The sequence below is a fragment of the Musca vetustissima genome, unplaced genomic scaffold (assembly GCF_032173495.1).
Source record: "Musca vetustissima isolate MV318-11 ecotype Yass unplaced genomic scaffold, APGP_CSIRO_Mvet_v1 utg5255, whole genome shotgun sequence".
Classification (NCBI taxonomy): Eukaryota; Metazoa; Arthropoda; class Insecta; order Diptera; family Muscidae; genus Musca; species Musca vetustissima.
Window position 1 is genome coordinate 177,664 of NW_026878903.1, and position 72,089 is coordinate 249,752.

General features: G+C 34.9%; 6 protein-coding genes and 1 pseudogene across 6 annotated transcripts; all 7 read left to right on the forward strand.

Annotated features, from left to right (window-relative positions):
• Positions 1-19,584: 19,584 nt before the first annotated feature.
• LOC133323678 (antigen 5 like allergen Cul n 1-like) lies at positions 19,585-20,483 on the forward strand. Its single transcript, XM_061532598.1, has 3 exons — positions 19,585-19,710; positions 19,774-20,168; positions 20,231-20,483. The coding sequence occupies exons 1-3, from the start codon at positions 19,585-19,587 to the stop codon at positions 20,481-20,483; spliced, it is 774 nt and encodes a 257-aa protein (XP_061388582.1).
• An 8,459-nt stretch (positions 20,484-28,942) lies between these two features.
• Positions 28,943-29,831, forward strand: LOC133323679 (antigen 5 like allergen Cul n 1-like). The gene is made up of 3 exons (XM_061532599.1): positions 28,943-29,065; positions 29,127-29,521; positions 29,579-29,831. The coding sequence occupies exons 1-3, from the start codon at positions 28,943-28,945 to the stop codon at positions 29,829-29,831; spliced, it is 771 nt and encodes a 256-aa protein (XP_061388583.1).
• Positions 29,832-35,765: 5,934 nt separating this feature from the next.
• On the forward strand, positions 35,766-36,675 carry LOC133323680 (antigen 5 like allergen Cul n 1-like). The gene is made up of 3 exons (XM_061532600.1): positions 35,766-35,888; positions 35,954-36,348; positions 36,414-36,675. Exons 1-3 carry the CDS (start codon positions 35,766-35,768, stop codon positions 36,673-36,675), a joined length of 780 nt encoding a protein of 259 aa, XP_061388584.1.
• Positions 36,676-39,871: 3,196 nt separating this feature from the next.
• Positions 39,872-40,770, forward strand: LOC133323681 (antigen 5 like allergen Cul n 1-like). Its single transcript, XM_061532601.1, has 3 exons — positions 39,872-40,003; positions 40,063-40,457; positions 40,515-40,770. Exons 1-3 carry the CDS (start codon positions 39,872-39,874, stop codon positions 40,768-40,770), a joined length of 783 nt encoding a protein of 260 aa, XP_061388585.1.
• A 4,513-nt stretch (positions 40,771-45,283) lies between these two features.
• On the forward strand, positions 45,284-46,023 carry LOC133323682 (antigen 5 like allergen Cul n 1-like; annotated as a pseudogene).
• Positions 46,024-50,789: 4,766 nt separating this feature from the next.
• LOC133323683 (antigen 5 like allergen Cul n 1-like) lies at positions 50,790-51,695 on the forward strand. Its single transcript, XM_061532602.1, has 3 exons — positions 50,790-50,921; positions 50,982-51,376; positions 51,440-51,695. Exons 1-3 carry the CDS (start codon positions 50,790-50,792, stop codon positions 51,693-51,695), a joined length of 783 nt encoding a protein of 260 aa, XP_061388586.1.
• A 4,123-nt stretch (positions 51,696-55,818) lies between these two features.
• LOC133323684 (antigen 5 like allergen Cul n 1-like) lies at positions 55,819-56,920 on the forward strand. The gene is made up of 3 exons (XM_061532603.1): positions 55,819-55,935; positions 56,201-56,601; positions 56,674-56,920. Exons 1-3 carry the CDS (start codon positions 55,819-55,821, stop codon positions 56,918-56,920), a joined length of 765 nt encoding a protein of 254 aa, XP_061388587.1.
• Positions 56,921-72,089: the final 15,169 nt, after the last annotated feature.

Below are 72,089 nucleotides of genomic sequence, written 5' to 3' on the forward strand. Positions count from 1 at the left end.
ACAAATTTTGTCATTTTTCACACAAAAGTCAGGGTCCATTTGACCCGCTAAATATTGACCGATCTTTATCAAAACTGGCATGCTTATTCTTTGGCCCGATCCCCTTCTCCATGCAAAAATTCGCGGTGTTTGGGCCATAATTGCGGCCTCTGGAGCGACCAGAAAATCGGACAAAAATAAAGTTTTTGGTCCATTTCATCCCCTAAATATTAACCGATCTTTTCCAAAAACAATAGGGGTCTTCATTGGCCAGAACCCATTCTACATGCAAAATTTCGTGAAGATTGGTCCATAACTGTGGCCTGTATCGTGTTTACAAATTATAATGGACAGACGGACGGACGGACACACATGTCTAGATTAACTCAGCTAGTCGAGATATGACGATCGGTATACTTAAAGGTGGGTCTAGGACCAATATTTCGCGACGTTACAAACTTTTGGGGCTGCACAAAGCTATAATACCCTGACAACATAGTTGTGTAGGGTATAAAAACATATTAATTGTATCAAACTTTACTAGAAATTAAATTATTTTTGAGTCATTGACAAATATTTGTTGTTAATGAAATGGGATGGGTATAGACTGATGGAGATCTGGAGAAAAAATACAATCATATAATTTTGTACATATCGATGACATTTAAAAGGATTGACAAATGCAACACACACCATAACCTTAACATGCAATGATACTGCCTTTGGAATATTACGTTCCATTTTATTTCTACAAAAAAGCCCAAAACATTATAAATCTCCCGAAATGTAAAGAAAATTAATATTTTCTCCCTACAAAACTCCTTAAAAGTTAATCATGTCTCTTCAGATATTTAAAAAACAATCTCAATTTACCTAATGATCGCATTACAATCATAAATTAGTGATTTAAATCGTTTGTTGTTTATTTCACTCAGAGGCAATTATTTAAAAATAACCATAGCAATGGGCATTAATTCGCATTTAAATAAACGATTCTAAAGATAAAATCTTTAATATTTTTGAGAGTAAGAGGGAAAAAATGTTTTCTCTGTTAGAAGCTTATTTTAAATGAAGTGAATGAACCGTAATCTTGAAAGGGTATATTTGGGCTTGTTTTGAAAGTGATATCAATGCGTATAAGTATATTAACTTCAGTTGCGTCTTTAAGGACGAGGCTGGTATTCTTAAGAGGTGATTTATTTACTTATAATTGATAATTATTTTACAGCACGAATGTACTTATGCCCAAGTGCTCGACGAATACTTTTGAAAATATATATCTAACGATTATCTAAAATGTTTTTGACTGTTTAAGTAAATTCGATGAAAAAATATAATATAATTTTTTTAAGGACTCTCAAAATTAATACTTTTGAAGGACTGTCTAAGATTAGAAATTTTTGTTGGATTAAAAAATAAACTATTTTGCTAAGTTATTGTGAAGGATGATTTTAATAAATATTTTTTGTAGTGCCATTGGAGAACTTTTGAAGAAATTTCGAAACCAAAGGCGTTTATTTTTAAGAGATATATGAGATTTTTACAATCAATCAGAGTCATAAGCTTAAATTTTTTAACGCATATTTATGAACCTACCTGTAGAGGGACTAGCGTGGAGTTTTCTCGAAGGGGTATCATTGTGTTTTTGAAGGAATCACGGATCAATAAAGAATCCTTCATGGCTATCTGAGGCTCTGAGTGTGTGTTGAATGATTGTCAGAGAATTATTGAAGGACTCTCGGAATCATAATCTAGGATCTTATAAATAATATATTTGAAGCACTATCTGGGAATTTTTGAAGAACTTTCGGAGTCAAGCTTTTATAAATAGTATTTTCGAAATATTCTCTGAAATCCCTCGGCGGATTCTAGGGGCAATAGACGTGAATTTTAAAACAATTTATGAGGGTGTTGGCGTGATACTGAGATGCAGTAAAACCCAAAAAATAAAGAATAGAAAAACGAAAGAGTGTTTATTTTATTTTCAATCTTTATTTTAAAGAAGATGGGTTTCGTGAGAAAAAAGACTTTACCCTATGCGTGCGTTAACTACGAAAGCTAGAGAACCAACGAAAGCGGTAAAGCAAGTAATGTTGCAATGAGCAAGAAAGCCAAAGCAAGGCCGTGGTCAACAACTACGACCACAGCATTGGAATGCGTCTCTCTGCATCCGAACTAAGGGAATGTGGCTTCCAGGAGATATAGTAGAAAATATGCAGGAGGATTTCCCCATTGGGCTCCAAAGAGCGGCCAATTAAAGTGGTTAATTGTAATGCTGTAGAAGGAGAAACAATGTATCGAACATATACATTGCCGTAAGCAATGTATTGAACTTATACAGAGGGTCTATCTGAGATTTTTTTTGAATGGCACACGGAATCGTATGGGAGGATTTTAAAATAATAACGATCATCAACGGCCAGACAAAATGGCTGAAGCTAGAATCTTAAAATTTTGGGTGAGGGTCACTCTTAGTTATAGGTGCTAGAATATGGTACCATTTGTATTTGGCGAACCGGTGGAGCTAGAACTCTTAAATTTAAAATGATGATCACTAATGAAGTTTAGGATAGATGTACTACAGGGTTTTTTGGAAATACGAACTATAAGTATGCGAAAAGTACTAAAATGTACTAAATGGAGCTGAAATCCTGTTATTTGATATAAACATTACCATCGGAGTGTATGATTGGGTTATGTACGTAATTTTGGAAATTTTATGTATTTTTATGTGTTCAAAAAGTACTAAGCGGTACTGTAATTGCTACAATTTAGATTTGGGTGAACCGATAGGGCTGGAGTCCTCAAATTTAGATTTAGGATCACTTTTGGGGTGTAGGATTGGGATATGTATGAAGTTTTGGAAATGTGTACTAAATAATACCAAATTTAGATTTGGGTGAACCGATAAAGCTGGCATCTTGTAATTGGAAGTCAAGATCACTGTTTGGGGTGTAGATTTGTATGCCCTTTAAGTTAATGACGAATAAAATGCACATTAATTTGATAGAAGTATATCCCTAAGTAAAATTGGTTCTGGATCCCAAGTACTATCGCAAAAACTGTTCCAAATATCTATAATTTTTTTTCATTTTTCGAATTTATCCGAAAAATTCAAACACACAAAGTATGGCGTATTAATCAGAACCGGCCGTCCTATGTTGCTCAAGGGGTACAGTAGCCTCATCACCAGGAACAGCCAAAGATAATACCGACTATTTGCTTCGAAATATTTCCTCAACGAACAACTTGGGTTGTCGTCGAAGACCCATACCGTCGATTTTTGTTATACCCTCCACTATAAAGTTAAATTATTCCGTCGAGATATTAACCGAAAACCCTATTAGAATACAATTTGATGTCGCTTTATGGATATCAGTCAGTCTGTTAAAATCATTTAGATAGTCGCTCGTATCGATCAAACAATTTCAGATTTATGCCCGTTGGAAGGGTGACATTTCACAGCAAACAAAAAAAATATATATTTAGCTGGTTTTTGTTTGATGCATTCAGTTGTGAGTTACAGGGTGTTAAAAATCGAAGTGAACAAAGAGAAAATTCGGTACATTTTACAGGTTTTCTTTGACAAGGGCGAAAAATGCAAGCCTAGCGGCTAAAATTGGCCGTCGAAAATGTAGATAAAATCAGAGATATGATCGAAGTTGACCGGCATGTTAGCAGTCGTAATATCGGCCAGGAGCTCAAAATCGACCATAAAATCGTTAACAATTGACCAGAAACGCCAAAATTGCCCAACAGGAAAGGTGTCGTGTTCCACCAGGACAACGCAGGGCCACACATATCTATGGTGACTCTCCAGAGCTTGGTTGGAAAGTTTTAATGCATCCAACATACAATCCAGACTTGGCACCAAGCGATTATCATCTTATTCTTGCATTGCAAAATTTGCCTAATGATTAAAAATTACGGAGGATTGTGAAAATCGAATACTGTATTTTTTTTTTTTTTGCAAATCGAGAGCAGGACTTCTATGAGAGAGGCATTATGAAGTAACCTTTAAAATTGCAACAAATCATACAACAAAACGGTGCATATTTGACCCAAATCGGACATTCCGAAGCATGGATAATAAAGTCTTATATTTCATATAAAAATAATGGTTTTCTTTTTCCCCAACCTAATATTGGGATGTTTGGTATTGAACGTGGGATATATCGGTCCATTATGGTATCGTATATCCCCCATATAACGATACTCTCCAAATATTCGAAAATCTCAGGGATTTTTTTGACTTGTTTTTCCACTTGTTAAATCCAGTCTTTTGTACTTACAAGACCAATTTGCATGTGAAGGAATAAATGTTTCCCCTTAACGAAGTGGATGCAATAGGTAGTAATGATATAAATATTTCCGATCCATACATTGATACTATAATTTCCATTCACACATTTATTCTGCACAACAACAAAAAAGGAATGTCAACAACACTCTCCGGCTATATTTAGTATACTACACAAAGGCGCCAACGTATCTCCCGGAATATCATATCCTTTGTGCCGAAGACTAATGACTTAAGTCTACTATTATTATTTGTGTACCTATTCCGTATTTGTAGTTATTATTATAATGTAACGATGACGTATGAATGTGATACACATACACACAGTAGGACAATATATCACAGAGGCATGCATCGGCACATGTACGGATGACGTATTTATGTGGGTCGGTCTGCAAGCTAATACAACGAATACGTACACAATGTCAGGCGGTGTTTGAATGAAAATAAGTAAGTGGGATGCAGATGGGGGAGTGTGATGGTAAAATTCGTTAACACGAATTACTTGGGTGGGAACCTACGTGAGCGAGCAGACATCACTTTGTGGCCATAAAAGACAAAAGGACAATTGTAATCGTAGATGAAGAAGAGAAAACAGACAACCTTCATTTGACGAAGATTAAAGGTTATGGAAATTCGATAATAATTACAATGGCTAATTGATATTTTTATTCTTATTCAAATATTATAGTAATAATGGTGGAGATTTCGAAATAAAATTCTTCAATTTTTTGAAATTGATATTCAAAAAACAAAACACGTGGTTTTCATAGTGTACTTACCAAATTTGTAGAGATTTTAATCTCCTGTCCGCCCGTTTCAATGATTGGAAAATTATATAAGCCCCTTGTATTTGTTGTTGTGAAATTAAAACAAAATTCTATTATTTTATCATTTTTGGTTCAAACAATTTCAAGTATTTTAAATGAAATTCCTTTTAAATATTTCTTTAAATTTGTTGTAGATTCTTTTTTTTCACAGAAATTTTAAATTTTTTCACTATTGGTATTTTGTATATTTTACACACCTTCTCTTTATGTATGCCGCCGAAAAACTGAATTCTGTTGTCCCAAAAAAATTTTACTCTTCACCAAGATGATGTTCTGCAAAGGATGCTTCTGTTCAACAAAAAAAGGATGGTTGCTTGTTTGAGAAACTTACAGCACAGAATCCAAATATGTTATACACTCTCTTTGCCTCTCTCTCGTTACCTCATAACCGCTCTCAAACGCCGCCTCACAACTTTCGCCACCACTTTTTTCTTGTACAAATGATGAATACGTCTTCAATGGCGGTTTGGTAGTAATGCGAAATGTGTTCTGCTTACAGACACAGCACAACGTAAATCTCAGTCGGCATGCTGTGTCAATGACGTAGTTGCAATGGCAGACAACTTGATTCTTAAGTTTTTTTTTGTGAAAGCTACACAAAGTGGGGTATTCAATTTAAATGTGTCCTATGACATGGTAACAGCTGATTATGTGCATAGGAAAATTTTAATATAAGAATATTGTTATATGTGCAAAATATCCTGCACAAAAACAAAGAATCCCTATAGATTTTTGGTATTTTTAATGCCCATCTCATTGTGAATGGTATAAAATGGTTTTACATGCTACATACAATATACTCTAGATTAAAATAAAATGTCCGACATTTCGAAATTGCCATAAAGATTGTATTATTTATACCCTACACAACTATGTTGTCAGGGTATTAAAACTTTGTGCAGCCCCAGCAAATACTGGTCCTAGCCCCACTTTAAATATACCGACCGATCATTTATGGACCAATTGTCACGAAATTTTGCAGACCTCTATTGTTTTTGCGAATGATATGAAGCAAAAACTTTATTTTTATGTCCCGAACAACAAAAACTTTGGCATGGAGAATGGGATCAGCCCAAAGAATAAACTTACCTGTTTATATTAAGATCGATTTTTTATCGGGTCAATTGGACCCTGGTTTTTGTGTGAAAAAATCCGGTATAACATAGACTGGAGAAGTTGATAGTATATCCAAGAGGAGTGGTTGACCTTTAAATTGATACAATTCTCGGATATGACTGTATGTACTCGGATAAGGAAGTTATACGAACATATTTAAGGTGGCCTAAGTATTCAAAGTGCCAATTTACAGCGAATTTGAATGAATAGCACTCTCAAGAATCTCACAATATCAAAATTTTGGCGTATCAGAAATAGGGAACCGACGTATTTCCAAGAGTCGGACTCGTGGTATAATTTGTGTGTCAAACATGATTAACACGAGTCTCACTCGTGGTCAGTGTTGTTATTTAGAAAAATTAATTGGGAATTGAAATTAATTTTTATTATTTTTCTTTTATAATAAAAACAAGTGAAACCAGTAAGGAAAGTAGTAAAGTCGAACTGGGCCGCTATGCCAAATATGGAAGCTATAGCTACATCTGCACCAATTTCAACAAAACAAAATTACGTCATTCAATGTCCCCTCTTGCTACATCGTTGGGAGCTATGTCTAAATCTGAACCGATTATCACGAAATTTAACACAAATCTTTCTAAACTTAATCCAGTACGCTATGCCAAATTTCGTGAAAATCGAAGGATTCTCAACCGATTTGAAAGGAAAAATTCTACTGTTCGAAACAAAAAAAAGAATAATATAAATCCGTTATAAAGTAAAAAAAGTTATTCGCGTTTCAAATTCTACATTTACCGTTATAAAACTAATTTTCGAAGTGACCCAGAAAAACCAAAGGTATTTTCGTGTTCCAGGGACTCCAACTAAACAGAATTGGTACATTAAAATAATTACAATTAACATAATTAATATAATTTTGTTGTTGTTTTGTAGCACAGTGTAATCATAAATACGAATTTCCAACAATTCCCACATACCCCAATCTTAATTCCAAATTTCAGGATTCTATTGGTTAACCTTTAATTCAAATTGTACCAAATTTAGTACACATTAGTACACTTTTTCAAAACACCCTACATCTCCCAATACAACACAACAACTTCACATGTCAAAATTCCAGCTCTATCGGTTTACCTAAATCCAAAATTGGTACCATTTAGTACACATTAGTGCGAATTTGAAAACTTTCTACACAGCCCAATCCCACACCCCCACATTAACTCTAAATCCAAATTTCAGCTGTATTGTATCACCCAAATTTTAAATTTTACAAAATTTAGTACACATTAGTAAGCATTTCCAGAACTTCCCACAAAGCTCAATCCTGCACACCATTAATATCAAAAGTTCAGTATCCCAGCTCTATCCGTTCAACCAAAATTCAAATTGTACCAAATTTAGTACAATTGAGTACCTATAAGTACACAATTGTATTACTACCTACATTATGAAATCCGATGAAAATCGTATTACTCAATTTCAGGATCCCATCTCTATTCGTTCACCCAAAATTCAAATGGTACCAAATTTAGTACACATAAGTATAAATTTCTAAAACTACATCCATACCCCAATCCTACACTCCAACAGTAACCATATTTCCAAAGTTCAAGGTTTCCAGCTTTATTGGTCCACCTAAAATTTAAATTGTATCAAATTTAGTACAAATTAGTACGAATTTCCAAAACTTTCCACAAAGCCCAATCCTACACCCCAAATCCTGCGGTTCACCCAAATCCGCAGTTGGTACCATGTAGTATTTAAATTACAAAAATTGTAAAAGTTCACAGTAGAACTTTCCAAAACTTCTTAAATAGCTCAATTCTACCCCAACAATGACCCCAACTCCAACCAAATCCAAATTGTACCAATTATAGTACGATTTAGTACTTTTCGTACATATAAGTACTTCTCAACCTTAATTTGCATTCCAAATTTTTAGTTCAATCCATTCACATGCTACCAGATTTTGTCAAATTTAGTACATTTTAGTACTTTTCGGATACTTCTAGTGCGTATGTCCAAAAAACCCTTTGCTACATCTATTTTACACTCTATCAATGACCCTCAATCCAAATTTCAAAGTTCTAGCTGCATCGGTTCGCAAATACAAATGGTATCATGGTATGATTTGTAACTTTCTATATATGTATTTGAAAGTTTTGAGAAGAAGAAAATAAATTGACAAAATGACGGCGGACATGATTGCCGATCACTGGAACATCCGAATCTCAAAAATCCTTTAAGATTTCTCCAAATTGTTGTATTATTTTTTCCCTTACTAAACCAATCCTATGATATACTAACTCACCCACACTGACCTACATCTAAAATTTTAAGTTCTAACTTCAGTATTTTCGTCGGGTTAGAAACATTCCGTACTTTCTTAGTAATGTAACAGGTACATTTTCAGTCGTCTCTTACCGGTTAGCATGTCCTTTATGCTCGACATTCAGCAGCATTAGGTTATTGTTCTATATGTACGTATATACATACAATATGTATGTACATATTTGAATTGTACTAACAATCCCTTTGCAGCAAGAAAAAACATTACCATCTTTTTGTTTTAATGCTAACCTGCATTTATGTATGAAACGGTCTTTTCCATGACTGACTTGTCGATTGTTGGGGTTTGTTAGTCTGCAAATTATATGTTCGGTTCTTGTATTTTTCGGGTTGATAGCATCTCTCTTCTACTCCACTTGGATTCACGTTGTCGGTAATGTATGTATGAATGCAAAAAAACAGAAAACATAAAATTAAATGTTTTGTTTTGTATTCAACAATCTTCATCCGTTTGTCGGTCATTCGGTTCGTCTGTCTGCCTTCCATCAAATCACAAGCAAACGTTAATGATGATGTTTCCAAAGATTTGTTAAAAAAGAAAGAAATTTTAAATTCCTTATTTACTACCATTTTAAGAAGTTTTATTTTTTTGAAAACCTTTTTTCTGTTGTTGTTCAAATATTCAGGTTTTGAATTTCATGTCTGTTTTTTTTTATTCAAAGCTTTTTGTGTTCTTCTTGTTGGCTGTGTGTTGTTGGTTGGTAAGATGTTTTATGTATTTTATGTTGTACCTCTCTATTTCTGTAAATTGTTGTTGGCTATATTGTGTGTGTGTGTGTGTGCGTGTGTTTGTGTTAAGGTTGTTAGACGAGGACTTCGTGATTTCAATGTGAACAAGGTCAGCTCATGGTGGTTGAAGGTTTAGTTTTTCGTGAGGGCAATGGTAGCTTTTATATCTCTTGGGTCTCTGCAAAGGTTGTTTAGTGCGCATGCCATCATATAATCAGGAAAAAAGGTTTTGTTTCTTCTTGCAGATTGTTAGGGGTTTTTTGTACTTTTTTAGTGTTGGAAAGTGTTCAATGAAACTTTAGTATGGCATTGTAAAGGAGGTTATAACGGTTTTTTGAATGTTTAAATTATTTGTGATTATATTTTGCAATTTCTTCAACACTTCAATATATATCCCAAAATAGAACTATATGTCTATTTAACCATGTTCATATGTATGTTGAAATTACAATAGATCTCCCAAATTTTAAGATAGAGCATTACTAGTAGCCTCATTCATTGCACAGTCCCATTCTTTTATACCCTTCACTACACTGTGGTACAGGGTGTTACGTCTTTGTGAATATGTTTGTAACAGGCAAAAGGAAACGAGATAGACACGAGGTTCCTTTTGCCTGTTACAAATATATTCACAAAGACGTAACACCTTGTACCACACTGTAGTGAAGGGTATAAAAGAATGGGACTGTACGGGTGTCTTTTGTGATGAAATTGAACTAAATTAAATATGACATCTGTATTTATATATGCACCGACTTAAATCCGACTTACACATGTCTTCGCAACTTATACAAAATTATATTTCATTAGGTCAGATTTAGGGTCGTTTTTGTACAATGGATCAAAATGATATACATCTATTTAATACAAGCTGTGCAAAATTTGATCCCAAATGGATATTATATCATCAAACTGGACTAAATTCAGTACGCTGTGCGAAAACTAACAAGTAAAAAAGTGGTAAGTTCGGCCGGGCCGAACTTTGGATACCCTCCACCATAGATATACTGACAGGTACTAGAAATGAAAATACAGCGAACATACCAAAAAGTGGACCTATACCGACATTTCTAAAACGGGATTATGTAAACAAAAATAAAAAATTCAGAAATTTTTAATGGATAATTATACCCTCAGATTTATCGCTATTAACACGGCGAAAATGTGGCTAATCGAAATATTGATTCTAGAACCCATGCTTCTTTGGACCAAATCCGTTTCAAAAAATTTAGATTTCATCAAAACTTTGTCCATCTTATTATTTCTTCCAAACTTAATTCAAATTCGAAAATGGGGAATATCGGTCCACTTCTTCTGGAACCTCCATACAGGGGCTAGGTCTAAATGCGGGTTATAGTTCATTATCGAACCTTACGTTCTACTTGTTTATCTCGATATCCTCCACAGGTGAAATGATTACATCAGAGACTTAGAACCAAACTCAAAACGCGGAACAAATCAGGTAACCATTTTAATATAAAAAAGGGGGTTATATGAGGACTACCCCAAAAAAATTGGGGGTACCCTTATATGGGGGCTATCGGAAAAAATTTGGGACCTATTAAGAACTCAAAATACTAATTCGGCGGAAAAATACAATCAAAATCCCCAAAATATTGAAAATTAGGAGGTACCGTTATATAGGGGCTACCAGAAAAAGTGGACCTATATTTATAATTTGTTGTGGAGACATTTAGTACCCAATAAGAATCCAATGTAGCAAATTTCAGCGAATTCGGTTGAAAAACGCGCTCAAGAACCCCAAAATACCGAAAATTGAGCGGTACCGTTATATGGGGGGTACCAGAAAAAATCGACCTATATTTATAATTTTTAGTAGAGAGATTTGGTACTCAATAAGAACTCAAAGTACCAAATTTCAGCGAATTTGGTTGAAAAACGCGCTCAAGAACCTCAAAATACCGAAAATTGGTGGTACCCTTATATGGGAGCTGTCCGAAAAAATGAACCTATATGTATAATTTTTAGTGGGGAGATTTGCTACCCAATAAGAGCTCAAAGTACCAAATTTCACCGAATTCGGTTGAAAAACACGCTCAAGAACCCCAAAATACCGAAATTTGGGGGGTACCCTTATATGGGAGCTATACCTAAACGTGGACCGATATAGCCCATCTGCGAACTTGACCTGCCTGCAGACAAAAGACGACTCTATGCTAAATTTTGAGGCTCTATCTCAATTCGTTTAGACGCTAGAGTGATTACAACAGACAGACAGACGGACATGGCTAAATCGTCATAGAATTTTACGCTGATCAAGAATATATATACTTTATAGGGTCGGAAATGATTGTTTCGATGCGTTACAAACGGAAAAACAAAACTAATATACCCTCCATACTATGGTGGAGGGTATAAAAACAGATTAATATTGGGAATTTTGTACATCATTTACATAAAATCAGACGGAACTATATGGGAGCTATATGTAAATCTTAACCGATTCCAACAATTCTTCGCATACTTCAATCAGGACCTAATTCAGTACTCTGTGCTAAATTTTGTCTCAATCGGACTATAATTGGGAGTTTGGTGCACCATTTACATAAAATCGGGCGAAACTATATATGGAAGGTACAGTCGACTTCGCTTTACTGTAAGTCGCTTAACTGAAAAATATTGGATAAGTGAAATAAATTTCCTGCACCATTTCATTTTAGGTTAGTCCCCCACAATTTACTCCCGATAAGTGAAACTTCGCATAACTTAAAATATGGGATAACTGAAATAACGTTTGAAATCAAATATTGCAATTTCCTTGGAAATCACTCCTCATTACTGAAAGTCATGAGGATGAAAGATAATAAGATAACTGGGAGTTTGGTGCACCATTTACATAAAATCGGACGAAACTATATATTGGAGCTATATCTAAATCTGAACCGATTCCAACAAAACTTTGCATACATCAATCAGGACCTAATTCAGTACTCTGTGAAAAATTTGGTTTCAATCATAATTTATCGGACTAAACTATATAAGAGAGCTATATCTTAATCTAAACCGATTTTCTCCAATTTCATCCAAATCATAAATGCGACCTGTTGTTTGTTCACAAAAATACATGGACGGACGGACAGACGAACATGCATAAATCGACTCAGAAAGAGATTCTATGCATATTCTCGAAAGGAAGAACCATGGATATATCTCGATTCCTTTTGTCTGTTACAAACATATGCACAAAGTCATAATACGCTGTACCACAGTGTGGTGAAGGGTATAAAAATCGGACGAAAATATAAATTGAAGCTATATCTAAATCTGAACTGATTTTAATAAAACTTGATACACTTTAGACTATAATAACTTCAGTACGATTTGCTAAATTTCGTGCCAATCGGCCTAAATTTGACTCTCTTACTAAAAATCGGACGAAAATATATAAAGAAGCTATATCTAAATCTGTACCAATTTTCAATTCAATACACTATGCTAAATTTCGTGCAAATCTAAAGAAATATAGGGGCTTTGGTGCTCCATTAACATAAAATCGGATGAAAATATATATGGGAGCTATATCTAAATCTGAACCGATTTTCCACAATTTCAATCGGGTTTGTCCAGGCAGATTTTATATATTTTCGTCTGATTTTATGTAAATGGCGCCACGAGTGACCCGAAATTTTGCACAACGTATCGAATTGAGACTAGAATGAAGTTTTTGCGTTTTGTTGAAATTGGTGGAGATGCAGACACAGCTTCCATATATATTTTGAACGGGTGTCAGATTGAAATTAAATTTTGAAAATAGTGTGTACCAAGTTTGTGTCCTATTGTATGCAAACGACTCTAAATGAAATGAAATTTAGTATAGAGATCACATATTCAAGTTCGTTCAATGTCAATGTTCTTTCGAAAAGCCGACGTCTGTTAGGAGACGTATGTAGAATATACTCAAAGTGGTAAAGGGTATCATATAGTCGGCCCGTCCGACTTTACAACTTTCCTTACTGGTTTATATTTAGAATATTCATCCACATTTTCCAACTGAGTAGACTGTAATTTAGTGTGTAAAAAAATTATCGAGTGTTGAGATTTCAATAATTTGACCCTTCGTATGATATCCATATCCATCCATATAATGGTTAATGATTCAGTTTCAACCTAAGTGGCTACTTCGGCTTCTCGAAGGCTAATATACTTCATGCCAAAAATTTTCAATGTATTGACATTCATGTAATGGTATATATAATGACATTTTGCAACCTAAGTGGCTGTAAGATGAATTAGCGTCAAATAGATTGAAAAGCCTTATGGCAGACATTTTTAAAGTAGTTGACGTAGCCTTATATAGGCTGTATTAGGTATTTTCAAGGATGCAGCTAAATTTTTCAAAGTGGCTGTAATTTTACATTTTAATCCAATATTATCATATTATACCATTAGAATATTTTTAGAACTTTTTTTAATACTTAACGTACATTTATTTTCATCTTTAATTTTATCACAAAAATATTGTCATTATTTAATAACGTTTTTGATTTTTTCCACTTAAAAACAAAACTTCACTAAAAGTATTTTTTCTTTGCGATAATTCATTAAGAAATTCCATGATTCCAAGATTTTTTTCATTTGTCAATGTTTTATTACAAATATTTGTTTATGTCAACATGTCATTAAAAATAGACAGAGTGGTAAATAAAGTATTAACAAGTCATGCACGCATGCGCATAATTTATTTAGTTGTTGTTTTTGCATAATATTAAAATTGATTTTTTTCTTTACTTTTCAAAAGTAGTAATCCACATTCAAGACTGCTATTAGCGTAGGAAATTTTTAATTAGATAATTTTTTTTTGTTTATGGAAATATCGGACTGTTACGCATGATCAAACTTTTAGTAAACATGAATTAAGTCAATGCCATTAATCAAGTTAATAGATATTCTATGACACAAAGCAAAAGTAAGTATTGAAATAAAATAAAAAATAAATTATTTAAGACTGAAGAACAAAATTAATTAAGAATAAAAGAGTTTTTTTTTTAATCAAATATTTTCAATTTCAAACAAATTAAAGGGGCTTTATGGATGTTTAGGGAAATAAATGTATAACACGTTCATTGAAAAGATCCCTCCTTAAACATAGATGACGTTGCTAGAATTAAATCATTATGATTACACCCTCAATGAAGAGTGTTTTTACCTTTGCAGCACATCGGAGACCCTATAAAATCTGTAATTTGGTATTTAGTTATCAGATAGTCAAAAAAGTCCCTTTTTAATACTAGCGAAAAATGAGCCCAGGAACAGGAAAATTCTTAAAATAAGTCGGAATCAATATGTAAGGATGAGGATAATAATTGACTTATATTGAGAATATTTTTTTCAACCTACATAAATTGTGATTTTAACAAACGAAAGGACACACAAACAGTTAGAGATTATCATAGCCAAATCAAAATCAAAAAAGTAGTGGAATATTTCATCCACTGAAAATATATCAAATCGAGCTATATATGTTACCCTTCATCACACTGTGGTACAGGGTATTATGTCTTTGTGCATATGTTTGTAATATGCAAAAGGAAACGAGATATATTGTAACAGATCAGTTTAAATTTGATATAACTCTCATTTCACAATATAACTTGTCCGATTCCACAAAAGTTCACCCAAGAGTAAATGTTTGTCCGCTTAAGAAAAAAATTTGCATAGCGTAGCGAATTAAGGTGAACCCACCCATTCTCGAAACATCCAAATCTAAAAGTTCCAACCCAATTAAAACAAGTGAAGAAAGCGTTAAATTCGGCCGGTCCGAACTTTGGATACCATCCACCATAGGTGTACTAACAGATACTTGCAACGAAAATATAGGGACCTATACCGATAATTCTACAAACCCATTTATGTACACCAAATACACATTTCAGTAATTTTTAATGCATACTTTTTTCCTAGAAACCCCAAATATTGGACCGATATTGACGACGCATGTTAGGGGGGAACATCCCCAAAATACTGCAATTTATAGGTTGCAGCTATATAAGATCATTATCAACGTACACAGCTTTTATTTCGGAAGCTGCTGGTTTAATATGAAAATTTTCATGGCAGAAAAAAATTTATATGAGTACCCTTATATGGGAGCTATGCCTAAACATGGACCGATATAGACCATCTTCGAACTTGACCTGCCTGCAGACAAAAGACGACCATATGTAAAATTTTGGCGATCTATCTGGTTTAGACGCTAGTGTGATTACAACAGACAGACGGACATGGCTATATCGTCATAGAATTTTACGCTAATCAAGAATATATATACTTTATAGGGTCGAAAATTATTATTTCGATGAGTTACAAGCGGAAAAAAACAATATATATACCCTCCATAATATGGTGGAGGGTATAACAAGTGAAAAAGGCGTTAAGTTCGGCCGGGCCGAACTTTGGATCCATTCACCATAGGAATACTGACAGTTACTTGAAATTAAAATATGGGGAACATGCCAAAAAGTGGACCTTATGGGTGGGTGTATTTATATGGTGTGTACTTATGTGGGGGTGGGTGTACTTATATGGGGGCTATCACAAAAAGTGAGCCTATTTTTATAATTTTTAGTGGGGAGTTTATGACCCAATAAGAACGCAATGTACCAAATTTCAGCGAAATCGGTTGAAAAACGCGCTCAAGAACCGCAAAATACCGAAAATTTTGGGGGTACCCTTATATGGGAGCTTTGCCTAAACATGGACCAATATGGCCATCTTCGAACTTGACCTGCCTGCAGACAAAAGACTCTTGACCTGCCTGCAGACAAAAGACTCTGTGCAAAATTTTTCTAAATCGTCATAGAATTTTACGCTGATCAAGAATATATACTTTATATATTCGGAAATGATTATTTCAAAGAGTTACAAACGGAAAAACAAAATTAATATACCCTCCATTCTATGGTGGAGGGTATAAAAAGGGGGTTATATTCGGACTAAAAAGGTCTGAATATTAATAATTTTTGGGAGAGAGAGAGATTTGTTACAAAAACGGCTACAAAAAATCTAATTACAAAGAATTTGGTTGAAAAACGCGTTCAAGAGCGCCAAAATTACGTAAATTTGGGGGCACTCTTATACGGGGGCTTACCGAAAAAATGGAGCTATATTTATAATTTTCAGAGGAGAGCTTTGCCACCCAATAAGAACTCAAATTTCTATATTAAAGCCAATTCGGTCGAAAAATGCGATCAAAACCCCAAAAATACTGAAAATTGAAGAGTACCGTTATATGTGGGGTATCAGAAAAATAGGACCGATATTTATACTCAAGAAAAACGCGCTATCCGAAAAAAACGAAGCTATATTTATAATTTTTTGTGGGAAGATTTGCTACCCAAGATGAACTCAAAGTACCAAATTTCAGCGAATTCGGTTGAATAGCGGGATCAAGAACGTCAAAATACTGAAAATTGGGGGGTACCCTTATATGGGAGCAATGCCTTAACGTGGACCGATATATCTTCGAACTTGACCTGCCTGCAGACAAAAGATGACTCTATGCAAAATTTTGGCGATCTATCTGAATTGTTGGTCTAAACCCAAGCTGGAAAATATAAAAAACTTCACCAATTGGATTTATGCTAGTTTATATGATAGCTATGCAGGACCAGAATAAAGTGTCGTATGATGCTGACATAATAAATTGAATCCGAGGATGGTTGTTAAGTTGAATGGAAATCTGTTCAGATTTAGATATAGCTCTCATATATATAGTTTTGTCCAATTGTATGTGAATGGTCCATCAAACAACCAAAACTTGTTCCATCGAAACGAAAATTTGCGTAACTATCGTAGAGAATTGAGTTTATAATGAAATGTGCTAATTTTTTGTTCAAATCAAATCGGTCTACAACATACTTTATAATTTACTAGCGGGCCCGGCAAACATTGTCTTGCCTTAACAATATTGTTAAGAAATAATTTTCAGTATTTCAGATTTGTTTTTCTTTTTGCTTTTTTTTTATTCATACTTGCATAAACAATTTTTCTGGGTAAGAGATATATTTCGCCATATACCGATTTTGATCGTTACATTGGAAGCTATAGCACACACGCAATAAATTTGAATAATGTCATAGCATACTGAACTGAGTCTAGGATTATGATGCACTAAGTTTCGTGAAAATCGGTTCAAATTTAGATATACTTGCCATATATAGTTTCGTCCGATTTTACTAAATGATGCACCAAAACCCCTATATATTTTTCGATTTAAATGAAATATGTCATAGCGTACTGAACTTAGTCTAGAATTATATGTGCTAAGTTTCGTGAAAATCGGTTAAGATTTGTATATAGCTGCTATAAAGACCCATAGTTTGTACGATTGACACAAAATTTTGTACAATGTACTGAAGTTAATATACATTAATTTCTGGCAAGTTACGTTGAAATCGTTTCATATTTAGATATAGCTCGACACGAAATTTTGCACTACGTATCAAATTGACTCTTGAATGACGTTATTACGTGTTGTTAAAATTAGCGCAGATGCTTCCATATATATTTCAAACGGGTGTCAGATTGAGATTAAATTTTGAAGAGTGGGGCCTACCGAATAGCGTGTATCAAGTTTGCTCTACATCGATTTACTTAAATTAGTCCCATTGTACTCAAACGACTCTAAACTTTCCCGAATGAAATGAAATTTAGCATAGGTTCCAGAAACGCATAAAGACCACCTATTCAAGTTCGTTCAATTTCATGAAAGTGTTCTTTCGAAAAGGTGACGTCTGTTAGGAGACATATGTAGAATATATCCAAAGTGGTGAAGGGTATCGTATAGTTGGCGCCGTCTGACTTTACTTCTTTCCTTTCTGGTTTTACCTTCTAATTGAATTCGTATTTCGCAGTAATTTTATATTTTGTTGAAAATGTACCTATCAATATTCACGAAAGCTTCCGAATAGACCCCATACAATGATACTCCACATTATTCGATGCGTTCGGAGGTTTGGCCAACGGTACCCGCAATATTCGGCATTTTGGGGAGCTTCTCTTAGCAAAAATTATCAATATTGGTCCAAGTTTTCAGATAGCCCCCATATATGTTATTCCCCTTTGTTCGGCATTTTCTCATGTGGTGTCAAATCTTCCTACCAAAATTTCACATTATAGTTGCTGCAATATGTCATTGACTGGATGGATATTAGAATTAGAATTCTCTGAATGGACACAATCTCGATTCCGAATGTCTTCTGATTTTCAATTCTTGCATTGCCCCAATAAATTCGTGAAACGTGTGCATACAATGATCGCGTGTACATTCAATGATATCCTTCTGAATTATTATTTTTTTTGTATTCTCACCTAAAATATTTTCAATACAATGACAATCCAATTGAAAAAAATAAAATATGTACATACTTTGAAAATTTAAAAAAAAAATGACAATGCTTCATAATATTTTTCGCGGTTTTCGATTATTTCTCACCTTTTAAACCTTCCCTGAAGCTCCACGAATATTTCAAGACTAAGATAAGAAAAATCCGTTCAGCCGTTCTCGAGTTTTAGCGAGACTAACGAACAGCAATTCATTTTTATATATGTATATAGATTCATATTCTTATTTTACAGAGGAATATCTATATCAATGTTTATGGTCAATATAATAAAGGGCGTAATTTTAAGATTTTTTCTTATGCCCAAAATTAAAACCTCGATAACTTTTGCATGCATCAACCAAAAATTTGATTGCGAACGGTTTCAGAGTCAGAACATTTTTCTCTATATGTGTACCAAAAATCATTGATGTGCCACAAAAACAAAAAGCTGACTAACATACTATAAGGAACCATATACACTATCTTCGATGATAAATATTCCCACTTTCATTACCGCGAAAATATTATCTGTTGTGCGTCCGGGTTTGTCATCAAAATATTTTCAACTCGAACGAACAAATATGTTTGCATGACTTTTAATTTATATGTTTAATATGTATGTTTAATTAATAGAATTGGAACATAACATAGGAATATTCATGAAGCCGATCTTTCTTGTTTATTCAAGTGCTGAGTACAGAGTTCAAAAATCATATATCATAAACAATTTTTAAAAATTGTGAAAATAATTAAAAATATACATAAAAATTATTGGGATTCTTAATTTAGAAAAAAAAAACAAAATATTAGTAATATTTAAGAATAAACATTCTGTCAGGCAAAAACAGCTGTTTCGGAAAAAACCCCCGCTCTCGTGTAAATTGTAACAAAGTAACTTCGTACAAAAACAAGGGCCTCAGACTCCAAAACTTTAGTTAAATTCAAGCAAGAACTAGCTCAACATAGTATTCGGAACAGCATGAGGTCGAGAACTATTCTAATATTATGTATTGCTATGCAATTGTTAAGTATTGCCCTGGCGAACTATTGTGCGGCAAATTTGTGTCCTAACGGCAAGAAACATATTGCCTGTAATAATAATGGGGTAAAAGGAATTTCTTCTACGTATTTTCAATTAAAATTAAACTGAGGTTTTCTACCTTTTCAGAAATTTGTTAAGACTTGTCCAAAAGATGCTGCCATGGTACAAATTGGATCCAAATTGAAAAACATCATAGTCAATGCTCACAACAACAAACGTAACATTATCGCTGGCGGCAAGGTGGCCAATTTTAAGCCAGCCTGTCGTATGGCCTCAATGAGATGGGATCCTCAATTGGCCAAAATCGCATCGTACAATGTACGACAGTGTAAAATGGCCCACGACAAATGTCGCAACACACCAAAGTATAGATTTTCGGGACAAAATTTATTCTGGAAATCATTCACGGGCAAACCGAATAAAGCTCAGCTAATGCAAGCAGCTGTCAATGCCTGGTATGCAGAATATAAAAATACTAAATGGGCGCAAATTCAATCGTATCCACCAAACTATAAGGGACCGTAAGTTTAAATAAAGGTTTTAAAAATTGGACGATTACTAATAACTTTGTTCGTATTTTTAGAGCCATTGGCCATTTTACCGCCATGATGGGTGAACGTAACATTGCCGTGGGTTGTGCTGCCTCCACCTACTCCACCAAAGGTGTTAAGTATAAAACGTTTTTAGTTGCCTGCAACTATGCCACAACCAATATGAATGATAAACCTATCTATAGAGATTGTGCAAGACCAGCTGTCCAATGTAAAGTCGGCGTTAACTCGAAATATAAAAATTTATGTGCACCCAAAGAGGCTTACAATGTCAATAAATGGTGATGTTAATGATTGTGTTAAAAATATAAAATCATATCGTTAGCATTTGGTTATTAAATCATATATTTGACAAAGATAAATGACTGATCCTTAGCTATAAAATGTAAATAGTTCACCAAAGTCCCCATATATCTTTCGATTTGCACGAAATTTTGTATAGCGCACTGAATTGAGTCTTGAATTACATATGTTATGTTTCGTGAAAATCGTCCTAGTCCGACTTACTACTTTTCTTACTGGTTATATCTACCGTCATACAGTAGAGTTTGCATTTTTATTGTAATCCTTTGCGGAGCAATATTATATTTGTATATGTTAACTAGCAAAGTACCCATAGTATGAATAAAAAAATATTATTTCATATGGAAATCGTGAATACTGTATAATTTGTTGTACTATAGTTCTGAATTCCACCTCTATTCCTACATTTAATATCAAGTTTATTACCATTAAGGGGACCCCCCCATTCTCGGAGTCATGTTTTTTTTATTTAATTCGGTTCTACACTAATTCAAGAATGTCTCTACAAAATTTCGAGTGAAAATCTCAAGAACTCTTGAAGATATAGCCGATTTATTGTGTCAGCATCAAGTGACTGCTAAAGGGCTTCTCAAACTTTAAACGTGTTTCTCTCTTTTGCGAATGGCGGGCACGATAACTCAAAAACTAATAATCCAATCGATTTCAAATTTTTACATGTTTCTCTGTGAGTGTATAGCTATCTTATGAACTAGGATAAAGCCAATCGGCGAAGATCTTTCTTATTTTTTAACTTGGTTTTTGGTCAAAATTCGGCGATTTTTCAAAAATATTTTTTCAACGGTCCGCCGTTCATACGAGAGCCAGACATGTACTCTTTCTTACAACGTTGGAATTTTCGGATTCCGATGATCCAATGAGGAGTTATCATGCCCGCCATCAAAAATAAGGACGTTTCTTTAATTACAAAAAACAACAACAAAGCAATAACAAACATTTTTTGTAAATTATTTTCTTCTTTTTTAAATCTTCAAATATATATGTGCAAAGTTACAAACCTTAACAAGCATTGGTATTGATTTAGCAGCCCATTGAAAATCTTGAAAAATTAAAATCGAGAATGGGTGGGGTTCCCTTAAGTACCCTTCATACACATATGCACTATTTTCCGAAATCTCTTTCTAATTTCCATTACACACTTTAACAAATCCTGTACGTATTTGCCACATTTAGTTCCATTTAGAACATTTCGAACACATAAATATAAATTTTCAAGACTACCTCTATACGATCACCACCACTAAATTTGGTACCAAAAACCCTTTGGCAATTCTTTCTAACTCTCTGTCAGTGACCAACGTTCTAAATTTTAGATTTCCAACTCTCTCGTTACCCAAATTCAAATTGTTCAAAATTTAGTGAATTTTCTATTCTATTTACTATTGGTACACAAAACTCCGAGCCTACATAGCTCAATACTACACTTCAATTTTAATCTTAATTTCAAATCTCAGAATTCAACCAAATCCAAATTGTTTCAAATTTAGTACCATTTAGTAATTTTCATACTCATAAATAAGAATTTCTAAAACTACATCAATCCTACACTCTAAAAGTAACCCTACTTACACCAAAGTCCAAATTGTACAAAAATTTAGTACTTTTCGTACTCACAAGTACAAATTTCCAAATGTTCTTCAATCCTTCTTTCAAATAGTCCAAATTTGAGAATTCCAGCTCTGTCTGTTCATTAAAAACCAAATTATACCAGATTTGGTACCATTCTGTACTTTTCGTACCCATATAGCAAACCAAAATCAATATTCCAAACCTGCTTTCAATCGTAAGTCCAAATTTAGGAATGTCAGCTCTATATGTTCACTAAATTGTACCATATTTGGTACCATTCTGTACTTTTCCTACACTCCCAGAGTAACCTATGTTTAAACGTTGAGGATTCGAGTTCTACCCGTTCACCAAAGTCCAAATTGTACTAAATTTTGTGCTTGTCGTACCCAAAGTACGAATTTCCAAAAATACCTCAGTCATACACTCCAATAATAACCTTAAATCAACATTTAAAGATTCCAGCTCTATCCGTTCACCAACAAATTTAGTACCATTTATTACTTTTCGTAGGCGGAAGTAGGAGTTTCTAAAACTGCCTCAATTCCACACTGAAACAGCAATTTTAATCATAAATTTCAGGATAACAGCCCTATCCGTTCACATAGATCCAAATTGCACCATAGTCAGTACCATTTAGTACTTTTCGTACTTATGAGTTCGAATTTCCAACACAGTCTCAATCCTTTGCTATAAGAGTAATTTTATTTTCAAATCCATCCATCTATATCTTTTCACTCAAATCTAAATTGTACTAAACTTAGTACCATTTAGTACATATTATTACGCATTTTTAAAACTACCTCCATGTCTCATCCTACACTCCAACCTTATTTGTAAGTCCAAATTTTAGGAATCTCGCTCACACAAAACGAATTGTACCATATTTAGTACCATTTAGTGCTTCTCGTATTTATAAGTTCTAAATACCAATACTTCCTTAATTCTGTAATGTTCATTCCAAATTTACGTTAACTCTAATCAAAACTGGAGCTTTATCCGTTCACAAGTACACATAAGTACTATGCTTCCATATCTCAATTTTATATTCCAACATCAACCATTAGGCCAAATTTTAGGTTTCCAGCTCTCTCCGTTCACCCAAATCAAAATTGTACCAAATCTAGTGTAGTTTAGTACTTTTCGTACACATACGACTTACCAAACATGTCGCTATAGCTCAATCTTCAGCAGAAATCTCAATTCCAAATTTCAAGTTTTCAGTTCTATCCTTCCAAGCAAAACCCAAATTGTACTAAATTGAGTACCATATAGTACCTTTCGTACCAATAAGTACGAATTTCATAATCAGTCCTACACTCCAACAGACAATTTAATTCCCAATTTGAAAACTCCAGCTCTATATATTCACCTAAATTCAACATGCACCAAAGTTATTACCATTTAGTACTTTTCGTACACATAAGTACGATTTTTTAAAACTACCTTAATCCTGTACTGCAATAGTAGTCCTAATTCCGATTTTCACTTTTAGGTCGAATTTCCAAAAATCCTTTTGTACATCTTTCTAACTTTCCATCAGAGAACCACATGCCAAATTTCAGAATTCTAGCTCTTCCCGTTCGCCTAATACACAGGGTACCATATTTGGTACATTTTAGTACTTTATGTACCCTTCTAGTTCGAATTTCCAAAAACCTAACCCTATCTCACGCCTACACACCAACAGCAACCCTCACTCCAAATTTCAAGCTTCTAGTTTTAGCCGTTTCGTCTGGGCGATGATCTGTCAGTCACTCAACACTAAGCTCTTTTATATATATAGATAGTATCAAAACTAGTTCAACCTTCTATCATATTCCACTTAAAGGTTACGGTTATACTGGATAGAAATTCATGTCAAAAATAGTACTAAGTGTGAGATTTCATAAAATAAAAAGCTTATATATTAACCCCGGAATGTCGTGAGAAAATGGTGATTGAAATTCGCAAAATACAGTTGTGTTCATAAAAATAGTAATGCAGTTGATCATGTTACAAATGCCATTCAAACAACCAAATACGTACATGTAGTCATTGGTAGAATTTATTTTTATACTTTTTTATTATAGAATGGAATCTGAAGATCAAGAAAGTGAACAAAGTCCCGAGAGGTTTGCTGTCGTATTCTTGAATTTCTCTAGTTTGGTGAAATTTATGAAAATAATTAATTAATAATTATAATTAATTAATTAATGAACAGTAAATTAATATAGTAATGGTCGAAGTGAATGTTAATAAAACAAATAAATAAAGCAAAAACATAACAAAACTAAGTGTTTTATAAACAAACACTCTATTGTCGTTATATATTTTAATTAATTTCCTTAATGGTATTAATTTTTATTGGTAAGTGGAAAACCTTGCACGTCTGCGACAATAGGGTTTAAAGCTGAAAAATGAAGGAAAAGGTACAAAGAAATATAAAATATCATTGGATACAGTGCCTCAAGAATATTCAAGGCAATAACAACTAAGAAAAAGCTTGAAAAACGTAGCCATAGACGTAGTACTACAAATTTGGGGGATAGGTGCCTACTACGGTGCAGTAGGGTGAACCCTTCAGCGGCCTCTCAAATGATAAAAACTAATTTAAATCTACAAATCATTGATGTGACTGTACGCCGGAGATTGGTCGAAAACAATGTATATGCCACTAGTCCTAGAAAGGTTCGCCCACTTGATAAGGAAGCATGCCAACGCTATGTTGAGTTTTGCAAAATCTCATTAAGGCTAGCCTCTAGAGAAGTGGCTTAACATATTATGGACAAATGAAACAAAAATTTTCTTATATGGAAGAACAGGTTTTATACAGTATGTTCTAGTTCCCCCCAAACATGGAATACCTACTTTAATACACACTCAAAACTGTAAAGCATACAGGATTGAGTGTTATGGTTTGGGTCTGTTTTTATACCCTACACAACTATGTTGTCAGGGTATTATAGCTTTGTGCAGCCCCAAAAGTTTGTAACGCCGCGAAATATTGGTCCTAGACCCACCTTTAAGTATACCGATCGTCATATCTCGACTAGCTGAGTCGATCTAGACATGTGTGTCCGTCCATCCGTCCGTCTGTCCATTATGATTTGTAAACACGATACAGGCCACAGTTATGGACCAATCTTCACGAAATTTTGCATGTAGAATGGGTTCTGGCCAATGAAGACCCCTATTGTTTTTGATAAAGATCGGTTAATATTTAGGGGATGAAATGGACCAAATACTAAATTTTTGTCGGTTTTTCTGGTCGCTCCAGAGGCCGCAATTACGGTGCGAACATCGTGAAATTTTACATGGAGAAGGGGATCGGGGCTAAGAATAAGCATACCTGTTTTGATAAAGATCGGTCAATATTTAGCGGGTCAAATGGACCCTGACTTTTGTGTGAAAAATTGCAAAATTTTTATTCTGGGACGTATATACTTGCTCCTGAATGACATATATTCGAGATGTTGATAGTATGTCCAAGATGAGTTGTTGACCTTCAAATTGATACCAATTATATGGCTGTATGTACTCCGATGCGGGAGTTATACGTAATTAAGTAAAGGTGACTATGTGCATATTATTACTATTACTCCATTAGAGGACGGAAATGTCTCGCTGATCGCTTTGAAATTGTACATGAAGTTCCGATTATGGTCAAGGACGACGCTTATAGTTTTCGGTGAAGTTGAGATTTCATTCAGGAGGTGCAATGAACCGAAAACTTTAATTTTGTCTGATTTTCTAGTCGCTTTAGAGCCAATTATTATATACAGAACATCATATATTTTACAAGGTGAAGGGGATCTGACCAAATACTTAGAGCGGCTTTTTAGATGATGATCGGTCAATTTTCGGAGGGTCAAATCAACCAAAACCTAAAGTGACCAATTTTTTATTCTATGGCGTAAAAATTCTCTCCATGAAAAAAACATTTTGGAAAATATGCAAGGCTTAGAAATAGGAGTTGTTGATCTATAATCTGTAAAAAGGGTGCAAATATCACGAAATATTGCCCAGGCTCAGAATATAGAACCGCCGAAAGTGTGATTTTCGTGGTAGTTGTGTAGAGTATCATATGGTCGGCCCCGTCCGACTATACTGCTCCGCTCACTGGTTCATATTATGGCGTATTTTTTCCGGAATAAATGTGTTGGAGATAATAAAAATAAATTAAACTATTTACTTGCGTGATTTATTTAGAAAAAATGAGTGTTTTTAAATATATTTACACAGTACTAACAACCCAACTGCACTACCATTTTAATGAACACAGCTGTATATATAGTGGGTTTACCGTTAGATGGAGCTATAATAAAACTGAAATCAATATTGATATCTTTAGTTAGTGAGATTTGACAACCAATGAGAATACAAAATATGAAATTGACTGTAATTTCGTATTTTATATTTTCATTGGTTGGAAAACATGTCAAAAATCCCCATGTTGGGGAGTACATGGGGCTACCTTGAAGCTTTTTGGTACGGAGATGTGCTAAACAATTCAGTTAAGACAGCTTGCCGTATGGTCTCACGACAAATGTCGCAATACGCAAAAATTTAAATTTTCTGTACAAAATTTAGCCTGGAGATCGTTTAGGGAAACGCCGAATAAACAGGAACTCATAAAAGCAGCTATTAATGCTTGGTATTCGGAATTTCAAAAAGCAAAATGGCAACACATATAATGTCAAATCAGCAAACTACAAGGCGTCGTAAGTATATCGAACCAGTGAGCGGAGCAGTATAGTCGGACGGGCCGACCATATGATACCCTACGAAATATTGGGCAATATTTCGTGATATTTGCATCCTCTTGCCCGATTAGAGGTAAACAGCAACTCTTCATCACACTGACATATTTTCCGAATATTACGAGTATTCAGTACAGCTATTGTCCAAATTCCCTTCACCGTGGGTTGTGTTGTGATGTTCGGCTTTCATTTGTGGTCTATAGATCGACTCGAAAATAACACAAAAAATTAAGTTTTCGGTCCACTTCATTCCAAAATTATTATCTGATCATCACCGAAAATTATATGCGTTGTCCTTAACCATACCTCGAACCTCTTGGAACATTTCAAAGCGATCAGCGCTATAGTTTCGCCATACCGTGACCATACCTTGAACCTCTTGGAACATTTCAAAGCGATCAGCGCTATAGTTCCGCTCTCTAGAGTGATAATGGGTTACTAAATAATATACGCATACGGAGATACCTTTAAATATTTAGGTGTAACTCCCACATCCGAGCACATACAACAATATAATTGGTCTTAATTTAAAGGTCAACCACTCCTCTTGGATATAATATCAACTTCTCGGGCCTGTGTCCTTCAGTGGTAAATATATATGCTATAGAATACAATTTTCGCAATTTTTTACACAAAAGTATGGGTCAATTTGACCCGCTAAATATTGACCGATCTTTATCAAAACAGGCATGCTTATTCTTTAGCCCGATCCCCTTCTCCATGCAAAATTTCACGATGTTCGGGTCATTATTGCGGCCTCTGGAGCGACCAGAAAAACTAAATATTTGATTTGATTGAACAAGCCACCTTGAGCAAAAATTGTAATCAGCTGGTAGCTGTTATTATTATTATACCATGCCTTGTATCATATTCCACATAAAGGTTACGGTTATACTGGATAGAAATTCATGTCAAAAATAGTACTAAGTGTGAGATTTCATAAAATAAAAAGCTTATATATTTATCCCGGAAAATCGTGAGAAAAAGGTGATTGAAATTCTCAAAATACAGTTGTGTTCGTAAAAATAGTAATGCAGTTGATCAATATACAAATGCCATTCAAACAACCAAATACGTACATATAGTCATTGATAGTGTTCCGGCAAGTGGAACACTACGAATTTCGTTGTGCTCCGGAACAGTAACACTAAAATATTTTTTAATGTTTGTGTACCGGAACACTAACGCTAAAATTAGTTTAGTGTTTATGTTCCTGGTACGGTGCACTACGATAGTGTGCCGTTTTTTTGCAAACACTGGTAGTCACATCGCAACGAATGCACACAACGATGTTGTTAATGTTTCAATAAAATACAGATCTGAAGCAGTTATCTATCCTGACGCTAGCCAAACTGGTATATTGTTTCATTTCTCTGTCGAAACTTCTTGCATGTGGTATTAAAAATAGTTTTATGAAATTAATTTCCGCATAAGAACTTGGAAATAAATACACACCCACGACATTACTTCGATCGTATATATTAACCTCAACTCCATCGATCGATCTACTACCGTAGCAGTGTTGGAATTTAATATTTATTATTTCCAATATAATGAAAATATATTTCTTGTTCATATTCGCTATTGCGAAATTGTCAGGCTTGATAGCGGCTGACTATTGTGACGCCTCATTGTGTCCTGCTGGTATTAAACATGTTGTTTGCCACAACGCTGGGGTAAGGATATCAAACATACAAAAAAAATATTTTTTCAGAACTTCGATCTGACCTGTTCCAAAGATGCTGCCATGGTACCAATTGGCCAAATTTATAGGCTCTTTACAACATATTTCAGTCAGCAAAATCTGCTGAAAGTTTTACACGTGTTTTAGCTTTTCTTAATTCTAGCTTTCCCCTTAAAGCTGTGTATACAAGTGCGGAATATTGTCAACCTTGGGCTTACTTTTCAAAAATATATGTTTTCATTCATAAATACATATATTATTTGACATTTAAATAAAAAACAAACTTAAAATAGTTTTACGAAATTAACTTCCGGATGAGGAATTGCAAATAAATAATTAAAAACTTCGTCATAAACGATCGTATATTCAATCAAGCTCCGAGTAAGGTCTAGAACAGTACTAGTGGGGATTTAATACATATTTGCAATATAATGAAAATATATTTTCTATACATATTCGCTATTGCGAAATTGTTAAGCTTGGCAGCGGCTAACTATTGTGATGCATCATTGTGTCCGGCAGGTGTGCAACATGTCGCCTGTAATCACACTGGGGTAAGCCACCTCAAACACTTATTTTATACAATAATTATAATGAAAACGCCGACTTTTTCAGAATTTCGATTCAACCTGTCCCAAGGATGCTGCCATGGTACAAATCGGACAAACATTGCAAAACGTTATTGTCAATGCTCACAATAACAAACGTAATTTTATTGCTGGCGGCAAAGTGGCCAAATTTAAGCCCGCCTGTCGTATGGCCACAATGCGATGGGCTCCTGAATTAGCTAAAGTAGCATCGTACAATGTACGCCAGTGTAAAATGTCTCATGACAAATGTCGCAATACACAAAAATATAAATTTTCTGGACAAAATTTAGCCTGGAGATCGTTTACGGGAACACCGAATAAACAAGAACTCGTAAAAGCAGCCATTAATGCTTGGTATTCGGAAGTTAAAAACACCCAATGGCAACAAATTCAGTCATATCCTGCAACCTACAAGGGACCGTAAGTATATCTACGAATCATTTTTCCACAGTTTTCAATAATTCTTTGTATATTTAGAGCAATTGGTCATTTTACAGCCATGATGGGTGAACGGAACATTGCCGTGGGCTGTGCTGCCTCCACCTATTCTACCAAGGGTGTTAAATATAAGACATTTTTAATTGCTTGCAATTATGCCACAACCAATATGATTAATAAGCCCATTTATAGAGGTTGTGCAAAACCTGCTGCCCAATGTAAAGCTGGCAAAAATTCGAAATTTCCAAATTTATGCGCTCCCAAAGAAGCTTACAATGTTAATAAATGGTAACATCGCTGACTATGTATTAATTAAACTTTTTATGTAAAAAAAATAAAAAAATAATAATTTTCCTTTCCCAAAAGAAGAGAAATTGTGATTCTAGACCATAGAAGGTCTTAGGGTATTCATTCCATAAAAGTTTCACATATAATATAATCCTTTTAGATCTTTTGCATAAAATGGAAGACATGGGATCTTCCACATACTAAGATCATTTATTGATTCATCAGATCTGCAATAGGCAAAATACGTTATATATATTCTAAAGTCAATGGTCCTGAGTCCTGAGATGTTATACAAAAATATTAGCTCTTTATATATTTTCTATTGACAATGGAAGCCCTTCAGGTTTCTACATACCAATATCATCTATTGACAATAGAAGTCCTTCAGGCCTGCTATAGACAAAAGAAGCCCAATAGATATTCTATAGGCAATAGAAACCCCTCAGGTGTTATACAGAAAATAGAAACGAGTTAGGTATTTTATTGATAACTAGCATACGCCCGCAACTTCTTTACCGAATGTAGGAAATATTTAATAATGTATTAACATATTATTTTAGTTTTAGATGAAACTGCATATGTCTAAAAAAATAATCCACACATTAATATCGACCAAAAATTAATTTGAGTACCATTTAGTACCAAATTTCATGATTCGAGCTCTAAAGCTTTACCCAAATCCAAATTTTAACAAATTTTCATTTAGCACACATTATTTCCATAAGTACCCTCCAGTGCCAAAATTCACCCACCCACTATTGGTTCACCCATAATTCAAATTTTACCAAATTTAGTACATAGTTGTACAAATTTCTAAAACTTCCTACATACCCCAATCCTGCACCCCCAAAGTGATCCTAAATCGAAATTTGAGGATTCCAACTCTATACGTTTACCCACAATTCAAATTGTACCAAATTTAGTACACAGTAGTACCAATTTCCAAAACTTCCTACATACCCCAATCCTACACCCCAACAATGATACTAAATTCAAGTTTTAGGATTCCAAGTCTATCGGATCACCCGCAATTCAAATTGTACTAAATTTAGTACACATTAGTACAAATTTCTAAAACTTCCTACATATCTCAATCTTACACCTCATCAGTGATCCTGGCTCCAAATTTCATGATTCTAGCTCTATTGGTTCACCTAAAATACAAATTGTACCAAATTTAGTACCATTTAGTACCCATAAGTATTATTTGATTCTAGCTCTATTGGTTCACCTAAAATTCAAATTGTACCAAATTTAGTACCATTTAGTACCCATAAGTCTTATTTTCGTAAACTGAATCCTGACCCTAATCCCACACCCCTACAGTGATCCTGACTCCAAATTTCATTGTTCCCGCTCTATAGGATCACGCAAATCCAAACTGTACCGATTATAGTACGATTTAGTACTTTTCGTACACATAAATAACAAATTTCCAAAACTACGTTCATATCCCAATCCTACACTCCGACGGTAATTTTAATTTCAAATTCCAGGATTCCAGTTCGATTTGTACCTCCAAATCAAATTTGCACCAAATATAGTACTATATAGTACTTTTCGTACACATGAGTACACGCTTTCCAAACTCTCCTCATATCGACCCTAATTCTCAACCTTAATTTGCATTCCAAATTTCAAGTATTTAGCTTAATCCATTCACTTGCTACGAAATTGTACCAAATTTAGTACATTTCAGTACTTTTCCGATACTTATAATTCGAATTTCCTTTGCTACATCTATTCTACACTCCATCAGTGGCCCTCAATCCAAATTTCAAGCTCTACTGGTTCGCCAAATACAAATGATACCATATTTAGTACTTTTCGCACGGTTCTAGTACGAATTTCCAGAAACCCAGCCTTATCTGTCACCTTTGGACCAAGAGTGACACTCACCCAAAATTTCAAGATTCTAGCTTCAGCCGTTTCGTCTGGGCGTTGATGAATCGTTAAATCAGTCTGTCAGTCAATCACTTTATTCTTTTATTAGTATAGATTAAATTTGTACCAAATATAGTACCACATGAGTAAGCGTATTCAAAACCATCTCCTTAAATGGACCCTACATCTCAACCTTAATTAATACTCCAAATTTCAAGTTTTTAAAGCTATCCGTTTACATGCTACAGAATTGTACCAAATTAAGTACATTTTCGTACTTTTCGGATAGTTATAGTTCGAATTTCCAAAAACCCTTTGGTACATCTATGTTACACTCCATCAACGACCACCAAACCAATTTTCAGATTTGTAGCTCCACCGGTTCGCCAAATACAAATGGTATGACATTTAGTACTTTTTAGTACTTTTCGTACCGTTCTAGTACAAATTTCCAAAAACCCAGCCCTATTTGTCACCTTTGGACCAAGGGTGACCCTCACTTAAAATTTCAAGATTCTAGCTTCAGCCGTTTCGTCTGGGCGTTGATGAATTGTTAAATCAGTCAGTCAGTCAATCACTTTACTCTTTTATTAGTATAGATAGAAGCCGTTCAGGTAGTCTATAGAACCTCTTCGGGATCTCTATAACAATATAAGACTTGGCAAGACTTCAATATCTTTTATTGAAAATAGAGGTGTTCTAAAGGCAGGTCTCTTTCATACAAAAGAGGAATTTCAGGAATTTCTTCATTCCAAGGTTTAGTATTGCAATAGAAGTCCTTTATTCCAAAGACTGTGCAAGTGTTCTGCAGACAATAGATGTCCGACCTTCAACTCTTTTATTGACAACACAAGCCATTCACATCTTCCATAGAACCCTTGCCGGTTCTTTCAGGGTTCTATAGGCAATAGAAAACCTTCCGGTTTTATAAGTTTTTACATATTCTAATAAAATCATTCCTTCAGGTATTCTGCAGACAATAGAAGCCCTTCAGTAGGCCTATTCTGTAACTTTTTAACAACATTTGGCATTGTTTATTTTATGTACAACAATGTCATTTGTTTGTTTTGTTGTTTTTACAACAATAAAAGTAAATTAAACATGATCGAATGTGGTTAAAATTTACAGAATAGCCCTACAGGTCCTTTATTGACAACACAAGTCTTCTGTAGAGCCCTTACAGGTTATCTATAGACAATGTAGGACTTTAAGGCCTTTTAAAGGCTATAGAAGCCCTTCAGGTGTTATTAGCTTTTCACATCTTCTAATCAAATAACCCCTTCAAGACTACTTAAATCCTTCTATGGGTAGTAGGCGGTCTTTAGAGAACTTCCGCAGCTTAGTGTGTAGCAAAACCCATTCCTAGGAAACAGAACAGAACCTTCAGCCATTTTATTGTAGAGGCTCTTCAGGTCTGCTATACGCAATAGAAGCTCTTTTGATCATCAAGTATGCTGTAGAAAAAATGAGCAATTTAAAGCTTCTTAAGGTTCTCTATAAGTAGTAGGTCTTCTGTAGGCAATAACAACCCTTCTGTATGCAGTAAACGAACTTCCGGACTTCTCTAGGCAATATAAGTACGTCTATCTGGTATAGACAAAACAAAAAGTCTCTTTAGGTCTTCAATGGACAATGGAAGACCCTAGCGCCTTTTGCAGACAACTGAAGTCCCCAGTTTTTCTAACGACAACAGAGGCTCTTCAGGTCTTCCGTGAGCACCAAAAAAATCTTTCAGGTATAACCTGCTATTGGCAATCAAAGCCCAGTCTTTACAGTCTTCAGGATTTTCAAAAAATCCATCAGGCTTCTCTACAAATCCCCTATTTGAAAGTTTTCCAATAACAAATTTCTTCATATCGATATTCTTGGGGAATTAGAAATTTTATCACCAAAGAATATGATGCACACCCCCGACACCCTTCGCTTAAATTTATCTGCTTAGTGGCAATCATAAGTGAATGTGCAACGTGTTTCCATTGAAAATTAATGTTATTTGGTACGTTTGTGGTTAGTCTTTACGAAATATTTCTGTGCATATCGGGCCCGTCCGATATACTACTCTACACAACTACCACTGAGCTTTAAGTTTTTGTGGATCTATATTCCGAGCCTGGGTAATATTTCGCTCTCGATATTTGCACTCTCTTGACCGATTAGAGGTCCTTTCGAATCGCCTTTCCTGCGGAAAATTTGTGAAGTTCGGCTGATAATTATTTCCACTAGACAGTCTAGAAAACCTGAAGACCTCTGGAGCAACCAGAAAAAGAGACAAAAACCAGTAAGGAAAGTAGTAAAGTCGGACGGGGCCGACTATATGATACCCTTCACCACTTTGGGTATATTCTACAGATGGAATCCTAACAACCTTTAACATGTCATTCTGAAACCTATACTAAATTTTGGTCAGATATAGAATTGCTTTTTACAATGGGACAAAATTATGTAAATTTAAATCAAAATATCGAAATCTAAACCGATTTCATCCAAACTTGTCACATGTTAGGTTACACTTGTTTCAGTATGTTTTTTACATTCGCCACATTTTGAGTTCTTCATTAACTTATAAATCCAAAATTCGTGCAAATCGAAGGATACAAATAAAATCGGACGAAAATATATATGAGAGCTATATCTAAATCTGAACCGATTTTTACGAAATTTAAAACACATCTTTCTAAAAATAATTTAGTACGCTATGCTAAATTTCGTGCTAATCGAAGGATATAAAGGGACTTTGGTGCACTATTTACCTAAAATCGGACGAAAATATTTATGGGAGCTATATCTAAATCTGAACCGTTTTTCACGAAATTTTACACACATCGTTCTAGACTTAATTCAGTACGCTATGCCAAATTTCGTGCAAATCGAAGGATATATAGGGACTTTGGTGCATCATGTACAAAAAATCGGACGAAAATATATATGGGAGCTATATCTAAATCTGAACCGATTTTTCCCAATTTGAATAGGGTTCGTCCTTGGACCAAATAAGTGAACTGTGCCAAATTTCATCCAAATCGGATGACAAATGCGACCTGTACTTTGTTAACAAAAATACATGGACGGACGGACAGACAGACGGACATGCATAAATCGATTTAAAAAGTTATTCTATGCATATGATCAAAAGGAACTATGTGTCTATCTCGTACCCTTTTGTCTGTTACAAACATATGCACAAAGACATAATACCCATAATACCTGTACCACAGTGTGGTAAAGGGTATAAGAAGAATTTGGTTCAAGAACCCCAAAATACCGAAAATTGGGGGTACCCTTATATGGGGGCTATCCGAAAAAATGGACCTTTATTTATAATTTTCGGTAGGGAGATTTGTACCAAATTCAGCGAATTCAGTTAAAAAACGCGCTCAAGAACCTCAAAATACCGAAAATTTGGGGGTACCCTTATATGGGAGCTATTCCTAAACGGGGACCGATTTTCTCCAATTTCAATAGGGTTCGTCCTTGGGCCAATTAAATTGTTAACAAAAATACATGGACGGACAGACGGACATGCATAAATCGACTCAGAAAGTGATTCTTGACAACATAGTTGTGTAGGGTACAAATATGATCCTTAAGGATACATGTGGTTGCCATTCATTTTTGTTGGACCAATTTGTTGTTTTCGACAATGATCATCTTAAGTGTGTCCCACTGTTATTTATGTTTATTTCAAATAACATTTATACGAAATAGGCCAATTGTCCATATTGACACACAGAAGATTGTTTTTGTTTATTCAAGTGCCGAATATCATACGCAAAACGTGATAAATATCGCAACAACACATTACCAAAATTTAGATTATTTTGGAACTTCTTAAAACTACGATTCAAGCGTATTAGAAAGTGTATTTGAAAAATATTTGAGCGCAAATATTATTTTTCACTTCTATGCAAATATAGTTGTGCCGGAAATACAAAAAATTGGAACTGTATACAAAACCGAGTACAAAAAATATCAATCTTTAATTCATTTTAAACTAAGGTTCAGCACACAAGACTAGACGGATTTCGATACTTGAAAAACAAACACGAAATAAATTATGAAAATATATTTTCTAATAACATTAGCTATTGCCGAATGTTTAAGCTTGGCAGCAGCTAACTATTGTGCTTCAACATTGTGTCCGGCAGGAGTTCAACATGTCGCCTGTAATCACACTGGGGTATGGACTAAAATCTAAATCGACAATTTAACATAAACTATAAAGAAAGTATCAATTTTTTTCAGAAATTCGATTCAACGTGTCCCAAGGATGCAGCTATGGTTCAAATCGGACAAACACTGCAAAACATAATTGTCAACGTTCACAATAACAAACGTAATTTTATTGCCGGTGGCAAGGTAGCCAAATTTAAGCCCGCCTGTCGTATGGCCACAATGAGATGGAATCCTGAATTGTCTAAAATAGCATCGTACAATGTCCGGCAGTGTAAAATGTCTCACGATAAATGTCGCAATACGCAAAAATTTAAATTTTCAGGACAAAATTTAGCCTGGAGATCTTTTACGGGAACACCGAATTTTCAAGAATTGACAAGGGCTTCTATTAATGCATGGTATTCCGAATTTAAGGATACCAAATGGGAACATCTTCAGTCATATCCATCGAATTATAATGGACCGTAAGTAAACATCGACGTTCGTAGTTTCGAAGCAAAGAGAATAAATTACTTTTTTTTCTACTTAGCGCCATTGGCCATTTTACCGCTTTAATGGGTGAACGTAACATTGCCGTGGGCTGTGCCGCCTCTACATATTCCACCCCGGGAGTTTCGTATAAGACATTTTTAATTGCCTGCAATTATGCAACAACAAATATGATAAATAATCCCATTTATAATGGTTGTGCTAAACCAGCTGCTAAATGTACAACCGGTAAAAATGCGAAATTTCCCAATTTATGCTCCCTCAAAGAGGTTTACAATGTCAACAATTGGCGTCCATCATAAGCGATGGAAATAGAAGAGGAAATATATTCAAATTTATTTTGAAAATAAAAACTTGAGATTCATAAAATGTGTTTGGATATTTGTATAAAAGATGCGGGAAAGGTACATGCGTTAGTGTTCCGGTCCTTTTGTCCGAAGATGCGATTGAACTTTTCTTCTTCGAAAATACCCTTCGCCACACTGTAACATGCAAAAAGGACGAACCCTAAACCCTAAGATTCCTGAAAATCGGTTCAGATTTAGATATAGCTCCCATATATATTTTCGTCCGATTTAATGTAAATGGTGCACCAAAGTCCCTTAAAATCTTTCGATTAGCACGAAATTTGGCACAGCGTAATGAGTTAGTTCTAGAATGATGTGTGTTATGTTTCGTGAAAATCGGTTCAGATTTAGATATAGCTCCCATATATATTTTCGTCCGGTTTAAGGTAAATGTTGTACCAAAGTCCCCTAATATCTTTCGGTTTGCACGAAATTTGGCACAGCGTAATGAATTGCAGAATGACATGTTTATGGATCCAATTTCATTTCACTGGTCCTTTAAAAATGCGACGTCAGTTAGGATTCATCTGTTGAATATACCCAATGTGGTGAAGGGTATCATATAGTCGGCTCCGTCCGACTTTACTACTTTCCCTACTGGTTGAACATAATCTAGGTAAGGTAAACATATTACGATGTGAAAATTTCGATGAAATTTGATATTCATATGCATCTTCAGACATAATGTAGGTAAGGTAAACATATAACGATGTTCAATGCTTCGATGATATTGGATATTTATTTTCAAAATGTTGACCCTTTATGGAGAAAGTACTAGAAGGAGTGGACCGATAAGTCCCTTCTTACAACTTTATACAGACATGGTTGAAACGTTATGTTGTGCGAAGTTTATTTCAAATCAGATAGTCCGTCCGCATGATGTTATAAAATTAATTTTCAGAAAAATTTTGATCATTTTGTTAAGGATGCACCAGATTCAAGTTTGAAAGAAATATTAGGATGAGCAAATTTTGATTGAAAACTGTTACTCCCTTCAGCAGATATCGTATATCGAGTCCAAATTGTCTGAAATGAATTTGGTTCAAGTAAACATGGGATCTAAAGCCCTATGAGGCATATATTTACCGTATCAAAGGACGCTAAATAGGTCTATGTCAAAACATGGGTCCTAAGATTTTTACAGACGCTCAAAATAATAAAAATGTGGCAGGACTTTTATATTTGTCAATAAAAAGAACCCGAAATGCTAAATTAGAGGATATTCTGGTAAATGTTGGTTTAAACCATTGCCTTTATATGAGAGCTACGACAAAACATGGGCTGATATATCCCATATACAATTCTAAATGCTTAGTAGCAATGTATGAACACAAAGTCAAAAATGTGTATTAAATATTGCGATTCCTAATCGACATTCTTGGAAATGCTAGATTTTTTCAACCTTCATTACCATTACATTTAATATTATGGTGTTACAACTTGAAATATCTTTCTTGAATATCTCATTCGTTGTAACGTCTATGTTTGGTATTTCAATATTTAATTTCCCATTGACAAATAAGACAAACACAGACGCTATTATCTTGAAACATAATCGATTATACAGTTTTATTTTATAGTATAATAATGTAAAAATTAAGTGGACTTGGCCAATTGTTTAAATATATTGTCGTATTTTTTTATTACAATGTGCACACTTTTAATTATAAAATTAATAATAAATGATTTTTAAGTATAGATTCGCAACAACCCTAACAACAGAACCCACCAAATACGATAAGGAAAGGGACAATGTCGATCGGGGCTAATTATATGATACCCTACACAGCTTCAAATATATGCAAGTAATGATCATAAAATTTATAAAATTTGAAACGCTTTTTATACGTTTCACAACACTCAGTTATTTGGTCCAAGGACGAACCCTATTGAAATTGGATAAAACCCGTTCAGATTTAGATATAGCTCCCAATGTTTGTCCGATTGAGGCAAATATTTTCACAACGTACTGATGAACAGATTAAAGTATGTTACATTTATAATCGGTTCAGAATTAGATACAGGTTCTACATATATGTTATTGCAATTTTATATAGAGGTTAGACACTAAAATCCCAAGGTTTGTCCGAAATTAGGAATACCTACCGTATTGCGTCTATAATAAAGTGTGTTTAAAATAAGTTAACATTTAGATTTGGTAATGCTGCACTTCAACCTCTGTATTTATAGGAAATTGAGCATAACCTATTAAATTACTTGTGTTAGCTTTTGTTGAAATCGATTTAAAATTAGATATAGCATTTTCGTCCGATTTCATCTAAATGGTACCCCATGTAACCACATATTTTTCGATAGCATAGTCATTTTGCTCAGAATGCGTTAGTTTATTTTTGAAAAAGTTATGCGGCATTTATTAACGTTGCTATTTTATTGGATTTAATTTTGGCCTTCCTTACGGACGAAAATCCAAAACACATACGTAATTCAGGTGGTTTGAAAATTAAGGTTCGTTTAATCCCACCGATTTTGCACAGATATGACAAGTACTTCAAGGATGTTCAAAATTGCTAAATTTATCGGTTTACTTCTATTCGATATTTTGGGGATTTTGGGTAAAAATTCACCTATTAAATCATATAACGATTCAACGATTTTGATGATTTCAGATATCTTTTTGGTATGAGTAAAGTCCTTGCTCAATCTGAGTGACTGTAGTTAGGTATTACATTTTCTCCTGTCATTTATTTATTTTCTGTAATGTAGTAAATAAACTGTTTGGCCTGGCTGGTGAACATTAATCGGTATGGTCCTATTCAGAACATCCTAAATTGCAAAAGCTAAATAATGTTACACTTATTGCATCTTATTAGCAGTAAAATAAGTTTCAATTTGTTTTACGTCTGTTAGTGAATTATTTTTATCACAACAATAACGTCTGAACTGAATTCACTTGTACTTTTGTTCGATTTTACAATTGAAAATAAAAAGTGAAAACTTATTTGATATTTATAACTGTTCGTTAGACTACATCATCTACCTAGGTGGCAGATGTCAGTTGTGTAATAATTTCTATGTTTACACAGAATTCTGTATAAAAGATGCAACACGATTCGTAGATAGGTACCAGTTGTTCAGCTCATAGCTTCACTATAGAACCAAACTTGGATATTTGAAAATCCGAAAACATAAAATGGCACGTCTCTCATTCAATCTTTTCGCTGGCCTCCTTATAGCTTCATTGGCCTTAGCCAAGGCAACCGATTATTGTTCAAAATCCTTGTGCAAGGAAGGAGTTAACCATATTGCCTGTGGACATGATGGGGTAAGTTGGAAACATTTTACGAAAACACACAATTTTATAACGTTTTATCCTTTTTCCAGAAATTATCTGACGCTTGTCCTTCCGATGCCCAGTTGGTCGAAATCGATGATAACCTTAAGAAAGTCTTGGTTAATGCCCACAATGCCAAACGTAATCTAATTGCTGGTGGTGAGCATGATGAGCATGATCCTGCCTGCCGCATGGCCACCATTCAATGGGATGATGAATTGGCTCTACTAGCTGCCCTTAATGTCCTCCAGTGTGATATGAAACATGACAGATGCCGCAATACTGACGCTTTCAAATATTCCGGTCAAAACATTGCCTGGTTGGGTTATCATGGTCAAGCTAACAATGCTGGACTTTTGGAAAAGGCTGTTGATTTCTGGTACAGTGAAGTGGCCGATAGTAAAATGGAATATATCAACAAGTATCCCAAGAACTACACTGGACCGTAAGTATTCCAAAGATAATTAGAATTTATGAGAAATTGTATGTCATTGATTTTCAGAGCAATTGGCCATTTCACCGTCATGGTAGCTGATCGCAATGTTCGTGTGGGCTGTGCCGCTACCACTTACTTCGTTGAAGATGAAGAATACAAGGCATATTTGGTAACCTGCAACTATGCCACAACCAACATGATTAATTTCCCAATTTATAAACGTTGTGATAAGGCAGCTGAGGATTGCACCACCGGCACCAATGACCAGTATCCAAATTTGTGTTCCACCTCTGAAGAGTACGCTGTCAATAAATGGTTCTAAAATTACAAATGGAATGTACCCAAATTTAATTTGAAATAAAAACGCGTAAATATCTTATGTATAACTACAAGTTTTAAATCACGCATAATAGAGGGTTTCTTAAATATCATAACGTGGATTTTTATACCAACCACATAAAGTTGCGTATATATTAAATTTGACATTCTGAAAATATATTCGCTAGAAACCCCATACATATTTTCTTGAAAAGAATAAACTTTTATGTCGATTTAAACAAATCATTGAAGATATCTATCATCCAAATATCTGGTCATCCAGAAGCCGAATTTCAACAGGTGTTATGGAGGACCATTGGCATGAAATCGGACGACATTAATTATGTGATCAATACAGATATATGAACCGATTTTAATCAATCCAGTCATACATTTCGCATATTTACGCCATTACGAAAAAATCATCTTTTCTCTACAAGGTACATGAAATATGGAAGTTTCATAGAGATGTGAAAAAACTCTTATTTTCTCCCTACTCATGAATTAAACTGTAATTCCATGTTAAATCATAAAATTTGGTATAAGTTAGAGCCAAGATGAATAAACCATATGTTTCTCAAATGGGTCACAATGCATGCGGAAACTGTATTTAAATCTGGACCAACTTTCGCTATTTTCTACAGAGTTAGCGCTAGGAACAATATTTTACATATGAACTTTTACGAGTTATAGTAAAATTTTAATACATTGTGCACAAATTCCGTCTCAATCTAAACAACGTTGGGCATTTGGTGCATAGCTTTTTTTTAATCGGACAAAAATATATATGGGATTTAGGTCAAAATTTGAAAAATTAACCATTTGCATAAAACCTTATGAAAATACATATTGGACTCAATTCAGCACGCTGTGCAAAAATTTATCTCAATCGAACAAAACTTGGTAGTTTGGTGCACCATATTCATAAAATCCGGCGAAACTATATATGGAAGCTATATATAATTCTGAACCGATTTTCACCAATTTCAATAGGGTTCGTCCTTGGGCTAAATAATTGACTGTGTAAATACTACCAGTACAATTTTACAGGGACAGAGGGACAGATGGACATGCATAAATCGATTCAGAAAGTGATTCTCGTGATCTCGACATAACACCATGACAATACCTTGTACAGCAGAATGTTAAAGGGTATAAAGGGTATTTATCCACTTTTATATAAATGATACATCAAAAACGCTAAGTCGGTCCGATTGACAAATATTTTTACCAAGAAAGCGGAACGATATTGAAAATTTTTCTAAAAGGATTTCATAAAAATTGTTAATGTCAATACATGACTAATTATATTAGGGCTAATTCCAAACCCAAGCATACCACGATGGTTAGCAGTAATATATAAACAAAATGTCAAAGTTCTGTATTAAATGTTGCGATTCCTAATCAGAATTCTCAGATCTCCTAGGTTTTTGGAAAAGTTTCGCATGTTTATTTATTTTTAAATTCTTAAGCGTATAGAATTTACTTCCCCCAATCTTTTTATACCCTTCGCCACACTGTGGTACAGGGTATTATGTCTTTGTGCATACGTTTGTAACAGGCAAAAGGAATCGAGATAGACACATGGTTCCTTTTGAGAATATGCATAGAATCACTTTTTAAGTCGATTTATGCATGTCCGGCTGTCCGTCCGTCATTCCATGTATTTTTGTTAACAAAGTACAGGTCGCATTTGTGACCCGATTTGAATGAAATTTGGCACAGTTCACTTATTTGGCCCAAGGATTTAGATATAGTTTCCATATATATTTTTGTCCGATTTCATGTAAATGGTGCACCAAAGTCCCTATATATCCTTCGATTTGCACGAAATTTGGAATAGCGTTCTGAATTAAGCCTAGAACGACGTGTGTTAAATTTCCTGAAAATCGGTTCAGATTTAGATATAGCTCCCATATATATTTTCGTCCGATTCAAGGTAAATAGTGCACCAAAGTCACTATATATCCTTCGATTTGCACGAAATTTGGCACAGAGTACTGAATTAAGTCTAGAACGATGGGTGTTAAATTTCGTGAAAATCGGTGCAGATTTAGATATAGCTCCCATATATATTTTCGTCCGATTTAAGGTAAATATTGCACCAAAGTCCCTATATATTATTCGATATCCACGAAATTTGGCATAGCATTCCGAATCAAGTCTAGAACGATGTGTGTTAAATTTCGTGAAAATCGGTTCAGATTTCGATATAGCTCCCATATATAATTTCCTCCGATTTTAGGTAAATAGTGCACCAAAGTCCTTCAATTTGCACGAAATTTGGCACAGCAAACTGAATTAAGTCTAGAACGATGTGTGTTAAATTTCGTGAAAATCGGTTCAGATTTAGATATAGCTCCATATATAATTTCCTCCGATTTTAGGTAAATAGTGCACCAAAGTCCCTATATATCCTTCGATTTGCACGAAATTTGGCACAGAGTACTGAATTAAGTCTAGAACGGTGTGTGTTAAATTTCGCGAATGAAATGTTTAATTTCATGTTAATGGTCCTTCAAAAATGCGACGTCTGTTAGGATCCCATCATATAGTGGGCTTTACAACTTTCCTTACTGGTTTTCCATTAAATTTATTGCTCTGGAAAACTTTTCTGCGAAAATACATTTGTCAAATATCCCATTCGTTGTAACGACTCTGTTTGATATTTAAGTATTTAATTTCCCATTTAAAAGTAAAATAAATATAGACGCTATTATTTAGAATCATAATGAATTAATATCCATTAATATCCATTATATTTATAATAGGATATTGTAAAAAAAAACTGGACTTGACAATTGTTTAAATATATAGTCGAATTTGTTATTACAATTTGGCACGTTTTATTACAACATTGTAATAGATGGAACCATCTGCCTAGCAACTAAACAAAAATCGTTAATATATAATATTTTCGAAAGGGAAGAATAATCATTAAGGAAAGTAGTAAAGTATGACCGACTATAAGATATCCTTTACCACTTTGGCTACATTCAAGATATGCATCCTAACAGCACTCGCAATTTTTGAAGGACCATTGACATTAAATTGGACTAAATTAAATATGTGATCTGTATTTATGTGTGAACCTACTCGGTCAATTTGTACCTTTTTAAACCCTCCACCATAGTGTGGAGGGTATATTAAATTTGTTTTTTTTTTTTTTTTTCGTTTATAACTCATTGAAATAATCATTTCCGACCCTTAAAGTATATATATTCTTGATCAGCGTAAAATTCTATGACGATATAAGCATCTCCGTCTGTCTTTTGTAATCACTCTAGCTATTCGGTACTTGGGGTTTCATGTGCATACTTTTCAACCAAATTCGCTGAAATTTAGTACAAGGGGTTTTTTTGTTTAATAGAGTCGTTTTTGTGCAATGGGAATAAATCATGTAAATCCATTTAAATCAAACTATTCATTGTGCTGCCGTACAGGACGCTGTTCAAAATTTAATCTGAAATGGACACCAGTTCATTATTTGGTGCACAATCAACATGAAGTCAGTCGAAAGTATATATAGAAGCAATATTTGCATCTTAACCAATTTTTACAAAACGCAATATTCTAAGCTTAATTGAATAACTTAACACATGTTAGACTATACTAACTTTAGAACGTTTGGTGCTCCAAAATCAGTCGAAAATATATTATGTTGGGGAAAAAGAAATCCATTATGAAAATGTCGATAAGTCTTGGCCAAACGGAATGAGATGAGACCCATTTATTAAACGGATGGCGATCGTGGTCAAAGAGCGGCGAAGCACCTCAAACGATGGCAAAACCAGGACTAACGGCCAGGAAAGTTCTGCTATGCATTTGGTGGTACTGGAAGGGGATTATTAATTATGAGTTGACTCCATATGGCCAAATGCGAAATTCTGATCTCTACTGTCAACAACTGGACCGTTTAAAGATAGTAATTGACAAGAAACGGCCAGAATTGGCCAACAAGAGAGATGCCGTGTTCCACAAGGACAACGCTAGGCCACACACATCTACAGAAACTTCGGGACCTTGGTTGAGAACTTTTAATGCATCCGCCTTACAGTCCGGACTTGGCACCGAGCAAATATCATTTTTTTTGCATTGCAAAATTTCTTTAATGATAAAAAATAGGTATCTAGGGAGGATTTTGAAAATCGACTACTATAGTTTTTTGCAAATAGAGAGCAGGACTTCTATGAGAGAGGCATTATTTGCAATAATTACGATATAGCTCTGCAATTTTACACAGATATGGCAAGTACTTCAAGGATGTTGGATATTGCAAATATATCGTTTTACTTTTATTCGATGTTTTGGGTAAAAATGCACCTATCAAAAATTATAGATATTGGTCAAGTTTTTAAAGTAGACCTCATATAACGATTTTCGTGATTTCAAATATCTTTTGATTTCAAATAACGAATTGTCTTATGTATGTAAGTATGTGCACTTTTATGAGTAAATGTAAGTCTGTTCGCAATATATATATATTTTTTTTCAAAATCCTTGTGCCTGTGGACATGATGGGGCAAGTTGAAATATTTTTACATAAACACAGAATTTTATAAAGTTTTATCCTTTATCTAGAAATTATCCGAGACTTGTCCTTCCGATGCCCAGTTGGTCGAAATAGATGACAACTTGAAAAAATCTTGGTCAATGCCCACAATGCCATGCGTAATGAGCATGATCCTGCCTGCCGCATGGCCATCATTCAATGGGATGATGAATTGGCCTTACTTGCTGCCCTTAATGTCCTGCAGTGTGATATGAAACATGACAGATGCCGCAATATTGATGCTTTCAAATATTCCGGTCAAAACATTGCATGGTTGGGTTATCATGGTGAAGCTAACAATGCTAGACTTTTAGAAAAGGCTGTTTATTTCTGGTACAGTGAGGTGGCCGACAGTAAAATGGAATATATCAACAAGTATCCCATGAACTATACTGGACTGTAAGTATTTAGGAATAAATATATGTTCGTTTTATGATACAATTTTGTTTCATTGGCTTTCAGAGCAATTGGCCATTTCACCGTCATGGTAGCTGATCGCAATGTTCACGTGGGTTGTGCCGCTACCACTTACTCCGTTGAAGATGAAAAATACAACGCATATTTGGTAACCTGTAACTATGCCACCACCAACATGATTAATTTCCCAATTTATAAACAGCTGAGGAATGCACCACCGGAACTAATGACCAGTATCCAAATGTGTGTTCCACCTCTGAAGAGTACGCTGTCAATGAATGGTTCTAAAATTACAAATGGAATGTACCCAAATTTTATTTGAAATAAACACCCTTACATAATAACTATAACTACAGGTTTTAAATTGCACATAAGAGTGTGTTATTTAATATTTTATTTTAACCATCATAAAGTGGGATACAAAAACTTGCCCATATAGGTTCATGTTTTAGTATATATTAGATTGGGGAAAATCCATTAATTTTTCCTAGAAAATGTTGACCGGTATGTTAGCAGTCGTAACATCGTCCAGGAGCTAAAAATCGACCATAAAACTATTTTAAACCATTTACACAAAGCTGGATTTAAAAAAAGCTCGATGTTTGGGTGCCACACCAATTAACAGAAAAAAATAGGATGGAATCGAATTTCCATCTGCGACGCCTTGGCACGGAATGAATAGATCCATTTCTTAAACGGATGGTGACTGGAGATGAGAAATGGATCACATACGATAACCCTGTGCGAAAACCATCGTGGCCAAACCAGGGCTAAGTTCTGATCTCTACTGTAAACAACTGGCCTCGATAGCAATTGACCAGAATTGGCCAACAGGAGAGGTGTCGTGTTCCACCAGGACAACGCTAGGCCACACACATCTACAGTGACTAGCCAGAAACTTCGGGAGCTTGGTTGGTAATTTTTAATGCATCCGCCATACAGTCCGGACATGGCACCAAGCGATTATATCTAGGGAGGATTGTGAAAATCGACTACTAGGGGTTTTTCCACATAGAGAGCAGGACTTCTAAGAGAGGCATTATGATGTTGCCTTTAAAACGGCAACAAATCATACATCAAAACGGTGCATATTTGGACCAAATCGGACATTCCGAAGCATGTTAAAGTTCTATGGTTCATATAAAAATAATATATTTATTTTTCCCCAATCTAATATATAGTCAGTATAAGTCCATATTTTAACATAACCCCCACGTGAAGGCTCTGTCTCAGTTCGATGTTTTGATAATTTGAATGACATTTTCGCCGAAGTAGGTGTAAGATTGATCGATTTTTCCAAAAAAATATATATAATTTTTTATCCTTTCTCTAGAAATTATCCGAGGCTTGTCCTTCCGATGCCCAGTTGGTAGAAATCGATGTTACCTGAAGAAGGTCTTTGTCAATGCCCACAATGTCAAACTTCATATTAATTGGGCTCCAAATAATCAACGGCTGTCCGTTTGAGATTTGCTTTAAATCGATTTACATAATTTTGTCTCATTGTAAAAATTAGTATAGGTTGCTGAATGGCATGTTTATGGATAATTTCTGGTGGTGAACATGATGAGCATGATCCTGCCTGCCGCATGGCCACCATTCAATGTGAGCTATATGTAAATCTGAATGGATTCTTCCCAATTCTTTCCAAGCACGAACCCTATCCTTGGGCCAAATGATCTGTGCTAAATTTGAAATGCGACCTGAACTTTGTTTAAAATTTAACTTGGGCAGACATACGGACAGACGACATGCATAAATCGACTTAGAAAGTGATTCTATACATATTTTCAAAAGACCCATGTTTCTAACTCATTTCCTTTTGCCTGTTACAAACATATGCAGGAAAACATAATACTCGGTACGACAGTGTGGTGAAGGATATATATATATATATATATCAGTATGTTTCTTCGTCCGATCTCGTGCACAAATAACGAATGTTTGTCAAGTTTGTTTTCGGTTCATATTTTGTCCAATTTCATGTAGATGATACACCAATTGATTGAAGTGCATTTTTACCAAGAAAGTGGAACGATGTTGACAGTTTTCCATTAAAGATATTGCTTTGTAAAATGTTTTTGCAAAAATTTGTCTTTCTCGAATATCCCATTCGTTGTGACGACTCTGTTTGGTATTTACATATTTCATTTCCCATTTAAAAGTAAAATAAACATAGACGCTATTATTTAGAATTATAATCGATTATAGTTTCATTCCATTATATTTATAATAGTATATAGATAAAAAATAACTGGACTTGACCAATTGTCAATTTGGCACGTTTTAATACATTGTAATAGATGCAACCATCTGCCTAACAACTAAACGATAATCATTAATAGATAATGTTTTCGTAAAGAATGGATTAAAATGCTGCGCGACCGACTCTATGATATACTACCCTAACCACTAGAAGTTCGTGCAACATGTAAACATATAAAAATTTCAGTTTTAAATCTCTCTCTCTCTAACTCCTACAAAAATGTTCTAAATTGAACCAAACAACTTATTTGTATACCCTTCTCCATACTGTGATACAGATATGCATGTCCGTCCGTCTGTCTGTCCATGTTGAATTGTAAACAAAGTACAGGTCGCATTTTTATCCGAATTGCATGAAATTTAGCACAGCTCATTTAGTTGGCCCAAACACGATCAATAATGAAATTGGGAAAAATTGGTTCGGACTTACATATAGCTTCGTCCGATTTTACGCACCAAAGACCCAATGTTAAGACGATTGACACACAACTTTGTACAACTTACTGAAGATAGTATAGCCTAACGTGTGACAAGTTTAGTTAAAATCAGTTAAGATTTATATATGGGTCTCATATATTGTTTAGTCGGATTTTAAGTAAATGGTGCACCAAAGTCCCAAAATTAAGACGATTGGCACACAATTTTGTGTAGTCTAACGTATGAAAAGTTTCATTGAAATTGGTTCGGATTTGAATATAGTTCAGATATATATTTAGGTCCGATGTTATGTAAATGATGCCAAGGACCCAGAATATGGTCGACAGTCACAAAACGTGCTGAAGTTAGTATAACCTAACCTGTGGTATGTTTCGTTGAAAGCGGTTCAGATTTGGATATAGATTCCATATATATATATATATATACATCTGTCCACATGAAAAATTTAGTATAGGTTGCGGAGTGACATGTTTATGGATTGATCTAAGTCGGTTCACATTTAAATAAAGATAACATATATTATTGTTCATCCTATTTCATGTTATCGGTCCCTCAAAAATGCGACGTCTGTTGGAATGGGTTCAAACCGAGATGATTAGTCCTACCAGAAGTAATCAATATTGGTCTTTGTTTATGTATAGCCTACATACAAAGGTTTTTGGGTTTGTACAAAAAGTATAAGTATGAGTCCACGTTTTGGGGTTTTTAGGAAAGAATCCCACTAAATTTTATTAAACTTTAGAGTTTTTGCTTGCTTCAAAAATAGGTCGATTTTTATATTCCCTATAGAAAGATCAGTAGCTTATTTACAAAAAATTGTTATAGTATAGTATAAATCGGCCCGGTCGAACTTTCCGCCTTTTTCAATTGTTATACCCTTCACCACACTGTGGTATAGGGTATTATGTCTTTGTGCATATGTTTGTAACAGGCAAAAGGAAACGATATATACTCATGGTTCCTTTTGAGAATATGCATAGAATCACTTTCTAAGTCGATTTATGCATGTCCGTCTGTCTGTCCATGTTAAATTTTAAACAAAGTACAGGTCGCATTTATGATCCGAACTGGATGAAATTTGGCATAGGTCACTTATTCGGTCCAAGGACGAACCTTATTGAAATTGGGAAAAATCGGCTCAGATTTACATATAGCTCCCATATATATATTTAACCGATTTAATGTAAATGGTCCCTATATATCTTTCGAGTTGCACGAAATTTGGTACAGCCTAATCATTTAGGTCTAGAATGATGTCTGCCAAGTTTCGTGAAAATCGGTCCGGATTTAGATATAGCTCCCATATATAGTTTCGTCCGATTTTATGTAAATGGGGCACCAAAGTCCCTATATATCTTTCGATTTGCATCAAATTTGGCATAACGTACTTAATTGAGCATATAATTATGTCTGCCAAATTTCGTGAAAATCGGTTCAGATTTAGATATAGCTCCCATATATAGTTTCGTCCGATTTTATGTAAATGGTGCGCCAAAGTCCCTATATATCTTTCAATTTGCACGAAATTTGGCATATCGCACTGAATTAAGCCTATAGTGATGTCTGCCAAGTTTCGTGAAAATCGATCCAGATTTCTATACAGCTCCCATATATAGTTTCGTCCGATTCCATATAAATGGTGCACCAAAGTCGCTATATATCTTTCGATTTGCACGAAATCTGTCATAACGTACTGAATTGAGCCTAGAGTGATGTCTGACCTATTTATATTTGTTTGAAGTTGATTTACATACTTAATGGATAGATCCAGGTAGATTCACATTTAGATTAATATCACATATTTTATTTCATCCAATTTCATGTTAATAGTCCTGTTTAATATACCCATAGTGGTGAAGGGTATCCGACTTTACTACTTTCCTTACTGGTTTTTGTTTTAATATAGTAAAAAAATTGTTAGCCTGGTTGATTTTTTTTTTAAATTTGATCATTTTTCAATATTTTAAATAATTAAACTTATCATTTAACTTATTACCTGTAAATTAAGTATCGATTTGTCATATACGTCTATACCTACATTTGTTTGTAAACTTTTATGAGTAAATGTAAGTCAGTTAGAGAATTATATTTATCAGAACAATAGCGTCTGGACTGAATTCACTTGTACTTTTGTTCGATTTTACAATTGATAATAAAAAGTGAAAACTTATTTGATATTCATCAACTGTCCGTTAGACTACATCATCTACCTAGGTGGCAGATGTCAGTTGTGTAATAATTTCTATGTTTACACAGAATTCTGTATAAAAGATGTAACACGATTCGTAGATAGGCATCAGTTGTTCAGCACATAGCTTCAACTATAGAACCAAGCTTGGATATTTGAAAAAATGGCACATCTCTCATTGACTTTGTTGGCTGGCCTTTTGGTGGCTTCATTAGTCTTGGTAAAGGCAACCGATTATTGTTCAAAATCCTTGTGCAAGGAAGGAGTTAACCATATTGCCTGTGGACATGATGGGGTGAGTTGAAAACATTTTACGAAAAACACAGAATTTTATAACGTTTTATACTTTATCCAGAAATTATCTGACGCTTGTCCTTCCGATGCACAGTTGGTCGAAATCGATGATAACCTGAAGAAAGTCTTGGTCAATGCCCACAATGCCAAACGTAATCTAATTGCTGGTGGTGAACATGATGAGCATGATCCTGCCTGCCGCATGGCCACCATTCAATGGGATGATGAATTGGCTCTACTAGCTGCCCTTAATGTCCTCCAGTGTGATATGAAACATGACAGATGCCGCAATACTGACGCTTTCAAATATTCCGGTCAAAACATTGCCTGGTTGGGTTATCATGGTGAAGCTAACAATGCTGGACTATTGGAAAAGGCTGTTGATTTCTGGTACAGTGAAGTGGCCGATAGTAAAATGGAATATATCAACAAGTATCCCAAGAACTATACTGGACCGTAAGTATTCAGGAAGATATATGTGTTCGTTATATGATACAATTTTGTTTCATTGGTTTTTAGAGCAATTGGTCATTTCACCGTCATGGTAGCTGATCGTAATGTTCGTGTGGGTTGTGCCGCTGCCACTTACTCCGTTGAGGATGAAGAATACAAGGCGTATTTGGTAACCTGCAACTATGCCACCACCAACATGATTAATTTCCCAATTTATAAACGTTGTGATAAGGCAGCAGAAGATTGCTCCACCGGCACCAATGACGAATATCCAAATTTGTGTTCCACCTCCGAGGTGTATGCTGTCAATAAGTGGTTCTAAAATTTTAAATAGAATGTAGAAAAATTGATTTCAAATAAAAATGCTTATACATACTTCAAATGTAAAATTAGGGGTTTTACATGGATTTTCGAAATCGTAGAGCGTAGATTTTTAAAATATATATTTTAAACGACTATCACAGTCAAAAGCGAGATTTTAATAGTAGTCACCATGGACGGTTCTGGTACCATTTTAGATGTTTCGAAAGTTTTAACCGAACTTCCCATAGAAATGACTGTAATATGACATTCCCGGAGGTTTATAAACATCTTTGTAAACAATATTCATTTTGGTCCATGTTTAAGGGTTCCTGTCGAATTTTAAAACCATTCTGTGTTCTTGGAGGTTAAAAAACAGTGGCAAAAAATTTGTAATATAGGTAAATACAATGACGTTACTAACGGGTCCTATGTGTCTGTTGTTCTAACAAGTGAAATATATGAAATTGTTATCCATAATCTGGTTTTGGTTCCTCTTTATTCCCAAAATCAGGAAGGTTCCAATCTGTATGGGCTTCGTCCAGAGGGAAATGGAGGAAAGATGAGTTGTCTTAGCTGAACAATTTAATAGGAACAATGTGTTGTGTGCTTCTAGCCCACATGTTGGGCATGGTAATTGATGAGGGTGCACCATCCTGATCATAGAAAGGCTAAGACAACTCGAGTTTGTCTGGGCAGCTACCTAACCTCTGCTGTTATGGATGGTAGATGATTTCCGAGTAAAGCATTGTAATACTTCCTATGTGACTGCATCAGTGCGAAAACTATTCAGACTTGTCTGATAGGCCTGCCAATCTAGAAGTTCACACCCTTACCGTTGCACTATGGCTGAAATCGCGATTTTGATGGCAAAAAGTCAATTTTTGAACATAAAAAAAAAAAAAATACAGCATTTAATACTCAACATATTGAAAAGAATAAATCAAAAACAAAAATTACTATTGGCAACCCTGTTTACGTACATACAGCTGTTAATGTTTACATAACTTCTAACACGTATAATTACAAGTGAAGCAGTACCAAATTACGGTATTTATCGGTTTTAAGGATTTAGAAAATATTATAAAAAAGACAGAAATGAATCCTTTCGAGCGGTTCAAGAATGCACAACATTCTTGACATGTTTCATAGAGCTGTGGATAGCTCTGATCCTTATATATCATGTTTATGTACAAATAGTTCAAAAATGCTTCCATTTCCTTCAACTTTTTAAAATGCCAGAAATATCGCCGGAACTGCTCTTACTTTCAACATCTCAAGGAGCTTCCAGGTACGATTAAACTTCTGATTCTGACGATAAAACTATATTTTATGGTTAGACTCTGCTTTCCACCGACCATTATTTCTAACGGCTGCATTTAGCCGTCCAAGCGGTAAACAGTGTGGTTGTGGATAGATTTCCTCATATGGAAGAATCTCACAAGATCAGCCATGTATACGTTTATCCCCTCGCATATGTCATCTATAAACCCAATGCCATGATGATACATTAATCAGCATACATTACGATATCTATGCCGTCCGGTGGTTGTGGAATATCAAAGAGGTTGAACAGTTTCGGAGAGATCACTCGAAATTCCAGTTTCTGAATTCCACATATGAGTTTCAAACTCGACCGAAGGTTGGCCTTATCTATGCCCTTGGACATTTTGCCATGATTGTCTGTATCGAAGGCCAAAAGCTCCCATGACTGCTCGTTTGCTTGGTCTGTTCTGGTTCAGCCCTCTACCAATATGTGTAGAAGTGGCGTACAATGCTAGGAAACTTATTCTTATCGATGGGTGGAGCCTCAAATGTCATAACTCCTGGTGACAGAAGTGAATTTGGTCTGTCGATTCACCTCTGCTAACATTATTCCCAGGCTTCATAGCGGAACCACCATTACTTCATGATCTATATGAGTTACTAACGATAAATTGAGGATTGATGTTAAGTAGTCAACTTTTGGGTTCCACCAGTTGATATTAACCTACAAATTAGATCAGGGCCCAACATTTTCGATTTGGTTGTACCACCTCAGCTGGGAGGGCTCTTATACGACGAAACAAACTCCTTTTCGCCCTGTCATTCTCGAGATTGCTTATAAATTACATGTTGAAATAAGACACGCACCTCTTCGAATCTGTCACCCTTGCGTATTTAAATGACTATCGATCTTCCTTCCAGGTCTCGAGAATGATCTCCAACTTTCTCCTCAATATAAAAATGAAAATTATTTCCATTGTTTTCAGTGACAGTTATATTCCATTAGATTAAGTGACTATTACAAATCTTCCTCAATTATTTTTACACAGTTTTTTAGATAAGTGACTGAGTGCATATTTATGATTAATTAAAAAAGATCAATAAACTATGAAAATAAATTAGATTGTAAATGAATGCAAAACAAAAAATTTTTGCTTCGCATTTAAAATGCATAAGGGATTTTCCATAAATAGTGCGAACACGATAAATGTTTTGAGCGATGTTTATTAAATGTAAGACACGAGATGAATGTGAGAATACTCAATGAATATCCAATGATTCAAATAAAAATCCGGCAGAGTGTGGAAAATTATTTGTAAACAAAGCTAATCATGGAATTTTTAAAAATACAATAAAACGTTATATTTTTTCTACTATAGGAGGGAGTGTAAATGACGTATCGCTATTCTAAAAACTAGTACTATGCAATATGTCTATCATTTTCAATATGTTTTAATATAAAATTGTATACATAAGAAAACCAGTGAGCGGAGCAGTATAGTCGGACGGGGCCGACCATACGATACCCTACACAACTACCACGAACTCTAACTTTCTGAGGATGTTTATTCTGAGTCTGAGTAGTATTTCGTGATATTTGCCCCCTGTTGTCCGATTAGAGGTCAACAACACCTCTTTCTTACTTTTTTCGAATATTCAGTTCAGTCCTTCTAATTACTTGTCCAGATTACCTTCACGGTGGGTTGTGTTGTGATTTTCGGATTATACTCTACTCGAAAACACACAAAAAATTATGTTTTCCGTCCATTTCATCCCAAAATTGTATCCTGATCATCACCGAAAATTGTAGGCATTGTTCTTGACTATAACTGGAACTTCATGAAAAATTTCAAAGCCATCAGCGCGATATTTCTCCCTCTAATGTGGTAATGGGTTATTAAATAATATCTGAATATGTAAGCACCTGTAAATATTTGACTGTAACTCCCACATCTGAGTAGATACATCACTATATTTGGTATCAATTTAAAGGCCAACCACTCCTCTTGGATATGCTTTCAACTCCTGGGGTCTACATCCTCTAGGAGTAAATATATATGCCATAGAATACAAATTTTGCCATTTTTCACACAAAAGTCAGGGTCCATTTGACCCGCTAAATATTGACCGATCTTTATGCATGCTTATTCTCTGGACCGATCCCCTTCTCCATGCAAAATTTCGCGGTGTTTGGGCCATAATTGCGGCCTCTGGAGCGACCAGAAAAACCGACAAAAATTTAGTATTTGGTCCATTTCATCCCCTAAATATTAACCGATCTTTTCCAAAAACAATAGGGGTCTTCATTGGCCAGAACCCATCCTACATGCAAAATTTCGTGAAGATTGGTCCATAACTGTGGCCTGTATCGTGTTTACAAATTATAATGGACAGACGGACGGACGGACACACATGTCTAGATCGACTCAGCTAGTCGAGATATGACGATCGGTATACTTAAAGGTGGGTCTAGGACCAATATTTCGCGGCGTTACAAACATTTGGGGTTGCACAAAGCTATAATACCCTGACAACATAGTTGTGTAGGGTATAATAAATAGGCCATGTAATATAAAAGTTCCGCTCCACATTTCACTTTTAAAGCTTAAGATTTAAATCAATTTTCACACACGTTTGTGAGGAAATCTGTTTTGGATTCCAAAATGTAAATAGCAACCTACGTATAATACAGATTGTCGTCATTCTATCTTGTTTTGATTAGAACATTAAAAATATTAATTACGAATTAAAAAAATAGGAACACCTGTTACCACAAATATTGAACACACAATAACAGAACAATTGAGGCAGTGTTTCTCAGTCACAAAATTAGAAATAAGTCATTCTACTTTTAACGCCGCACACACACACTTTTAATAATGGAAACGTTTCTAATTTTAGTTTTATTTGTTTTTATTAACGGAATTTCTGGTAGTGATTACTGCGATAAGACACTCTGTCCATCGGGAACACATATTGCATGTGGACATAATGGTGTAAGTTTTTGAATTTGGGGCTTACAAATCAATATTATAATATGTGAAAAATGTTCCGGATATCGATATTCCTGTAGATAATAAACATTTTGAAATTCTATCAAGTGACAGTAACTAGAGGTATTTAACTATTTCACAAATTATATATTTATTAATAATTCTTGCGACTGAATAATTATCGATTGGTTTGGAGGCCCCTTTTGTGTCAGTTATCGAAAAATTGAATAAATGATCACACATGTTTTTTATTTAATCTCCTTTGCAGGACTTTTCTTCAAAGTGTCCTAAAGATGCCGCTTTGATAAATTTCTCCACGCCGCTAATTGCCACCATCGTCAATGGATTTAATGCGAAACGAAATTTTATAGCCGGAGGTGGTCATCACAACCATAAGCCCGCCTGTCGTATGGCCACAATGCAATGGGATCGAGAATTAGCCAAATTAGCCGAACTAAATGTACGGCAATGTGAAATGAAAAAGGACGGATGTCATAATACAAAAGCATATCCCAACTCCGGACAAAATTTAGCCTGGATGACGTATCAGAAGAATACCAAACCAAATTATGACAAACTAATTGAAAATTCTCTACAAATGTGGTACGATGAAGTGAATCAGTGTAAAATGGAATTTATTAAGAAATATCCACAACAACATACTGGAGCGTAAGTTTACAGCAAATTAAAATAAATATAGATAATAATTATAGATTTTTAAACATCTTCCTTTTTTTACAGTGTAATTGAACACTTCACAGCCATGATAGGAGATCTTAACAATCGAGTAGGTTGTGCGGCCTCCACATACTCAGTGTCTAATGAAGACTACAATGTATTTCTAATGGCATGTAATTTTGCCTATACCAATGTTATTGGTCAACCTGTCTACCAAGATTGTCCCAAATCTACCCTGGAATGTAATACTGGAAGAAATTCCAAATATCCCCATTTGTGTTCAGAATCTGAAGAATTTAGTGTAAAATAAAAACAAGATTTAAGGATAATCAATTACTGAAGAATTATTATCAAGTATACTTAAGAAGTTGTACTAAGAAGCTACATATTGAGTACGTGCAAAACACAACTGGTAGCAAGCAACACCTCTGGAAACTCTTGGACATGGATCCCTTACATGTATTACGTAGCATAGTCTGCTCAAGGCGATGAGAACATTTAATGAAATTAATTATCAATAAAACATGTAAAACCGGCCGGGGCGAAATTTAATATCATAACGTATCGAAAACAAGCAAATATCATGAAATGTTGCACAGGCTCGGAAAAAACATCCGCAGAAAACTAGAGTTTCGTGGTAGTTGTGTAGGATGTAGTATAGTCGGCCTCGTCAGACTATACTGTTCCGCTCACTGGTTTTTATACCCTTCACCACATTGTGGTACAGGGTATTATGTCTTTGTGCATATGTTTGTAACCGGCAAAAGGAATCGGGATAGACCCATGGTTCCCTTTAAGAATATGCATAGAATAACTTTCTGATTCGATTCAGGCATGTCCGTCCGTCAGTTGATGTCAAATTGTTAACAAAGTACAGGTCGCATTTATCATCCGATTTGGATGGAATTTGGCACAGCTCATTTATTTGGTCCAAGGACGAAATTGAAATTGGGAAAAATCGGTTCAGATTTAGATATAGCTCCCATTTACAATTTTGTCTGATTTTGTGTAAATGATGCACCAACGTCCCTATATATCTTTCGATTTACACGAAATATAGCACAGCGTATTGAATTAAGTCTGGAATGATGTCTGTTAAGCTTCGTGGAAATCGGTATAGATTTAGATATAGCTCCCATATATATTTTAGAACGATAATGATAAACTCCCTAAATATTTTTTCGATATGCACGAAATTTGGCACAGCGTACTAAATTGAGTCCATAGTAATGTGTGAAAAATAGGTTTCGTGAAAATAGGTTCAGATTTAGATATAGCTCCCATATATAGTTTCGTCCGATTTAAGGTACATGGTGCGTCAAAATCCTTAAATATTTTTCGATATGCTCGAAATTTGGCATAGCGTACTGAATTGAGTCTATAATGATGTGTTTCGTGGAAATCGGTTCAGATGTTGATATAGCTTCCATATATGTTTTCGTCCGATTTAATGTAAATGGTGAACCAAAGTCCCTATATATCTTTCGATTTGCACGAAGTTTTGTATAACGCACTGAACTAAGTCTATAATGATATGTGCACAGTTTCGTGAATATCGGTTCAGTTTTAGAGGTAAATGGTGCGCCAAAGTCCCTAAATACCTTTCGTTCAATTTCATGTCAATGTTCTTTCGAAAAGACGAAGTCTGTTAGGAGACTATGTAAAATATACCCAAAGTGGTAAAGGGTGTCATATAGTTGGCCCAGTCCGACTTTACTATTTTCTTTACTGGTTTAGTTTAATTTATGCCCTCCACCATATTATGGAGGCTATATTAATTTTATCATTCCGTTTGTTAGTCATCAAAATATTCATTTCCGAGCCTATAAAGTATATATACTCTTGATCAGGGTAAAATTCTACCAATTTTCAGTATTTTGAGGGTATTTGTCGATTGAGTTGGTTGTAAAAATTATAAAATTACAAGAAATCTCTATTTAATATTATCAATATTGGCCCAAGTATCCGGGTAACGCCTTAATATTCGGTAGTTGGCTGTAATTTTATATTTCAATGTTCATGAGTAGAAAATGTTCCTAACAAAATTTGCCCAAAGTTCCCAAAAGCCTCCATATAATTCACTCCACATTATAAGATCCTTTAGAGATTTGGGCACGTTTTTCAACCTAATCAGCTGTAATTAGTTGTTTTATTTTGGTTGCATGAATCCTACTATAAATTGTCAATATTGGTCCACTCTTCTGCATTTAGGAGGGTTTGTTCACGTGTTTCAATCAAATTGGATGTAATTTTAAAATGTAGATGATCTGTGAGTACAAAATCTCCTTACAAAGAATTATCAATATTAGTCCAAGTTTCCGGGTATCACATATTGAAATAGCTAAAATATGTCATTCCGGGATATTGGCCTATTTAGGTCAAAGTTTTGATATAGCAATACATACAGGTCTCCTCCCATTTTCGGTATTATAAAGATTCCTTTGAATAAAACACATCATAATTATTCAAGTTCAATACGAATAGAAAACATCGGACGGAGGTTTTGGTATAACCATCAAATTAGATATTGTGTCTTGGGTATTTTTTCTAATATTGTTGGTGTTTTGTTAGTTGTTCTCTTTCCAGCTGAGCTTAATGGTAGATTTTTAGCAAAGAAAATATCTCGTATATTAGTTTTCTCTGTGATACACAATTTTGGTATAGGATATATGCGAGGTGTTCTGTTTATAAGTTCAAAGATATTGAAAAACGATTAGGCATATAACCACCTGATTTGATATTTGCCGTGGCATATCAACATTTCAGGTACTTTAGAGAAAAACATGTTCCTATTATTATTATTTTCAAACAAATTAATCTAGGGCATGGATCTTAAAATCCGAATACACTGAATGGACACGATCTCGATTCAGAATGTCTTCTGATTTTCCATCCTTACATTGTACCAAAATGTACGTTCGTTCTATGGAAATTGTGTATATACAATGATCGCGTGTACATTCAATGATATACTTCTCAATTATTTTTTGTATTGTCCCAAAAAATGTTTCAATACGATGTCAATCCAATTGAAAAAAATAAATATTTTGAAAATTTTCAATAATTGACAAATGTAGGCTTAAAAGAATGATACGCTACCTATTTTCGCTCAAAATATCTCAAAATAACAACTACGACGTGGTGCTATCAAAATAGTTCGATACTAAATTCGTGGGAATTCACATAAGCTTCATAATATTTTTTGCAATTTTTTCGCGATTTTCAAATTTTTCTCACCATTTAAACCTTCCCTGAAGCTCCACGAACATTTCAAGACCAATATATGAAAAATCCGTTCAACCGTTCTCGAGTTTTAGCGAGACTAACGAACAGCAATTCATTTTTATATATATAGATAGATAGATAGATAAATATAGGTCTACTTTTTCGGGTAGCCCACATATAAGGTTACTCTCCAATTTCGGTATTTTAAGGTTTTTGATCGCGTTTTTCAATCTAATTCGCTGTAACTCGGTATTTTGTAGTCGTATATGGTAATAAATCTCCCTACCCAAAATTATTAATATTCTCCCCCTTTTAGGGGTAGTTCCCATATAACCAGTGTTGCCAATTTAGCAATTTTAGTGCTAGATTTAGCACTTTTTGAACTCGTTTAGCACCAACAAAATTGATCTAGCACCTAGCACTTTTTTTAGCATTTCTTAATTTCTTAGGAATTTTTTTACAAAATTTTGGATTCAATGCAAAAAATCCCGTTTTTCGATTTCATATTGAATTTTTGCTATGTTTCACGCGATGAATTTGATTTTGCAATGCTATCCAGCATGTGCCGTGCATTCCAAATTTCTTAAAAAACTGTCGGGTACTTCATGTGGTGACTATGATATTGTCTGTTGGTAGATTGTTTTTTTGGGAAAATGAAAAACCAAATTAAGTTGTACATTTTATGAGAGCGATGTAAAAATAATGAACATGAATTATGTTGGAACTTTCTGAAAACAAGTTTTTTATTCACCGGGAATCCCGAATGCCAAGTTATAACCACTTTAGATTACCGAAAAGGCGAGCGCACCCATTTATATAGGGATTGGGCCAGAATAAGGACCAAAATAGAAATATTCCGGCAAACATATTTTTTATATTAAAGTCGCTGTTGGGAATGATATTATAAACCCTTAGAAGTACACAAATGGGACGAAAATTGATAATTGTCTTCATATTTGTACGCAATGTGAAATTACAGTTATTTACATTAACCAGATTTGGACATTATTAGTATTTATATTTTAGTAGGAAGATTTCAAACCCCATCAAAACAAAAAATAGATAAAATTTAGTCAATTAGGTTGCGTGTCCGACGTCCCCAAAATGTTGAATAAGGTGAGGGTACCGCTCTGTGGGGGCTAAATATGGACCCATATTAATAATTTTTCATAAGGAGATTTTTTACTCAACAGAATTTAAACAATCAAATTAAATTGATGAGGGCTACCCTTAAAATTAGTCCAGTATTGATAAGTTCTAGTAAGAAGACTATATAAACAGGTAGAACACAATATACAAATATACAGCAATTTATGTTGAACAAGTGAAAAAGCGTTAAGTACGGTCGGGCCGAACTTTGGATACCCTCCACCATAGATATACTGACAGGTACTATAAATAAAAATATAGGGAACATACCAAAAAGTGTACCTATGCCGACATTTGATAACCATTTTAATATAAACAAGTGAAAAAGTGTTAAGTTCGGCCGGTCCGGCTATATGGGGACTATCCCTAAAAAAGGGTGAATATTAATAATTTTTGGTGAGAGATTTGTAACCATATACGACTACAAAATACCAAATTTCAGAGAATTCGGTTGAAAAACGCGCTCAAGAACCTCAAAATATCGAAAATTGGGGGTACCGTTATATAGGGGCAACCCGAAAAAATTGACCCATATTTATATTTTTAAGTTCTTTTGGGTAGCAAACCCAATAAGAACTCAAATTACTAAATTACAGCCAATTCGGTCAAAACCACCCAAAAACTGGAAATTGGGAGGTACCCTTATATGGGGGCAACCACAAAAAGTGATATAGGTCCACTTTTAAGTGAGGAAATTTGGTACCCAATAAGAACTCAATATACCAAATTTCAGCGAATTCAGTTGAAAACCGCGCTCATGAACCCTAAAATACCGAAAATTGGGGGGTACCCTTATATGGGAGCTACCCGAAAAAAATTGAACTATATTTATAATAAAGATTTTCTACCCAACAAGAACTCAAAGTACAGAATTCCAGCGAATTCGGTCGAAAAATGTGATCAAACCCCCCAAAATACTGCAAAATTTGGGGTACCCTTATATGGGGGCTATCCGAAAATATGGACCCCTATTTATAATTTTTAGTGAAGATATTTGCTACCCAATAAGAACTCAATGTACCAAATTGTCCTCAGACGGACATGGCTATATCGTCATAGAATTTTACGGTGATCATAGAATTTTACGGTGATATTGCGACCTCAATGCGACGGACATGGCTAAATCGACAACGAACAGCCGTTATGAATAAATGGGATTTCTGATTAATATTTAATTATTAAATATTAACAATTTTGTTCTAGAAATGTTTAGCACTTTTTTCTGGCACTTTTTTAAATTATTTAGCACTTTCTAGCATTTTTTTCAACAAAATCTAGCATTTTTCCTCAACAAAGTTTTGGCAACACTGCATATAACCCACTTTTAATACCCTTCACTTTTTATACCCTTCGTCCGATTTAAGGTAAATGGTGTACCAAAGTCCCTATATATCTTTCTAGACATAGCTCCTATATATATTCTCTTCCGATTTTATGTAAATTGTGCACAAAACATTCAAAGTTTTGTACAACGAACTGTATTTAATATGAATTAAGTTCTGGCATGTATCGTTGAAATCGGTTCAGATTTAGATATAGCTTCTACATATATATTTTCGTCGATTTTACATAAAGTTTTCCACAACGTACTGAAGTTTTTAAAACCTAGAATTTAGATATAAATGCTGCACCAAACTACCCTGGAGGGTCCGATCGGCACAAAATTTCGGTTCCGATTTAGATGTAGCTCCCATATATAGTTTCGTCCGCTTTTCAGTAAATGGTACACCAAAGACCCAACGATTGACAAAAAATTTTGCACAACGTAGTGAAGTTTATATAACCTGGCATGTGAAAAGTTTTGTTGAAATCGGTTCAAATTTAGATAAAACTAAACGATGCACCAAGAACTTAAAATGTGGCAGATATGCGCAAAACATACTGAATTTAGTATAACCTAAACTGTGACAAGTTTCGATGAAATTAGTTTCGATTTCGATATAGCTTTTATATATTTTCGTGCGATTTTTAGTAGAAGGTGCACCAAACTCCTCATGCTTATCAGATAATCATACTCATATAATGTTAACCTAGCTATGAAATAAATATTGATCCCCCCTTTGGCATATAACTTTTCACTCTAAATTGCATTAGTTTGAGGATTTTATTCACTCTACCATGCGTTATCAATATCGGTCCACATTTTGGGGTTTTCAGATTTTTGTATAAATCCCCATTAAAAATCGGTGAAATTTGTATTTGGTGTACATAATGGTTTACATAAATCGGTTTGTATAATTGTCGGTATATGTTTCCTATATTTTCATTTCAAGTGCCTTTTATATACCTATGGTGGAGGGTATAGAAAAATCGGCCCAGCCGAACTTAACGCTTTTTTCACTTCTTTATATTAAAATAGTTATCTGATTTGTTCCGCGTTTTGGGTTTGATTCTAAGACTTTGCTGTAATCAGTCAACCTGCGGAGGATATCGAGATTAAAAACTATAACGTAAGGTTCGATAATGAACTATAGCCCGTATTTAGGCCTAGCCCCCATAAAATGATACCTACCGATTTTCGGTATTTTTAATATTTAGCGTAAAGGAATGGATTGTGATGAAAAAATGTTAGTTTCGAAATAGAACTATTTCAGTCCTGAATTAGGCTAGCACCTCATATAATGATAACTACAAATGTTCGGTAATTCCTACACGATGTAATGCTACGTTTACATTTAACCGGATTTCGTTAACCCAGTGGGTTTCAATTGTCAATTCCTTTGCATATATGTCAAATAAATCCTCACAAAGTAGGTTAACCCGGTAAAAAGTTCTAATGTATATGTCGTTTAATCAACATTGGTTCCGTTCAAGGTATAGCCTCCAGGGACGTACTCATACATTTTTTTTTCTGCAATACCAATCGCCCTCTAAATTACAGTATTCTGGGGATGTTCCACCCTACCAAGCGTCACCCATATCGGTCCACTTTTTGGTGTTTTTAGAAAAGATCTCCATTAAAAATTGACGAATTTCCCTTATATTTTCATTTCAAGTACCTTTCAGTATACCTATGGTGGAGGGTATCCGACGCTTTTTATACCCTCCACCATAGCTATGTCCGTCTGTCCGCCGTCTGTCTGTCCGTCCGTCCGTCTGTTGTAATCACGCTATCTTCTGAAGGAAATGAGATAGGGTGCTGAAATTTTGCATAAGTTTGTATTTTGTCTGCAGGCAGGTCAAGTTCGAAGATGGGATACATCGGTTCACGTTAAGGCATAGCTTCCATATAACAGTACCTCCCAACTTTCGGTATTTTGGGGTTCTTGAGCCCGTTTTTCAACCAAATACGCTGAAATTTGGTACATTGAGTTCTTATTGGGTACTAAATGTCTTCACAAAAAATTACAGATATAGGTTCACTTTTTCTGGTAGCCCCCATATAACGGTACCTCCTAATTTGATCGTATTTTTCCACCGAATTGGCTGTAATTTAGTATTTTCAGTTCTTAATAGGTACCAAATCTCTCCACAAAAAATTATAAATATAGGTAAATTTTTTCGGATAGCCCCCATATAAGGGTACCTCCAATTTTCGATATTTTGGGGTTCCTGAGCGCGTTTTCAACCGAACTCGCAGCAATTCGGTATTTTGTAGTCGAATATGGTATCAAATCTCTCTACCAAATATTTTTAACATTCGCCCCTTTTTTGGGGTCGTCCCCATATAACCCCCTTTTTATATCCACCATAGTATGGAGGGTATATTAATTTTGTCCTTCCGTTTGTAACTCATTGAAATATTAATATTATAAAGTATATATTCTTGATCAGGGTAAAATTCTAAGACGATCTTGCCATGTCCGGCTGTCCGTCCGTCTGTTGTAATCACGCTATATTCTGAAGGAATTGAGATAGGGTGCTGAAATTTTGCATAGGTTCGTCTTTTATCGAAGATGGGATATATCGGTCCATGTTTAGGCATAGCTCCCATATAACGGTACCCGACAATTTTCGGTATTTTGCGGTTCTTGAGCGCGTTTTTCAGCCGAATTCGCTTTGGTTCATTGGGTTTCTATTGGGTACTAAATGTCTCCACGGATTAAGGCTTAATCCGGATTAAGGGTCATTTACCCCGGTTTAAGGCTTAATCCAGATTAAGGCTTCATCCGGATTAATGGTCATTGACCCCGGATTAAGGCTTAATCCGGAAAACCCCTTAATCCGGGGTTAATGACCCTAATCCGGATTAAGGCTTAATCCGGGGTCAATGACCCTTAATCGGTGGTCAATGACCCTTAATCCGGGGTTAATGACCATTGATCCGGAATAAGGGTTATAGACGCCGGATTGAGCCTTAATCCGGATTAGGGTCATTAGCCCCAGATTAAGGGTTTAACTGGATTAAGCCGAATTAAGTCTTAATCCGTGGTCAATGACCCTTAATCCGGATTAAGTGTAATTGACCCCGGATTAAGGCTTAATCCGGATTAAGGATTAATTCGTATTAAACGTCATTGACCCCGGATTAAGGGTCGTAGACGCCGGATTACTGCTTAATCCGGATTAATCCTTAATCCGGGGTCAATGACATTTAATCCGGGGTCAATGACCCTTAATCCGGGGTCAATGACGTTTAATCCGAATTAAGCCTAATTAAGCCTTAATCCGGGTTCAATGACCCTTAATCCGCATTAAGCCTCTATCCGTGGTCAATGACCTTTAATCCAGGGTTAATGACCCTTGATCCGGATTAAGGTTCATAGACGGCGGATTAAGGCTTAATCCGGATTAGTGTCATTAACCCCGGATTAAGGGTCCCGATTAAGCCGAATGAAGTCTTAATCCGGGTTAATGACCATTAATCCGGATTAAGTGTAATTGACTCCGGATTAAGGCTTAATTCGGATTAAACGGATTAAACACCTTAATCCGGATTAAGGTAATGACATTTAATCCGGGGCCTATGACATTTAATCCGGGGTCAATGACCCTTAATCCGGGGTCAATTACACTTTATTCGGATTAAAGGTCATTGACCCCGGATTAAGAGTTTATCTGGATGAACCCTTAATCTGGTGTTAATGACCCCTAATCCGGATTAAGCCTTAATCCGTAATCCGGAGTCAATGACCCTTAGTTCGGATTAAGTGCAATTGACCCCGGATTAAGGCTTAATTCGGATTTAGGGTCATTTACCCCGGATTAAGGTTCATTGACCCCGGATTAAGGATTAATTCGGATTAAAGGTCATTGACCCTGGATTAAGGGTTTGTCCGGAATAAGCCGGATTAAGGCTTAATCCAGATTAAGCATCATTGACCCCGGATTAAGGGTCATTGATCCCATTAAGGTCATTATCCCTTAATCCGGGGTTTATGACCCCTAATCCGGATTAAGCTTTAATCCGGGGTCAATGACCCTTAATCCGGATTAGGGGTCATAAACCCCGGATTAAGGGTTTATCCGGATTAATACTTAATCTGGATAAAGATGTAGCGCCCATATATAATTGCGTCCAGTTTTACATATATGGTGCACCAAACTCCTAATGTTTGTCAGATTAATACGAAATTTTGCACAACGACTTGAATGACGTTATTGCGTTTTGTTGAAATTGGTGCAGACAGATGCAGCCATAACTTCCATATGTATTTCGAACGGTTGTCTGATTGAAATTAAAGTTTTAACAATGCGGCGTACCGAATAGCGTGTATCAATTTTGCTATAAATAGTGTTCCATAAATTTGTCCCATTGTACGCAGACGACTCTAGATCTGCCCGAATAAAATTAAATTTATCATAGGTTGCAGAAAGACATGTGTATATTCCTTCGAGTGGTGAAAGATATCATATAGTCGGCCCAGTACGACTTTACTACTTTCCTTACTGGTTTATATTAAAATAGTTATCTAAGTGAGAGGTACCAGAAGGAGTGGACCGATATTCTCCATCTTCGAACTTGAACTAAGTTTGGATGAAATAATAATATAGACAAAGTTTAGACGAAATCATATTTTTCTGAAACAAATTTGGTCCAATTATCCATTAAAAATTTCTGTAATTTGTATTATAGTTTACATAATCCGTTTTTTGAAATGTCGGTATGGTCCATTTCTTGGTATGTTCCCTATATTTTCATTTCTAGTACCTGTCAGTATATCTATGGTGGAGGGTATCCAAAGTTCGGCCCGGCCGAAATTGTATAGGGTTGTCCATATAACCTGCTTTTTTATATAAGATGTGGGATATATTATACAAAGTATGGTTCTAGAACGAACAATATTGGCCCGCGTTTAGACCCTAATTAGCGTGAAATTGCAGCATTTTGCTGATTTTCTAAACATGTTCCACCCTATCATGTGTTGTCAATATCGGCTCACATTTTGGAGTTTTGAAATTTTAGAGAAAATCTCCATTGCTGAAATGTGTATTTGGTGTACATTATGGTTTATAACAATCGCTTGGTACAATTGTCGGTATGGGTATACTTTTTGGTATTTTTGCTATATGTTCACTTCAAGTTACTATCGTGGAGGAGGGTATCCAATCATAGTACAATTATAAAAGTTAACAGCAAAACTCAGCTGATTTGATTCCAACGTAATACTGGTGTCAATATGAATATGACAAATTATGTTTTTAAAAATTGCCCAACAGGAAAATTGGTAACGCATACAATTCGAAATTGTTCTTTATTAAATGTTCTCCCGTATTCATTTTACTCAATTTGCCTTCCGGGAATGTTTGAGGAAACAAACCTTTCTTCATGGATTAACTCGCAATTCCCACCATTTTCATATGTGTTACAAATATAAGTGGCAATGGCTCAATTATAGGAAAGTTGTGGAAGCATTAGAAATTTAAATATGATACATTTTATTTCATGTTTATACCCTTCACCACACTGTGGTACAGGGTATTACGTCTTTGTGCATATGTTTGTAACAGGCAAAAGGAAACGAGATAGACACATGGTTCCTTTTGAGAATATGCATAGAATCACTTTCTAAGTCGATTTATGCATGTCCGTCCGTCTGTCTGTCCATGTTAAATTGTAAACAAAGTACAGGTCGCATTTATGATCGGAATTGGATGAAATTTGGCATAGGTCACTTATTCGGCCCAAGGACGAACCCTATTGAAATTGGGAAAAATCGGTTCAGATTTAGATATAGCTCCCATATATATTTAACCGATTTAATGTAAACGGTCCCTATATATCTTTCGATTTGCACGAAATTTGGTACAGCCTAATCATTTAGGTCTAGAGTGATGTCTGCCAAGTTTCGTGAAAATCGGTTCAGATTTAGATATAGCTCCCATATATAGTTTCGTCCGATTTCATGTAAATGGTGCCCCAAAGTCCCTATATATCTTTTGATTTGCACGAAATTTGGTATAACGTGCTGAATTAAGCCTAGAGTGATGTATGCCAAGTTTGGAGAAAATCGGTCCAGATTTAGATATAGCTCCCATATATAGTTTCGTCCGATTTCATGTAAATGGTGCCCCAAAGTCCCTATATATCTTTCGATTTGCACGAAATTTGGTACAGCCTAATCATTTAGGTCTAGAATGATGTCTGCCAAGTTTCGTGAAAATCGGTCCAGATTTAGATATAGCTCCCATATATAGTTTCGTCCGATTTCATGTAAATGATGCCCAAAGTCCCTATATATCTTTTGATTTGCACGAAATTTGGCATAACGTACTGAATTAAGCGTAGAGTGATGTCTGCCAAGTTTGGAGAAAATCGGTCCAGATTTTGATATAGCTCCCATATATAGTTTCGTCCGATTTGATGTAAATGGTCCACCAAAGTCGCTAAATATCTTTCGATTTGCACGAATTTTGGCATAACGTAATGAATTGAGTCTACAATGATGTCTGCCAAGTTTCGTGAAAATAGGTCAAGATTTAGATATAGCTCCCATATGTAGTTTCGTCCGATTTCATGTAAATGGTGCACCAAAGTCCCTATATATCCTTCGATTTGCACGAAATTTGGCATAACGTACTTAATTGAGCCTAGAATGATGTCTGCCAAGTTTCGTGAAAATCGGTCCAGATTTAGATATAGCTCCCTTTTATTATAGATTGATTTTAAGTAATTGACGTACTAAGGAACCAATAGGAACAAAACGTTCTGAAATTAGTATAACCTAACCTGTGACAAGTTTTTTTGAAATCGCTCAATATTTGGATAGAGCTTCCATATATATTTTCGCCCGATTTCAAGTAAATTGGGCATCAAACTCCTCATATTAGTCAGATTGACATCAAATTTTGCACAACTGACAAAATTGAGCATAGAATTACGTAGTTGCGTTTTCTAGAAGTGCAGACATAGCCCAACGGATGACCTATTTATATTTGTTTGAAGTCGATTTACATACTTTATGGATAGATCTAGGTAGATTCACATTTAGATAAATATCACATTTTTTTCATCCAATTTTATGTTATAGTCCTGTTTAATATACCCATAGTGGTGAAGGGTATCATATAGTCGGCCCCGTCCGACTTTACTACTTTCCTTACTGGTGTAACATTTCAAAGCGATTAATGCTAATTTGCGCTCTCTAGTTTTCAATTTTATTTTGAGGATTCGAAAATATTACATTTTTAAAATAAATATAATTTGTTGATAATTTGTTTGTTTACATTTTTCTGTCAAATGACGTTGACACTAGTATAACTTACAACAACAAATTTCCATGTGGTTGTTGTATCGTTTTTTTGTACAACAACACTTGCTGTTACCTTCTATTATTACACCATGGTATCCAATGTTCGGCCTTTTTCACTTGTTAGTAGGAAAATTTGCCAGCAAATGAAAATATACAATTTAAAATTAGAGCCAACGACGGAATTTACCTGATCATATTTACTATACAAGCTATACAAATTTTATGTCAATAGAACATACTACGGATCTTTGGTGTGCCATTTGTATGAAATCGAAAAAAATATATATGGCAGCTATATGTAAATCTGGGAATATTTAAAATTTTTTATACGCCACTGGGTATGATGCAGCTCTGCGGACTGTTCAGAATTTCACATCAATCGGTCAAATGGAGGTTATTTAGAGCACAATTTGCATAAAATCGGACGATGAGGGCTATATCTGCATTAATTTTGGGAAACAAATGAGTTAAACCAATGTCGAAGAATTTTTTTATTTGTACTTAAATATGTGAAGTAACTGCAAAAAGTACAAAGAGAGACCACTTTTAACATTTTTTCTTCTTGTTCTTAGCATAAATACTAATGTAATGAATATAAATGCAAACACTGCAGAAATAAAAACTGCAAAATCAACAAGTAAGGAAAGTAGTAAAGTCGTACTGGGCCGACTATATGATACCCTTCACCACTTTGGGTATATTTTACATATGTATCCTAACAGACGACGCGTTTTGTTATAAATATATATCTGAACCGATTTCAGGGAAAATTGCCAGAGACTTATTTATATAACATCAGTACGTTCTGTCAACCGGCCTAGCTATGGATCTTTTCACGAAGCGTAGCAACATCATTCTAGACTTAATTCAGTACCCTATACCAAAATTCGTGCAAATCGAAAGATATATAGGGTCTTTGGTGTACCAATTACCTTAAATCGGATGAAAATACATATGGGAGCCATATCTAAATCTGAACAGATTTTCAAGAAACTTGGCAGACATCATTATCGATCTTATTCATAACTCTGTGCCAAATATCGTGCAAGTCAAAATATTTCCAAGGACTCTTTACCTAAAATCGGGCGAAGCTATATATGGGAGCTATATCTAAATCTGCACCGATTTTTTTTAAACTTTTCACACATCATTCTAGACTTAATTCAGTACACTATGCGCAATTTCGTGCAAATCGAAAGCTATTTAGGGACTTTAGTGGACTATTTACCTAAAATCGGGCGAAGCTATATATGGGAGCTATATCTAAATCTGAACCGATTTTCACGAAACTTTGCACATATCATTCTAGCTTTAATTTAGTACGTTGTGTCAAATTTCGTGCAAATCGAAAGATATATAGGGACTTTGGTGCACCATTTACCTTAAATCGGACAACGATATATATGGGAGCTATATCTAAATCTGAACCGATTTTCACTAAACTTTGCAAACATCATTCGTGACCTTATTCATTACGCTGTGCCAAATTTCGTGCAAATCGAAAGATATATTGGGACTTTAGAGCACCATTTACCTTAAATCGGACGAAAATATATATGGGAGCTATATCTAAATCTGAACCGATTTTTCCCAATTTCAATAGGATTCGTCCTTGGGCCAAACAAATGATCTGTGCCAAATTTCATCCAATTCGGATCATAAATGCGACGTGCACTTTGTTTACAATTTAACATGGACAGACGGACGGACGGACGGACGGACGGACATGCATAAATCGACTTAGAAAGTGATTCTATGCATATTCTCAAAAGGAACCTAGACCCATGGTTCTCGATTATTTTTGCTGTTACCTATATATAATACCCTGTACACTGTACACTGTGGAAGGGTATATAAATATCGAGTGAGTTACGTCGCATGAGTGACCTAAAAAAATCTTTCGCGAAAAATGTCGGTCCAAATTGATGGAGACATTAATAATGCTTGATATTTCTTATTTATGTAAAGATCACTTAAAGTTCAAAATGTTCACGCAATTCGCAGATTTTTTCCATTAATATCAATGATATCTAAAGACATGAATATCGCGTGAGTTCCCTATTTTTGTGGCTTCTATCTCAAAAGATAAAAACCGGGGGCTCTCATTTTTTACCACTGATAGTATTCCTAAAGTACTACAAAGTATGTATTAAGGGTGTGTTGTATAAAATTTTATTGTATTTAAACATTTAAAATTTAATTTTACTCCCAAAAGTCGTATAAGTGACCGCGGAAGTGCCCATATGTGAGCCGATTATCATCAATTTTCTTACACATAAGTACAAATATCAGAAAAAATACCAGTTCATATCCCAGTCCTACACTCCGATGGTAATGCTTATTTCAAATTTCAGGATTCCTGTTCCATCCGTTTCTCCAAACCCAAATTGTACCAAATTAAGTTCCGTTTAGCACTTTTCGTATGCATGATTAAAAATGTTCAAAACCACCTGCTTATATCGATTCTACTTC

Coding starts and splice junctions, on each gene's coding strand:
- LOC133323679 (XM_061532599.1), top strand. CDS start 28,943: ATGAAAATATATTTTCTATACATATTCGCTATTGCGAAATTGTTAAGC. Junction 29,066..29,126: donor TCGCCTGTAATCACACTGGG/GTAAGCCACCTC, acceptor CGACTTTTTCAG/AATTTCGATTCAACCTGTCC. Junction 29,522..29,578: donor CCTGCAACCTACAAGGGACC/GTAAGTATATCT, acceptor TTGTATATTTAG/AGCAATTGGTCATTTTACAG.
- LOC133323680 (XM_061532600.1), top strand. CDS start 35,766: ATGAAAATATATTTTCTAATAACATTAGCTATTGCCGAATGTTTAAGC. Junction 35,889..35,953: donor TCGCCTGTAATCACACTGGG/GTATGGACTAAA, acceptor AATTTTTTTCAG/AAATTCGATTCAACGTGTCC. Junction 36,349..36,413: donor CCATCGAATTATAATGGACC/GTAAGTAAACAT, acceptor TTTTCTACTTAG/CGCCATTGGCCATTTTACCG.
- LOC133323683 (XM_061532602.1), top strand. CDS start 50,790: ATGGCACATCTCTCATTGACTTTGTTGGCTGGCCTTTTGGTGGCTTCA. Junction 50,922..50,981: donor TTGCCTGTGGACATGATGGG/GTGAGTTGAAAA, acceptor TACTTTATCCAG/AAATTATCTGACGCTTGTCC. Junction 51,377..51,439: donor CCCAAGAACTATACTGGACC/GTAAGTATTCAG, acceptor ATTGGTTTTTAG/AGCAATTGGTCATTTCACCG.
- LOC133323684 (XM_061532603.1), top strand. CDS start 55,819: ATGGAAACGTTTCTAATTTTAGTTTTATTTGTTTTTATTAACGGAATT. Junction 55,936..56,200: donor TTGCATGTGGACATAATGGT/GTAAGTTTTTGA, acceptor TCTCCTTTGCAG/GACTTTTCTTCAAAGTGTCC. Junction 56,602..56,673: donor CCACAACAACATACTGGAGC/GTAAGTTTACAG, acceptor CTTTTTTTACAG/TGTAATTGAACACTTCACAG.
- LOC133323678 (XM_061532598.1), top strand. CDS start 19,585: ATGAGGTCGAGAACTATTCTAATATTATGTATTGCTATGCAATTGTTA. Junction 19,711..19,773: donor TTGCCTGTAATAATAATGGG/GTAAAAGGAATT, acceptor CTACCTTTTCAG/AAATTTGTTAAGACTTGTCC. Junction 20,169..20,230: donor CCACCAAACTATAAGGGACC/GTAAGTTTAAAT, acceptor TCGTATTTTTAG/AGCCATTGGCCATTTTACCG.
- LOC133323681 (XM_061532601.1), top strand. CDS start 39,872: ATGGCACGTCTCTCATTCAATCTTTTCGCTGGCCTCCTTATAGCTTCA. Junction 40,004..40,062: donor TTGCCTGTGGACATGATGGG/GTAAGTTGGAAA, acceptor TCCTTTTTCCAG/AAATTATCTGACGCTTGTCC. Junction 40,458..40,514: donor CCCAAGAACTACACTGGACC/GTAAGTATTCCA, acceptor ATTGATTTTCAG/AGCAATTGGCCATTTCACCG.